Source organism: Eucalyptus grandis, chromosome 1 (genome assembly GCF_016545825.1).
Source record: "Eucalyptus grandis isolate ANBG69807.140 chromosome 1, ASM1654582v1, whole genome shotgun sequence".
In the NCBI taxonomy this organism is placed as follows: domain Eukaryota; kingdom Viridiplantae; phylum Streptophyta; class Magnoliopsida; order Myrtales; family Myrtaceae; genus Eucalyptus; species Eucalyptus grandis.
This window is the reverse complement of record NC_052612.1, coordinates 43,077,959-43,149,864: the sequence shown is the minus strand read 5'-3', so window position 1 is coordinate 43,149,864 and position 71,906 is coordinate 43,077,959. Positions and strand designations below refer to the sequence as shown.

The window sequence follows — 71,906 nt, the reverse complement described above, 5'->3', positions numbered from 1 at the left end:
AGCTAGCAAATACAGTTTGCTGTAACACCTTAAGAAGTATTATAATGCAATGCTAGCTTTTCCACCAGAGTAGGCACCCAAAGTCCAAGTTACTCCTTTTCCCTGATAAAAGGCCCTTCCACCAAATTGGAGAGTTCTGAGCTCATCTGCAAAAAAATCTGAGTTTATTCATGGGCAAAGTGTATCTAGGAATCTCATCTGTGTGAGCATACAATAAATTGAGATCTTGGAGAAACATCTATCACTGGTGAAAAACTTTGACAATAATAGGCCACAACCAAAAGGCCAAAGGAACCCCCGGCACAAGATAAAGAGCACTAACACCAAATAAAAATGAACTTACTAGTATTTTCACCAAAAATCTGCACAAGAACAACATCCATCACTAAAGTGGTGAAATCTGTTTGTATCTCTCACGATGATTTCTCTGTTTGTGACGCCTGACGCAATCTTCATAAAGGAATGACAATCTACACAAATTCTGAGATTCTTCATAATTCTAATTGGTGCACTTGGAGGTAAGCACAACAAGCCAAAAGCAAGAGCTAGCTTCTCACTGTGATGCCTTAAAAGCTCTTGTTTTTTTATCACCTCCAAGTCATGAAGGTCGTGTTCAGTTTCAGCTCTATAACCCCATCTCTCCACCTCATTAAACAAACCGTCCAACTTCAGATAAACATCAGCGATCTTGGGATGTATTCTGTCCCCAACCACAAAAGAATGGACCTTATCCTTGATTTCAATCCAACTCTTACCCTTCTCTTTCTTCACTTCACTATCTTTTAGGAGTTTCCTAGCTGTAGAAACTCCATCCCACATCTTATTCACTGCGTATGTATTTGATAGCAAGATATGATTTCCAGCATTATGAGGCTCGAGCTCAAATAATTTCTTGGCTGCAACCTCAGCAATGCCCAGATTTCCACTGATCCTGCAAGAGGCCAACAGTGATCCCCAAATCGATGGAGTGGCATCAAAGGGCATCCGAATTATCAAATCATATGCTTCATCAACCAACCCAGCCCGACCAAGAATGTCAACCATGCATGAATAATGAAGGACATTTGGAAAGACGTTATGATCTCTGGTCATTAAATCAAAGTACTTCCTTCCATTTTCAACCAAACCCGTGTGACTGCAAGCAGATAACATAGAAACATATGTCACTTCATTTGGATATATACCCATCTGCTGCATCTTCTCATATAAAATCATTGCTTCCAAGGACCGTGCATGTTTCGCAAAACCCGATATCATTGCATTCATCAAAGCAACACTCTTCTCTTCTGCACCTGAAAACACAAGAGAAGCCTCTCTAACAGTGCCACATTTAGCATACATGTCAATGAGAGAGGAGCACACAAAAATATTGGAACCAAACCCAGATTTACATATAACGGCATGGAACTGTTTTCCTTCAATAAGAGCCGCCAGACCTGCACAAGCAGAAATTGCAGAAGAAACCATATAGTGGTCATATTTTAGCCCCACCACCTGAGCCCTGCAAAACAGCGACAAGGCTTCCTCACACATGTCGTTTTGCACATATCCCGCCATCATTGAACTCCATGTTACATCGCTCCTCTCTTGCATAAACTCGAAAACCAAACTTGCATCCCCTATCAACCCACATTTTGCGTAAACATCAAGCAGTGCCGTCGCGACAAAAACGTTAGAATCCACAGCACTCTTCGTGGCAAAAGCATGGAGCTGTTTACACTCGAGCACAGCCAACTTAGCAGCGCAAGCACAAAGAACGCTAGAAACAGTAAATTCGCCAAACCGCGTGCCTTCCCTCTGCATCCGCGTGAAAAGATAGAGAGCTTCTTGCTCTTCCCCGTTCCGGGAGTGAGAGCTGATCATGGTATTCCAAGAAACCAAGTTCCTGTGAGGCATTTCCTCAAACACCTTCCGGGCAAGACTCGTGACCCCGCATTTCGAGTACGCATTGACGACCATGTTCGAGACCAAGACGTCGGATTCCAACCCCAGACGGACGACGTGCGCGTGGCAGGCGCTGGCCTCCATGACCGAACCCGTTCTTGCACAGGAACGCAAGCCGTCGTGCAAAATTGCCACCTTGTCGACATTACGGCGCCCGAAGGATGGTAAATCTGATTTCGCATTGGCGATGACCGAAAGAGGTCTGACATTGAGAAGGTGGCGACAATTTCTCCGGCGACGAATCAAGGTGTTCATAAAATGGTTGACTGCGAATCGTCGATCTTCCGCGACACTGGTTTATTTTCGAGGGCCCGGCAGCAGCAAACATAGTAATTAGCGAAAAAAAAAAAATGTTCCTGTCACCTTTGATTTTGATAAAAAAAAAAAAAAAATATATATATATATATATATATATATATATCTATACACTTTAAATGTATATATAAAGAAGTATATATAAATTGCACTTTGCTATATAAAATAACTGTTTTGAATATATACGTGATTATTTAGAAATATGAAGGAAGATTTGACATTCGGTTGGGGTAGCATGCGGCAACCATTCCGCATGAGATTGTAGCAAACTAATCTAAAAATAATCCAATCTTACACTCTCATTATAAGGAAAAAAGAAAAAAAAATCGTGAGAACCTGTGTACATTTATTGACATAAATGTTAATAACATGTTTTTTATTTTTTGTTAATCAGGTTAACAGAGTTAATAAAAAGACTTAATTACACTAATTTGACAAGTTAAATAACTTGATTATACTTTTTGTAAGTTTTATAACTCAGTTACACTAATACGAAAATTTCAAGATTTTCAATACACTTATTATAAATCATTAGTGTAGCCTAAGTCTAATTTGATGCGTACTTGCAAATTCTGAATTTTTTAAGGCAGTCCAGACAAGTGAAAATCCAAGGGGTGAGCTCAAATCAAGAATTGTCATAATGTTAATAAAAATGTTATAGTTTTTATTCTAGAGGGGTTAAAGAGCCCTTTACATCAATTTGAAATACTAATTCAAAGTGTAATGCTTTTTTTTTTTCCATTGTTTACGTACCCAAAATCCTTTGTTTTCGTAAATTCAGGCAACTTTTTATATCTTTAGGCCTATTTTTTGCATTCATTTTAACATTTTTACTTGTATGGTTAACATTTGGTTATTTAGGGCGTGCATGATAAAATTTCTACTTCTTTATTTCTCTATTTATCTATTAGGGAAGCAGGATGTGGAATAGAAATCCGTTTGGTAACGCTTGTGATTTAATTTTTCTATTTGTAGAATAGATTTCTATTAGAAATAGATTTGAAGAAGAAATGAGAATCTAAAATTTTTAACTTTTTAATTTCTGAAATATAAATTAAGAAATTAATTTCTTGTCGAGAAATCAATTTTGTTCAGAAATTTTGTCATACACATCCTTAGACTTCTAGCTAAGATAGGACTCAAAAATCAAAATGACAAGATATGACATGTTGCCCATTGTTTGGTCGGAGCGTAAATGACAAATATGCTCTTATATGTTTCCTGTGAAAATATATCATTCTTACCATCATTAACTCCCAAATCCAATTAAGAGAAACGGAAAAAAAAAAAAAAAAAAAAAAAACTCCAAAACCCATCTAGAAAATTTGCATATCAATTGTTAAAAAAAAAAAAAAAAGGAAAGTAATTTATCAAGATGTAATAAAGACTGTCAATTGAAGAAAGAAAGCTAACGAGGAAAATAAACTTTGACTCTCTTGCCACTTTTGTGAAATTTCGACGTGTACATATGAGAATGAGTTTCGACTCTCTCACTACTTTCAACTTGGATATGAGGAGGAAGAGGAGAAGGATAGTTTTTGTTTGCTTCAGAAAACAGCTCTATCCAACTTTAGTATATCCCAAGATGGAAATTTTTTATCCAGATTATATTCCTTTTACATCTAATCTTATCCTAGATTAGATGGCAACCACCAACTAATATGATAAAATTTTACTATTAAAGGAGGAGGAGGAAGAGGAGAACTATTTTTCATCTCGACAGGGAAAATCTTTATCTAGGTTGTATCCCTTTTATATCTGATCTTATTCTAGATTAGATTGCAACCACCCATATAGGATATGATGAAATTGTATTACGTCTTAACTTTTATCATGACTACCGAATATAACCTTAGGATAAATTTTCAAAAGATTCCTAGGATTTTGCTGCTCTTTGTTTTTTGGGTTTCTATTGCAAACACTTGTTTTTTAGGGATAAGTACAGTGCATGTGCTAAGATTTTTGTACGACGCTCATTTTAATGACAATTTTTTTTTTAACTCATTTGAGTATCGCATCCAAGTAAAATCACTCACTTAAATGTCATTTTCGGACAAATGTCCTATGTGGAATTTTTGTACTTTTAAAAAAAATGAATTTTTTTACTTCCATCTATATTTTGCTTTTTGTTTCCTTTGGGGCTGGCAAGCGCTGTAGCCGCCTCACCCTCAACCACAGGGCCCACTCCAGCCGCTAGGTGACTGCAGGCGATGCTACCCAAGGTAGGTGAGGGTCGTCCCGGCCTTGTCAACGGTCGGTGAGGCCTTGACACCCTCACCCAAGGCCTTCGCGGCATGGCAAGATTTGGGCGAGGCCATGAGGGCCCTCACTAACCATTGGGTAGCCACAGGCGACGCCACCTAGAGAAAGCAAGGGTCATCGCGGCCTCAACCGAGGCCCTCGTGGCGAGGGCGACCAAATCTGGCCAAGGCCATGAAGGCCCTCTCCGACCACGAGTGATACCTCTCAAAGCAAGTGAGGGTTGTCACAGCTTCACTAACAATCGGCGAGGCCACGACGGCCTCGCTGACTGCTAATAAGGTTGCAATGGCCCTCTTTCGCTCTAGGGCATTGCTCGCACCTGCCCAAAGCTAGACATCACCTAGAGCGGCCCTAACAGCCTCGCCCAGGGCCTTCATGGCCAAGGGTGAGGTAGCCATTGTCAACCCCAAAAGAAAAAAATAATAATAACTATTCAAAATATTAAAATAATATTTTCCAACAACCACATCGGATGACTAGCGGCCACATCAGCTTTTCTGGTGGGGCACATTGGAAGTGGCACTCAAGTAATCGATTTTTCAAATTTGTGACACTTAAATAAATGAAAAAAAATGTTTTGGCATCAAAGTAAACATCGTACAAAAATATTGGCACTTGTACTGTATTTATCCCTAATCTTTTGTAAGCATGCCAAAGTCATAATGACCACACCTTCATGTTAGAAGTCGGATTCAATTTGAAGCCATTTAGCAGGAAGAGGTAGATTGCAGGTCTCGAACATAGGGAATTCATTTTGAACTAAAAGGGAAATTTCTCACAATGTATTTAACTAAATTGAATAATCTAATTCAGCATGTTTTTTTTATATTATCAAAGTTATCCTTCTTTTCCTCGTAATAGTATATTTTTGATTATGCAGATTATCTCCCGCCTTCTTCTTTACACATATGAAGTTATTCTACACATATGAAGTTATTCTATCAAATATCATATAGATTCTCAAATCTCTCTAAATGATCAAAATAAACACGAATGTTGGCTTTCTGTCAAAGTTATTCTATCGAATATTTCTTTTAAATGGACTCTTATTAATCTCCTCCTCAATCTTATAGATTTCTAATGTTACATCAAATTATTCAAACAATAATATAGAGTTGAATCATCAATGAAACAAATAGTAACAAGAGATCTTTGCATCATCAAGTTTGCGTCTTTCTAAACCTATCTTTTCGAAATCACAAATGAAAATTTTTCTACTCATGAGTTAGATTTATTTATTTAAATGATAGTAGGAAAGAAGGCCTTTCATTTTATGCATTTGACTCCCTCAATGAAAAATATTAATTCAATATGTTGCAATCTTAGGATAATTTGTGTTCCTTAGTTTGAATTTTAGGCAATTTTACCCTATCGCAGGTTAAAGTTGTTGGGCCCAATCAGACAGTTGACATCAACCCTAACAATCCAACAAACAACGATGATTGTCAATCAATGATCAACGATGATTGTCAATCAACTGATGGCTCGTAAAATTGATTAGACATTTTTTTCTAAGTCAAAGGCTAAAGCTCTTGGCAATGTGGAAAGAAAAAAAAACATTGGGTGGAGAAGAGGCCAAGTTGAATTGTCAAGGACCCTTGACGGTTGAAACTAAGTTCTGCACCTAGTATAAGCGAATGGAAATTTTTTGGATAACGATCAAGTAGAGGAGTGTGGATGCCAAATTTTTCCGTCTATTTTGATCGGGGTTTGTCAAAAATGGATTTCAATGAAAATTCAATCAAAGGGTATGATTGTGTTGTACTTGTCAAGAGATTTTCAATGACACCCCAATTTGCCGAAACCAAAAGGATGGCTCTCAAGATATTGCAATTTTTATTCACGGTCGTGAAGTATTGGGACTTTTGATATTTTGGCCTATTTCATAATAGGACTAGAGATGTAAAGACCAATTAGGAAATTTTATTTATAGAGAGTGATACAAGACACTTTTACGGAAAACTCGAGTAGGAACTATTTGTGTGACTCTCATGGAATTATTCGAAATAACTTTTAAAATTAATCGCGTACATTTATTTTTTCACATTCCCAATATCACCTGGAAAACAGAAATAGGGAGTGATGATGAGAAGCCCAAGACACTAATCACAATCACATCCACAAGCCCATCTTGATGGACAAACGGTGAAAAGACGAAGCTCGGAGACCTTTGTTAAGCCCACGGGCCTTTTGGGCCCAAATTCATAACTTGGAGGGGCCTAAAAGTTGTAGCCTTGAAAGATTTGTAAGGAGCTTTTTCTCCTTCACTTGTGTTTGCCTTTGCGAAAGGAGATCAGGTGATCATCATGCTGAACACCTAATGCTTGATTCTCTTCTGATAGAAGATCAGTTTTCCAAACCCTCTGGAGCACACCCTGAACCTCTTAAAAGGGAATGAGCTCAGATCAAATGATAGCCTGCCTGCCATTAATTCTGAACATATTCAAACAAGGTAAAGGTAGAGAACAACATGAGGGAGACAGATAAGTCCTGTGAAGAACTGATGAACTATCTTCCTGCAAATCATCAACAGATCCCGGAAGAAGACATCAAGAATGATACGCACACACTAAATTGTCAGACATTGGTCGAAAAAGATACCGCATCATTTAACAGAGAAACCATGGGCAACAGTTGAGTGGCGAAATAGTAATTCAAAACACTCCCATTCAGACTGAGTTCAAGGCTCAACTGCACGGCGCAGTCCATGCAGCTATTGGAACCAGGATCTCTCACTCGGTTCTTATGCCCTGCTCAAAGGTAGAAAGGTTGGTTGTTCAAAGTAGTATCTAAACTATTGAACTCACTTCAAAATAAACCACATACTGCGTTATTAGGTGCTTCAACCACACAAAGGAAACACATAACAAAATGTACGCAACAATTCACATAAGGACAAAGAACAACAATAACAGGAAAAGGACGATAATGTTGAAACAAGCAACACCAAAAGAAGTTTTTTGGCACCAAGAGCATCCTTGACTTGAAATTAAGATATATAAACGAGGCTACATCTTCCTCGTGCTCTTAGATCGGTCCCCACGAAACTGGTCAAGCAAGTCGAAACGGTCACATTTTGGGCATATTGGATCTCTTTCGCTGGCCATCACATACATCCGGCAATGACTGCACCCCATCAGAATTAATGAATGCTCTCTAGGCTCACCAACATCAGCACGAACTTTCTTTGGCTTAGGATCTGGATGCATGCCTGAAGATGAACCTAACTGAGGTGCAGCTTGATCTGCTTCATCACCCACTTGGGGGGGCGATACCCTAAGAGTTAAGTCTAGGCCAGCAGATTTCTCATTTTTCCCCAATTCTGTAAAGCCTCTCTTATTAGTGTCCTCCAAAAGTTGTCCCAATCCAGTCTACAAGGAAGGATAATTATACGTGACCATGGTCTTTCACGGATGTTACAAAGCACAAAAATGAGGAAAAGAAAATCAAGTCATCTCATAGCTTGGAAAGTTCAAATCTATATCCATACCATACTGGGAGAAGAGGCATCGTTTGCCTTGTGCACGGCAGTGTCTTCCCTAGGACGGGGGATTTGCAAATGATCATCGAGCAAAATCAATGTTGTGGCAGATATTGGCTGATTCAGATCAAGAGTACCATGGATCGCCCGGCGAGAAAATCCCACACAGTTGTTTAGCGCATCACCGACATTAATTCTTTCTCTGGAGGTACTGCCGGCAAGGCGGCGCTTGCATGCATTAAACATGGTGGGAGGAACCACAGCGGAGGAATGAGGATTCCCTTCCATCGAGAGAGGCAGACTCGATCTTATATTATATTACAAAAATTTACTTGAACACCGGCTATTTATTATGAGAGTCGGCTTGAGTTCATCCACACAATGCACAAGACAACAAAGCACACCAACGATTGCAGTTTTTTCCCGTGAATAATTATGCCAAATAATAGAACAACATTGAACACTAAAGCGGTAAGAACATTAATGAGGATCTAGAAATCATTAGTCTTCCTTAAATTGTTTTCACATAATCACGATGCAATAGATAGATATGACTATAAAATCAAGATACCTTTCACTAATGTAAACACAGCTAGAAAAATTTTGTCAATCATGAATTTATAGTCACACCTCAACAATCAATCTCAAATAATGGTGAAGTGAAATGAAGAGACCAAAAACCAATGACAGAACACTTGGAATTGTTTGAGCAGGATGTTCGCCAATGTAGTTGATGTAGAGAGTGCCAAAAGAATTCAAGAGACCAAAAACCAATGACAGAACACTTGGAATTGTTTGAGCAGGATGTTCGCCAATGTAGCTGATGTAGAGAGTGCCAAAAGAATTCAGTAGTATTATAATAGTGAAGAGAGGAAAAATGTGCAAGAAAACTAATTCTTTTGTAAATACGGTTGTATTTTGCATTTACCTTCTAAAGACCCAAGAAAATGAGACTTTTAATCATTGGTGGGAATAAATAAGCATTACAATTTACATGAATGATGTGGTTGGATTTGTAAATTGTGCGCTACACTATTTTCAATACACTAAAAGTAGTGTAGGCTGGAAAAAATAGGCAGGTAAGGTAGCGTATGGTAATGCTCTTGTTTCTCTCAATTTCTGTTATTTTGTTTCTCGGAACAAAAAAAAAAAAAAAAACAGAAACCTTTTTGGTAAAACATTTGTTCCCGGGAACAATTTCTCTAATTTTTTGTTCCCAGGAACAGTTTTGAGAAGCAAAAAAACGTTACTTCTTGTTCCCGGGAACAATTTCTAGGAATTTCTACCGTGTGAGCATATAATTAATTAAGATCCTGGAGAAACATCAATTACTGGTGAAAAACTCTGACAATAATAGGCCCAAACCAAAAGGCAAAAGCCAAATGAACCCTGACACGAGATAAAGTGTACTAACACCATACAAAAATTAACTTACTAGCATTTTGTCCAAAAATTTGCACAAGAACAACATTCATCACTAAGTGGTGAAATCTGTTTGCATCTCTCATAATAATCACTATGCTTGTGATGCCTAATACAATCGTCATAAAGAGATGACAATCTACACAAATTCTGAGATTCCTCACAAATCTAATAGGTGCACTTTGAGGTAAGCACAACAAGGCAAAAACAAAAGCTAGCTTCTCACTGTGATACCTTAACAGCTTTTGATTTTTTATTTCCTCCAAGTCATGAATGTCGTTTTCAGTTTAAGCTCTGTAACCCCCTTTCTCCACCTCTTTAGATAAATCATCAAACTTTAGATAAACATCAACAATCTCGAGATGAAATCTGTCCCCAGCCACAAAAGAATGGATCCAACTCTTACCCTTCTCTTTCTTCACCTCACTATTTTTTAGCAGTTCTTAGCTATAGAAACTCCATCCCACATCTTATTCGCCGAATACGTATTTGATAGCAAGATGTGATTTCCAGCAATGTGAGGTTCAAGCTCAAATAATTTCTTGACTGTAACCTCAACATTGCCCAAATTTCCACTAATCCTACAAGAGGCCAACAATAATTCACAAATCGAAGGAGTGGCATCAAAGGGCATTGGAATGATCATATCATATGCTTCATCAACCAAACCAGCCTGACCAAGAATGTCAAACCATGCATGAATAATGAAGGACATTTGGAGAGAGATTATGATCTCTAATCATTAAAGCAAAGTACCTTCTACCATTTTCAACCAAACCCATGTGACTACAAGCAGATAACATGGAAACATAGGTCACTTCACTAGGATATATACCCATCCGCTGCATTTTCTCATATAAAATCATTGCTTTCAAGGGGCGTGTATATTTCGCAAAACTCGATATCATAGCATTCATCAAAGCAGCACTCATCTCCTGTACCTAAAAACGCAAGATGAGCCTCTCTAACGGTGTCACATTTAGCACACATGTCAATAAGAGAGGATCACGCAAAAATATTGGAACCATTACCCAGAATTACATGTAAGGGCATGAACCTGTTTTCCTTCGATAAGAGTCGCCAGATCTGCACAAGTAGAAATTGCAGAGGAAACCATAAACTGATCATATTTTAACCCCACCACATGAGCCCTATAAAATAGCAACAATGCTTCTTCATAAATATCATGTTGCACATATCCCACCATCCTTGAACTTCATGTTTGTAACATCCCGGGTCTCACTGTGTAATATTGTCCGCTTTGGGTCACCTGCCCTGGCGCGGACGAATCGCCATCCCAGCCACGGTCTTTTCCCTCACAGCTTTAAAATGCGTTTTGCAAGGGCAGAGGCGCGGCCCACTAGCCCGCCCTCTCCCAAGCCATAATATTGTCCGCTTTGGAGGCATGCACGCAACAACCTCCTCCCTCTCGGCTTTGTTTTCAGCGCAGTGGAAGCGTACGTAAAACGCGTTACACAGGTTAGAGGGACCCAAGCCTTATAAGCTAACCAAGACCTCCCTCTCTAAGCGATGTAGGACAAGAGAGGAGGCTGTCACACTCTCCACCTCTTAACAGAACAGCGTCCTCGATGTGGCCCCACAGGCATCAAAACAGCATTTGAGTTGTGGCCCTACACGCGGTCGGGAGTCGGCTCTGATATCACTTGTAACATCCCGGGTCCCACTGTGTAATATTGTCCGCTTTGGGTCACCCGCCCTGGCGCGGACAAACCGTCATCCCAGACACGGTATTTTCCCTCACGGCTTTAAAACGCGTTACACAGGTTAAAGAGACCCAAGCCTTATAAGTTAACCAAGACCTCCCTCCCTAGGCGATGTAGGACAAGAGAGAAGGCTATCGTGTGTGATAGCCTTCTCTCTTGTCCTACATCGCCTAGGGAGGGAGGTCTTGGTCAGCTTATAAGAATTGAATCCCTCTAACCTGTGTAACACGTTTCACGTACGCTTCCACTGCACTGAAAACAAAGCCGTGAGGGAGGAGGTTGCTGCGTGCATGCCTCCAAAGCGGACAATATTATGGCTTGGGAGAGGGCGAGCTAGTGGGCCGCGCCTTTGCCCCTGCATAACGCGTTTTAAGGCCGTGAAGGAAAAGACCGTGGCTAGGATGGCGGTTCGTCCGCGCTAGGACGGATGACCCAAAGCGAACAATATTACACAGTGGGACCCGGGATGTTACAAGTGGTATCAGAGCTGACTCCCAACCGCGTGTGGGGCCACAGCTCAAATGTTGTTCTGACACTCGTGGGGCCACAGCGAGGACGCTGTTCTGTTAAGAGGTAGAGAGTGTGACAGCCTCCTCTCTTGTCCCACATCACCTAGAGAGGAAGGTCTTGGTCAGCTTATAAGGCTTTGGTCCCTCTAACCTGTGTAACACGTTTTAAAACCGTGAGGGAAAAGATCGTGGCTGGGATGGCGGTTCGTCCGCACCAGGGCGGGTGACCCAAAGCAGACAATATTACACAGTGGGACCCGGGATGTTACAATGTTACATCGCTCATCTCTTGCGTAGAAACTCAAAAACCAAATTCGCATCCCCTATCAACCCACATTTCACGTAAACATCAACCAACGTCATCTTGACAAAAACATTAAAACCCGTAACACTCTTTGTGAGCACAACACACGTAGCTACACCAGCACAAATAACACTAGAAACGGCAAATTCACCAACTCGCGTGCCTTCCTTCTACATCCGCATGAAAAGAACGAGAGCTTCTTGCTCTTCCCCATCCGGCTGCGAGAGCTAAATATTGTCATTCCAAGAAACCAAGTTCTGTGAGGTATTTCCTCAAACACCTTCCGGGCAAGACTCGTGACCCCACATTTCGAGTACCCATTGATGACCATATCCGAAACCAAAACGTCGGATTCCAACCCCAAACAGATAACCCACGCGTGGCAGGCGCTCGCCGCCATAATCGGACCCGTTCTTCCTGCACATGAACGCAAGTTGTGTCTAAAATAGAGTAGGCAGCGCCGAATTTTTCATAAGATGGTTGAATGCAAATGCAAAGATTTATTTTCGAGGCTGGTGTATTCAACAATTCACGGCCGATGAGCAGCAAACATAGTAATTGGCAATAAAAAAAATAAAAATAAAAAAGATAGAGAGAGAAGTAGAAATTATGTGCCTCTAAGAGCGCTGAATAATATATCAACCAATTTGTTTCAAATTTCAATTAGATGAATAAATATGTTCTCACTCACAATTTATAAATTGCACTTTGCTATATAACTTAATTTTTTTTTAATGTATAAATATGGCTAGGTAGACATATGAATGAAGATTTTACGTTTGGCTGAGGCAAGCATGGGGCAACTATTCAACATAAGATAGTTTGAAGCAAACAAATCTAAATAGAATTCATTCTTACACTTTCATTTAAAAATAATCACGAGAACTTGAGTCCATTTATTGACACAAATTTTGATGTCACGTCATTAACTAATTGGTTTAATCATTTTGAACTCAAAATTAATTAAGATTAAGACTTGGTTCTTTTAATTTTCGACCCATCTAAATTCAAATTTGAGCGTTGGAAACACGAAAATCTAAAGGGATCGAAGAAGATGGAGTTGCAACAATGGAAACAGGTGCTTCTAGTATTTCTGGATGGTCTGTCATAACGTGAAGAGTTCTTCTCAGCACTGGATTCACCTTCTAAGTGCATGGAACAGATATCATTACAATTACATCATCCAATCAATCAGATCGACTCATCGATCAATTGACTCAATCGATTACGTGTCATCGAGACCATCACATAGTCACCTCGATTATTCGTTCTCAACTCTTAGCCACAACCTAATGGGCACAACCTAGATTTAGCGGTCATCACAGCCCCATCAGCAACTTTTCTAGATTTTGTGATCATCACGACCCCACTTGGCAATTTTCTAGGTTTAATGGTAATTACGGCCCTACCAAGCAATTTTCTTAGAATTAGTGGTATCACGGCCCCACTTAGCAATTTTTGATATTTAGTGACATCACGGCCCCACTTGACAATTTTTAGATTTAGTGGCATCACGGTCTCACTTGGCAATTCTTAGATTTACACCCACATTAATCAATTTTGGGATAAATCCTCATAATCACCAATTTCACTTAATTATCACAAACTAGTGTTCAATTAAATAAACAAAAAGCACCACTAAACTTAGCATAAAATTCTGGTTACTGGCCATCCCGGTTGAATTTTCGAAAAATTAATTAATTAATTAATTAATTAATTACGAAAAATATTAAATAAATGCAATAAATGCATACTTAGGCCCGTAATGCCTAATTATATGCTGGAACGAGTCCAGAAAATTTCCGAGACTCATTGAATAAATACTAGAGTCTATTTACTTATTAATAACACTAACTAACCACCTAACTTGCAAAGGCAAATAATTAAATTCACTAAACTAATCTAATTTAACCACATAATCCATCTTAACCTAAACTAATCAACCCCTAAGAATAATTAACCTACTAAGTAAGGATTAGTGAATTAAACTCACTTGATTCACGATCCGATTAGCTCAAATCGTCAGGAATGCAACGGAGAACTTCTTTCAAAGTGGGCCTAGCAATGGAGATTCGAAACCACCTCAAAACGGGCCCGAAGGTTGCTAGAAAACCCACCAACAAGCTCTTCATTTGTTGCTTCAAAAGAGAGGAAATAAGGTTGGTTAAGGCACATAAGGACCGAGATAGGCTGAGGGAGTCCCGGCGGCCAACGGCGAGGACTTACGGTGGTCGGAGGCGGGCCACAAAGTCTTAGACTCCTTGCTGGTTCGTTTTCTGCTCCTGCTCTTGTTGGACAAAGGAGAACCAAGGCTGAACGACAAAGAAATTGGTTGATTGGAGCTCCAACATGCGGGTGGTCGGCAACTAGTGGCTCCCGGGGGTCTAGGAAGTCTTGCTGGAGGTTGGAATAGGCAAAGGAAGGGTTGAAATGAGAGAAAAAAGAAGAAAAACGCGAAATAGGCAAACCGGCGGGTGGACCGACGGACTAGCAACCGGCGGCTTGCGGCGGCTGTACAGGACGGCCGGCGGTTCCATTCGAGGCGAGGTCAGGCTCTTTGGAATGGTCTGGATGTGTTGGTCATAGTGATGGGTAGATCATTGGCTAATTCGTCCAAGAAGACCACTTTCAACTTAGATCTTTGGCGAAAGGTCAATTGGAATGGAAACTGGAATAAAAGAAAACAAAGGAGGAAAACGGTCCAATGGGCGTGCGGCTTGGTCGAATGGAAAGTGGGGTTGCTTCTCTAGTTTTCTCAAGCTTCTAAACACCCTCAACAATGAAGAAAGCAAGTGAATTGAGGAAGAAGAAGACTGCTACAAGGGGGGGCTACTTAGTTCACATTTACTCTCATTTGTCCCCTTGACCATCCTCAGCCATGTCTGGCTTCCTTGGCCACAATCCAACCACTCATACTCCCCATCACCGACATTAATTCTTTCTCTGGAGGTACTGCCAGCAAAGCGGCGCTTGCATGCATTAAACATGGTGGGAGGAACCACAGTGGAGGAATGAGGATTCCCTTCCATTGAGAGAGGCAGACTCGATCTTATATTATTTTACAAAAATTTACTTGAACACCGGCTATTTATTATGAGAGTTAGCTTGAGCTCATCCACACAGTGCACGAGACACAAAGCATACCAACGATTGCAATTTTTTCTCGTGAATAATTATGCCAAGTAATAGAACAACATTGAACGCTAAAGCAATAAGATCATTAATGAAGATCTAGAAATCATTAGTCTTCCTTAAATTGTTTTCACATAATCACGATGCGATAGATAGACATGACTATAAAATCAAGATACATTTCACTAATGTAAACACGGTTAGAAAAATTCTATCAATCATAAACTTAAAGTCACACCTCAACAATCAATCTCAAATAATGGTGAAGTTAAATGAAGAGACCAAAAACCAATGACTGAACACTTGGAATTGTTTTAGGAGGATGGTCGCCAATGTAGTTGATGTAGAGAGTGTCAAAAAATTCAGTAGTATTATAATAGTGAAGAGAGGAAAATTGTGCAAGAAAACTAATCCTTTTGTAAATATGGTTGTATTTTGCATTTACCTTCTAAAGACCCAAGAAAATGAGACTTTTAATCATTGGTGAGAATAAATAAGCATTACAATTTACATGAATGATGTGGTTGGATTTGTAAATTGCGCACTACACCATTTTCAATACTCTAAAAGTAGTGTAGGCTGGAAAAAATAGGCAGAAAAAATAGGCAAGTAACTAAACAAACTCTAGGAATAAAAAAATTGACAATAAATAACGCAACAAAGATGACAACTACAAAAAAGCCATATCCCACTGAAAAAGGCCAGCTATATGAATCCTACTATGCCATTGAATTTGATTATACATCACATAATCTGGGAGCTCTAAAAAGCACTTTCCCTATTGTCTCCTTTCAAATCCTTCTAAATTTTTACTTAACCCTTTCTAACTTGCGTCTCCAACCCATGATTACTTCTCCTTCTAGAGCATCTCAAAGTTACAATATAACCAAAATATCTCAAAGCCACCTAATTTTTTTTCTTGATATATATTTATTTCACATCATTCCTACAACTATAAAGGTAATACGCTCCTTTCAACCAGGACTGCATTCAAGCTCACTACACACTTGTATTTCAAAATTTTCTAGTTACTTTATTTGTCCCCATACTACAAATATTTCATTTTAATATTCCCAGGTACAAAGAAATCTTCTAGAATGATAAGTATATACTCCAGGAGTAAATAAAGTGAGACAAGGCTAATATTTGATGATATTAAAAGGAAGCATTCCAAGGACCATATACAGGATAGAGAGCAAAAATGAACTTGAACTTAACTTTTGAAGATCGCTATAAAAAAATCATGTCAAGCTTTAAAATGGTGAACAATGGTGCTCTCCACACAAAAAGAACAATAACATATTTTAATAACTCTTTTCTAGTGAGATGGAGAGACTAGATGCCCACATAACCTCTTTTTATGTTACGATAAATGGCACTCAAATGACTTTCTCCATACAAGGCAACACACAGAGGCTAATCAATGATTTTAAAATATAGAGAAGAGGATGTGAACTGTCATTCTTATCTATTCCCTATTAATATCAATCATCTTTTGTAAATGTGATGTCATTGAGACAGTTAGCTCCAGATGTCTTCTCATCTGGATGGGCATCACACAAAAGATGTTCTACAATTTCTCGTATTGATCAACTCCAGTGACATGGGGTTTTTTTGTTAAGAGAATGTCGATGGAACAAGTTTTATAGCTCCAAATGTTGATTGATCTAAAAGATTACTGTCCATCGTATCATGCCAATATTCTACTTTTTAACATGTACTTCCAACTTAATCAATGATGACTACATTGTACTCACCAAATGGGGAGGGAGAGAGAGAGGGAGAGGGAGAGCACAAGCACCGGAGGAAAAGGATGAAGATGCTAGCAAAGACAGTTTCCTATAATATCTTGAGAAGTATCATAATGTAATGCTAGCTTTTCCACCAGAGAATGCATTTAAATTTTAGTTACTCATTTTCCCTGAAAAAGGTCATTCCACCAAATTTGAGAGTTATGTGCTCCATCTACCAAAAAAAAAAAAATTTGAGTTTATTCTTGGGCAAAGTGTAGCTAGGAATTTCTACCGTGTGAGCATATAATTAATTAAAATCGTAGAGAAACATCAATTACTGGTGAAAAAATTTGACAATAATAGGCCCAAACCAGAAAGTAGAAGCCAAATGAACCATGGCACGAGATAAAGTGTACTAACACCACGCAAAAATTAACTTACTAGCATTTTGTCCAAAAATTTGCACAAGTACAACATCCTTCACTAAAGTGGTGAAATCTGTTTGCATCTCTCACAATAATCACTATATTTGTGATGCCTGATACAATCGTCATAAAGAGATGATAATCTACACAATTAGATTTCTCATAAATCTAATAGGTGCACTTTGAGGTAAGCACAACAAGGCAAAAACAAAAGCTAGCTTCTCACTATAATGCCTTAACAGCTCTTGATTTTTTATCTCATCCAAGTCATGAATGTCGTTTTCAGTTTCAGCTCTATAACCCCCTTTCTACACCTCTTTAGATAAATTATCAAACTTCAAATAAACATCAACAATCTCAAGATGAAGTCTGTCCCCAACCACAAAAGAATGGATCCAACTCTTACCCTTCTCTTTCTTCACCTCACTATTTTTTAGCAGTTTTTAGCTGTAGAAACTCCATCCCACATCTTATTTGATGAATATTTATTTGATAGTAACATATGATTTCCAGCAATGTGAGGTTCAAACTCAAATAATTTCTTGGCCGTAACCTCAACATTTCCCAAATTTCCACTAATCCTACAAGAGGCCGACATTGATTCCCAAATCGAAGGAGTGGCATCAAAGGGCATTGGAATGATCAGATCATATGCTTCATCAACCAAACCAGCCTGACCAAGAATGTCAAATCATGCATGAATAATGAAGGACAATTGGAGAGAAATTATGATCTCTAATCATTAAAGCAAAGTACCTTCTACCATTTTCAACCAAGCCCATGTGACTACAAGTAGATAACATAAAAACATAGGTCACTTCACTAGGATATATACCCATCCGCTGCATTTTCTCATATAAAATCATTACTTCCAATAGGCGTGTATGTTTCGCAAAACTCGATATCATTACAATCATCAAAGCAGCACTCATCTTCTATACCTGAAACACAAGATGAGCATCTCTGACGGTGTCACATTTAGCACACATGTCAATAAGAGAGGATCACGCAAAAATATTGGAATCATTACCTAGAATTACATGTAAGGGCACAAACCCGTTTTCCTTCGATAAGAGCCGCCAGATTTGCACTAGCATAAATTGTAAAAGAAACCATAAACTGATCATATTTTAGCCTCACCACATGAGCCCTATAAAACAGCAACAAAGCTTCATCATAAATGTTATGTTGCACATATCCCACCATCCTTGAACTTCATGTTACACCGCTCCTCTCTTGCGTAGAAACTCAAAAACCAAATTCGCATCCCCTATCAACCCACATTTCACATAAACATCAACCAACGTCATCTTGACAAAAACGTTAGAACCCATAGCACTCTTTGTGAGCACAACACGCGTAGCTACACAAGCACAAAGAACTCTAGAAACGGCAAATTCACCAACTCGTGTGCCTTTCCTCTACATCCGCATGAAAAGGACAAGAGCTTCTTGCTCTTCCCCATCCGACTGCAAGAGCTAAATATTGTCATTCCAAGAAATCAAGTTCTGTGAAGCATTTCCTCAAACACCTTCCGGGCAAGACTCATGACCCCACATTTCGAGTACCCATTGACGACCATGTCCAAAACCAAAACGTCGAATTCCAACCCCAAACAGATAACCCGCGCGTGGCAAGTGCTGGCCGCCATAATCGGACCCGTCCTTCCTGCACATGAACGCAAATTGTGTCTGAAACAGGGTAGGCAGCGCCGAATTTTTCATAAGATGGTTGAATGCAAATGCAACGGTTTATTTTCAGGCTGGCGTATTCAGCAATCCACGGCCAATGAGCAGCAAACATAGTAATTGGCATGGGAAAAAAAAAAGATAGAGAGAGAAGTAGAAATTATGTGCCTCTAAGAGCATTGAATAATATATCAACCAATTTGTTTCAAATTTCAATTAGACGAATAAATATGTTCTCACTCACAATTTATAAATTGCACTTTGCTATATAACTTAATTTTTTTAAATGTATAAATATGACTTGGTAGACATATGAATGAAGATTTTGTGTTTGGCTGAGGCAATCATGGGGCAACTATTCAGCATAAGATAGTTTGTAGTAGACAAATCTAAATAGAATTTAATCTTACACTTTCATTTAAAAATAAGGATTAATACCCTGAAAAACCTCAAACTGGTACACTTGTGATAAATTTATCCCAAACTATTTTTTTTACCATGAAAAACCCCCAAACTGGTATACCCGTTACAAATTTACCCTGACTGACTATAAAAAAAAAACCCTAAACTGGTACATTTATGACAAATTTACTCAAAATTAATTTATTCGACTGCAAAAAAACCCAAAATTGGTAAATTTGTAACAAATATACCCTATGCTAAATTGGATTAATACCACCAAAAAAATCACAAAAATTATAAAATGTGACAAATGAAGCGTAAAATCATAAATTAGTATACCGGTCAACTGTCACATGTCATTTAACTTAATAATTTGAAAATAAAACTTAACGAAAACTAACAGAGGGTAAATTTGTCACAAGCGTACTAGTTTGGGGTAAATTTTTCAAAGGTATACAGTTTGGGGTTTTTTGTGGTCAAAAAAATAGTTTGGGGTAAATTTGTCATAAGCATACCGGTTTGGAGTTTTTTAGGGTATTAACCCTAAAAATAATCACGAGAACTTGAGTCCATTTATTGACACAAATTTTAATGTCACATCATTAACTAATTGGTTTAATCATTTTGAACTCAAAATTAATTAAGATTACGTCTTGGTTCTTTTCATTTTCGACCCATATAAATTCAAATTTGAGTCTTTTTTTTATAGAAAAAAATTCCATTTTTTAGGATAGACCTAATCTTGAATATTCATCTCTTTTTTAACATATTTAATTCTATTGTTCTTTTTTCCTCTAATTTCATTAGAAAGCGACTGGTAGCATTTTTAAAGTTGTGCGATTATGTCATTTTATCATCGGTCATGACATCATCTGCACTGCTGAGCTCGAATTTCAAGAACTATTATAATTTTATGCATCTTTCAGTTACGTACATCTCAATCTACTATTAACACGTGATTTATACAACATAGCAAAAAAAAAAAAAAAAAACCACTATTTAATAATTCAAATCTGGACAAACTCGTGTTTGGATTGACCTTGTGATCCTATTGAGGGGCTCTATGTTTTTGGGTTGTCCACTGGGCTTTAAGTTCAAATTTGCAGCGCAGAATTCGCGTCCCATTGGACGCACTATCATCCAGAGCCAATTGGCCCACTCAAATCGGAGACCCGACTCAACGGCCACCGGGCCCGGCACTATCTTCAACTGCTCTACCTCCGGCCACCATTGGCAAAGGCAACACTTCTGCCGCCTCCTCGCTCTTACGTATGTTCTTGCTAGCAGCGATGGTCATGGTGAGCCATAAAGGGCTATGGCACTCCACAACAATAGTCATGCTGTTGAGATGGGAAAGATGAAGGCAACGCCATGACGGCACAACGTGGGCGACGGCAGCGGCGGCAACAAGTGGTGAGTGGTGGCCACTCACAGTGGTTGCTTGGGGGAAGAAAAAAAAAGTAAAATAAGAAAAATAGAAATGAAATAAAGAGAATGATAAGGAAAAGAGAAATTAAGATATTGAAAAAGCACGGTGAAAAATGCCAAAAAATTCTTACATATATTATATTGATACCAATTTGATCACGTGTCTTTTAACTAAATCAATTCAATTCTAAACTTTTTACAATCGACAAATCCTACGTAGAACAATCGAACTAATGTAGGCATTTTTTTAGTAATATTTTAATATTTTTCAAACTTTTCATATTATTTTTTTTTCTTTTTCTGTCTTGGTTTTTTCTTTCTTTTTACAACTTTGGCCAACAAAAGTTAGCGACCCTCGCTTATGGCCAGCAAGAGCATGGAGGTGCTCTCTTGTGATTGGCGAGGGGTGTAGGCCCTTGTCCAAACCTCACCGTAGCCAAATAGGATTGGCTAGCAATCTCATCAGCCCACAATTGATAAGAGAAAAAAAAAAAAAAAAAAAAGGAAAGAAAAGAAAAAAAATCATTTATAAAAATTACTGATATTAGTACTGATTGTGCGACATAGGATGTATAGCATCCACGTTATCAATTTCTTGCCAAAATTGGCTAAGCGGACTTAATTGGCATAAATGCAAATAGTTTTGAAATGTTTATAACTAAATTGACTAATATAATTAAGGGATAAGTGTATTAGAAGTCCTAAAATTTGTCATGAAAATACAATTAAGTCCTAAAATTTTGAAAAAATGCAATCAAATCCTAAAACTTGTCAAAGTAGTTCAATCTAAGTCCTTCCATTAATTGCACTTTTGAAAGTTTTAGGACTCGGTTGCACTTTCAAAACAAGTTTTAGGATTTTATTGAACCTTTTGAAAGTTTTAGGACTTGAATGAACTTTCGTGACAAGTTTTAGGACTCAATTGCATTTTCATGATAAGTTTTAGGACTTCTAATGAACTTATCCTTATAATTAATTTATGAATTTTTCATTATTTTTTTATAAGAAACACATCTTGCCCTGATTCAAAATATAATTATGCTTAAAGAGACCTAACTAGTTAATCAAAGTAGTCCACACATTTCGGTCAATACCATAATTCATGTTGTCAAATGAAAACAAACAGCTTATACCACGTTCATTCAACATGGATCAACACCACGTGATTATGAATCAATCTGTCGACTACTTTAATTCCTATTTAAAGGGGCAAAGTAAATACTTGCAAATACTAATGAAAAAGCAAATAAATTAGGAGGTGGGAAAAGAATCTCGTATCCAAAAAAATCCAGTTGATTTCAATATTTTTTGACGAAACATCACATGTTAAATTTAATCGATTCGTTATGCATTGACCCAATCTGTGAGATGACTTCATAAAATTTGTGGCCCGATTGAGAATTTTTTTTCATGAGAATTTGCTCGGTTTAGTTGGTTTCTTTTTTCTTTTTTCTTTTTTTTTGTGTGTGGCAACACTACAACCCAAAAAAAAAAAAAAAAATTAAAAAGAAAACGACGCATATAAAAAGTCTGACGAGTGACAAAACTGAAGAGACAAGGCCGATTTCTCCAATTTCGATGGGGGCAAAATTGAGCCCCAGAAGAATGTCATCTCCTCATCGAAATGATATTCCAAAATTCACAAGCGAATAAGCGGATTTAAATAATACATTCAATTTCAGTTTGACATTCCTCTTGAAATGATATTTCATATTTAAAGGGGAAAGTAAATACTTGCAAATAGTAGTAAAAAGCAAATACATTAGGAGGTGGGAAAAGAATCTCACATCCAGAAAAATCCAATTAATTCAAATATTTTTCTCAACGGAATATCACAGGTTAAACTTAACTAATTCGCAATACATCCACCCTGATCTGTGACCGAACTCGGTAAAATTAGTGGCTCGATTGAGAATTTTCTCATGAGGTGTGTGGTGGAGAAAGTGGGATGCAGGGCCAAGGCCCGAGAACGAACATAAATTACATCAATCGGACTTTGCCTTGCTTCTTGGTTTAGTCGGGGTTCTTTTTTCATTTTAATACTACAATCCCCCCCAAAAAAAAAAAAAAAAAAAAAGAAAACGACCCATATTAAAAAAAAAGTCTGACGAGTAGCAAAACTAAAGAGACAAGGCCGATTTCTCCAATTTCGATGGGGGCAAAATTGAGCACCAGAAGAATGCCATCTCCTTATCGAGATGATATTCCAAAATTCACAAGCGAATAAGCGGATTTAAATAATACATTCAATTTCAGTTTGACATTCTTCTTGGAAATGATATTTCCTATTTAAAGGGAAAAGTAAATACTTGCAAATAGTAATAAAAAGCAAATAACTTAGGAGGTGGGAAAAGAATATCGTATCCGGAAAAACTCCATTGATTTCAACATTTTCTCAACGGAATATCACATGTTAAATTTAATAAATTCACGATAAATCAATCCCGATCTGTGACCCGACTCAATAAAATTAGTGGCCGAATGAGAATTTTCTCATGAGGTATGTGGTGGAGGAAGAGGGATGCAGGGCCAAGGCCCGAGAACGAACATAAATTACATTGATCAAACTTTGCCTTGGTTTAGTCGGTTTCCGTTTTTTTTTCTGGTAATACTACAGCCCCCAGGAAAAAAAAAAGAAAAAGAAAACGACCCATATTAAAAAAAAAAAAAAAAAAATCTGAAGAGTCGCAAAACTGAAGAGACAAGACCAATTTCTCCAATTTCAATGGGGGCAAAATTGAGCCCCAGAAGAATGTTATCTCCTTATCAAGATGATATTCCGAAATTCAAAAGCGAATAAGCGGATTTAAATAATACATTCAATTTCGGTTTGACATTCTTCTTGAAATGATATTTCATATTTTCCTCTGCGATCTGTCCACTTTTTTTATATCCCCCATTTTGACTTGGAATCCAGTTGCAGTGCATGCACCAGTTGCAAATCCACTTGCTTGATACTTTGAAAGATTGATGAGACTCACTGGTCAAGAACCCACCACCTCTTTTTTCCCAGATTCTTGTCCAAAATCCCTGCTCTGCATTATATCAGCACAAAATATTTACATCAACAACAATTATTAACGGCAGAAAAATAAAAAAGGCATCTATATAAATTGAGCGCCATCTTTTTTCCATTTCTTTTCTTTTCTTTTTGCCCATTAAGAGATGGCCCTCAAGTTGCTGTTCGTAATTCTCACTACATGACTTTCAAAATCTTAATACAAGTACCCCGAAAAAGAGTCTTTAGGAATGAACGACGTGACTCATGAATTTTCAATAACTATTTCGCCAACAGTTTAACTCAAAGCGGAGTTTATGAATTATACCGAACAAAACCCTATGACATTTTGCAAGGGTACCTTTGAAAGGTTCTGGGAATGCTTCGTCATCATCCCACTTGCATACGATTCAAAAATGGAGAGAGCCTCCAGGAGGAGTCTCGTCCTTTGCTAAAGTCAGGACTTAATTGATAGGACTTGGCTCCAAGCTTCAAGATTCCTGAAAACGAAATTCCGGCTGCTCTTCCTTCATGATCCATCAATAATTCCTACTCGATAAAATTCTCTCGACACTATGAAAAGGAGGTACTCTTTTTTATGACGATGACGGGAGAACCCGTCTCGACGACCAGTTCTTTCTTTCGGCCTAATTCTTGGCGGTGCAAAACAAGTCAAGATTCGCGAATAAGTGTTAGAACTTTTTTTTCCATGATTGAGAACAATGTATCAGTGGAGAGTGCTCAAGAGGAAAATCATGGAATATCTTCGTTTACCTCCTTAGGGGGTATTTTGACTTATTGTAGCAACAATAATAAATTTATTGTCTTAGCACTGAACGGGAAAGCCAGTCATTTTCCTGATGTAATTTCTAGATCCTTTAATCTACATTTTTTCCTCGTGAATAATCCTGTTCTTTCCATTATCAACCAATGATTATCTTGGCTGCTAACTCGAATACTTTATCTTTTTTCAAAACAAAAAATAAAAATTTAGATAATTAGTCGCCTGGGGGAATTATTCCGTACCGTGATGATAAAAGCATAAAGCGAAGAACCGAAAGTAAGCTTCGATGTTGAAAGCAAGAATGGCATTCGATGAACACCATATATTAAAAAGGAGGAAATTATAAAAAAGTTGCCCAGCTTTTTTTGTAAGTGAAAGTTTTGAACATGTGGTAGGCGATGACTTTTGTAAGAATTGATAGGGACCAAAACCGGTGCTTTGATCTATTGCATAAACCGGTCATTAATTAAGCTAATAAAGGTAATAATTTCTCAAACTAATCCAAAGGGCTGGAAATTGATTTAAGGGTCCATTTGTTTCGCGGGATCTCACGTTTATAAAATATTCTCCTGAAAATGATTGCTTACACCTACAAAACAAATGAATGAAGGATATTTTCATCGTTTATTAATAAGTTTCAACATAAATCGTTATGGATAGCGAAAAATGGTTTTGTGATGGCTAATTAATTGAAGTGATAAAACCTATCATTTTGGAAAAATATTTTTCAAATTGTTCATTTTTCTCAAAAGTAAACAGGGCTCTAGAGAGGGAAAATAACCTTTATTTGGAGTAGAATATATATCTTTCCTCTTTAGGAATATTTTTGTATTTCACAGCAAAATGCGTTGAACTTGGGGAAGATAGGTCTATGCGTCAGCTCTGAAATTTGTTCGGTCTTGAATATCATTCTTCAGGTTAATCTGGAATCGGATAAAATCCCGCATATCACGACCTTTTCATCTTCCTTTTTTCAAAGTGCACTTTCTCTTTTCGGGTCTTTAGAGAGCTACATACAGAAAAATGCTTCAGTTTTCGGTTAGATATAATAATGGGAGATGAGAATATGTAAGAATAAAGTATCAATATAAATATGTAATGATAAACCTTTCATGAGCATTTTGCACGGATCTTCAAGAATATAATTCAACAGCGGTTCCCCAGACTTTATTGAACATGCAAGCAAGGATTCCTTGTTTAATCATTTGAATGACTGCTCAGCTTATTTTTCGAAAATAAATGATTTGGAAAACATATTTTTAAAATTAATCACTTGTGTATCCCAAATACTTTTCTTATTACATACAATTTATGTCTAAACATTTTCGTTTATAATGAAAATATTTTTTATTCATTCATTTTTGTAAGTGTTATAAGTGCTCATATTTAGAAAAATGTTTTTCAAATTACTTGTTTTTGTGAAATTAACAGAGCCTTAGGGCACATTTGTTCAGGGGAAAATTTAATGATAAAGGAAAATACTTTCTAAAAATCATTTTTAAGAAAATGATTATTTTTTCTTTGTGTGGTGGTATGTGACAGAAAATATTTCTGGGTATTTGGATCTCATTTGGAAAATAATTTCAATATCTTGACTTTATCTCAGGCAAAATAAATATAAAAAATCAAATTTTTAAATTTTTTTTTTTTTTGTTTTTTCCCCTTCCCCTACCATAGGTCACTAATGAGGGCCGACTTGGCTTGCCTTGGGCTAGCTCGACCTCGCCAACCCACACTTAAGATCGATCACCAGCCATCGTTAAGGCTTGGCAACTAATAAAGGAGGGTAAAGGAAAAAGGAAAAAAAAAATATTAAAAAATCAAGAGGAATAGTTTCAAAAAGTGTTTTCACTTTCTTAAATTTATAATTTATTTTCACAATTTTATATATAAATATTTTCTTTGATCAGAAAGTCTTTTCATTTATGTAATAATTTTCGACAAATCAAACGTGTGTGAGTTTGGAAATTTAGTTCTAAGAAAATATCTTCTATCAAACAGGCTCATCCTTACGACAAAAAAAAACTACCGACACTCCACTCCACTCCATTGATTTTTTTTATTAATATACATGTTATAGTTAATGTTACGATGGACTTATATAGGGTAATCATATCTTAGGAATATAATCATCCGAAATACACAAGTCAACTCCAATTTTTAAAGTAGGTGTCGACATAATTGTCGCCATAATTGAGATTTGACGTCACGAAATGACAAGAGAAACCAAAATAAAGGGTGGAGAGGATAGAAAGGAAAAAGGGGGGTAGAGAATATACGTTCCATAGGGCCCTAATTTAATCATTATCGAAACTCAACATCGCCTTGACGTGCTGCATCGTGGCTTTGTTTTGACAAATGCCGGTCGCGACCATCTCCAATGGCGTCAAATCGATCCTCCTCGACAAGGGCGGCCATCTGACAGTTCTCTCGATCCTCGATCGATTCGCGCAATAATGTTCGCAAAGGAAAGGTCGGGGAGGAATCTCTGTTCAAAAAAATAAAAAAATAAATAGGGTCGGGGAAGAATCTCGAATTACTTTCGAACTGTAAATGGAGAAATTCCAAAGGCTCTTTAGAAGGTGTACATCTTAGATTTTCCAATTCAAAAATACATGGTAGTCCGCTTTTTTGCACTTTGCTTTCGCCCTTTTGGAAAGATAAACCGAAACCTAAACTTTTTACCTAATTGGAAAAGGAAAATGAACTACACTTTGAGACTAAGATTCTGAACTCCCTCCGGTTCCCTGGCGAGTTCTCCGTATTTTTGATCCGTCGACGGGTCCCCCTCCGCGTCGACGCTGGCATGCACCCCGTAGAAGACGTAGATGAGCACCACGGCGCCTGAGAAGATCCCGAACCGCGCGAAGGCCGGGCCGCTACGCGTCCCGAGCAGGAAGATGTTCAGGAAGATGGAGACGCAAGGGATCCACGGCATGAGGGGCACGCCCCAGAACTCGGGCTTGCGGGCCTGCGGGACGGTGAAGTGGAACACCTGCAGGACCCCGAGGGCCACGAGCGCGCACGCAGCGAGCATGAAGTACTTCGGCTTGCCGGTGGGAGCCAGTTGCCAGAGGAGGGCGAAGATAACGGCGGTAAGGGAGAAGGCGGATAGGAACGACAGGGTGGGGCGCGGGTTGGTGGTCCCGGCCGCCACGTAGCGGCGGTAGATGACCGCGTTGGCCACCATGTAGAAGACGAAGAGGGTGCCGATGGAGACGAGGTCGAGGAGGACGTTTAGGTCCGTGAAAAGCGCAATCGCTGCCGTCAAGATTCCTGAAAGACACGGCACATTTGTCAGAGAGCAAGGAAGAGAGTCGCAATGTGTTGCCCAAAAAAATCTTTGGAAAGATCACAGTGTTTTCTTTGGCGTAGGGATCATTGACTCGCGCGCACCATAAGTTCATGAGATTCCAACCGAGGTATACATCAATCGATGTGCTCTCGTTACGCTTCTAAACCAAAATCTCTAGCAACCACAAAGAACCAATCTTGAAATCACACAAAAACCAACGTTCGACCGACCCATTGGACGGTGAATTTTTGGACGAACATGTACACAAGACATCTATCTAACGAGGGCAACAAAAAGATTCGAGGGTTAAGACAGACTAAGCAAGCTTTGCTTTGCAATTTCCACGTCAAGCAATATCTATCTACATGACTAATTTCGAAAGCGATACGCATTAACCATTAAATAGAGTGGGTGGCGAGTTGACTCTCTTCTCTCTCTTTCCCTGTCTAAATCCAATGAGGTCCACTTCGCTAGGCTTTGTCATTTTGATTGAGGAGGGAACTTTCCATGACAATCCCTCGGCAAGGAGGAGATGTCATTGTCCATGCCTCCTCAAACCTTATGGGAAGACACGGGGGCCTGGTTTGGGATCATTCTTGAGTCCACTTGAGTGTCCTAAGTGTTAGAAATTGGCCTTTTCCATATGGATTTTGTGGGTTTCGGGTGATCAAAAGCGCCGTGTGCACATTAGACACCTAAATAAACAAAGATTGTCATCATTCCCGATGTGCCATCTCTATCGTATTAGCAAAAATGAGAACACTTTTTAGTGAGGTACGATTAACCGGTTCGTGAGAACTATCATAATATTGTTTAATACACGCATGCATATATGTATACATATAGAGAGAGAGCCTATAGGATTGACAAGTGCCACTACCCACTTAACTCATGCATATCTGAATTTATTATACCCCTATACCCAATAGAGCGAAACACCCAATCAAAATCCAATTTATCAACTCTATCATGTTATATGAGACAATCAAATATATAAAGAATGGAGACACTTTTTTATCATGTACAACTGATCGAATTCCCAGAACCGTAAGAAAATCCTTTCGGATCCTGAGAACCCTAAGAAAATCCTCTAATTCTCGCGTGAATATATATACATAATTTATGAAGTTGGAGCGAGCTTATAGGACTGACGAGTGTTACTACCCACTAAACTCGTGCATATCCAAATCCTATTATATCCCAATACCCACCCAAAATCCAATCTGTGCCTTTCCAAACTCCATCATGATTCCATCACCTCCGCTCCTCTCATTGGCCCGAAATGGGGAGAAACCCTTCAGGCGGAAGTAAGTTGAAGTGGCGGAAATTACGTGAAAAGCTAGGATTAGGATCGAGCCACCAAAGCTAGTTGGGCTACTCCATGGCTAGGATTAGAGGGTCATGAGTGATCCGTTCCCACTCGAAACTACAAAACTAAATTCCCCTTCTGGGGGAGGACGACGATGAAGCGTTGACGACGCACCTACCGACCTTTCCCGGTAAAAGTAAAAATCCTAAGCCGACCCCAACGACACGGACAGCGAGCAGCCACGAATTCAAGAACAAGAACGACAACAAGAACCAGAACATGCACGAAATCCAAGCCCGCCACTTTAAAAAAGTGGTTCGCGACAACTTCATCATTAATTACCGATTAAAAAAAACGGAATTAACAAATGATTATTTGATTAGATTAATGAAATGGAAAGGAGGGAGGGAAGGGGTTACCCAGAAAGGCGGAAGCGTTGACGGGCGTGGATGTCCTGGGGTGGACCCGGGCGAACCAGGTGGGGGCGACGCCGGACCGCCCGATCACGCACATGTACCGCGCCTGCCCCAGCATCGCCACGATCAGCGACGTCAGGATCCCGAAGCTCGCCCCGGCCCCGATCGCTTTCGGCACCCACTCCAAGCTTCCACTCCCTCGGAACACCCCCGCGAACGGTACATCCTTGTCAATCTGCCGCCGCCACACCGGAAAAACACACAGGTCATCATCCGCCGTGCCCAAAATAAAAAAAGAAAAAGATATTACCAAGAGAAACAACATACGGATGGACTCGTGCCAAAGGGCCTACTAGATGAAATTGTCATAAGGGTGTCCTAGATTTCCTGTGTCGATCTTTACTTAGGTCCCACGAAATCTAACTGTCCAAATTGATTTTAGACGCCAGATGATACAGGCGCATGATGGGAGGTTCGCGATTTCGTTACCATGTCGTAAGGCAGCAACATGGACATGGACGCCGCCATCAAGCAGTAGAGGACGGTGACTAGGATGACGGAGCCCGACACCCCGATGGGGATGTCCTTGACGGGTTTCTTCACCTCCTCGGCCATGGTCGAGACCGCGTCGTACCCAATGTAGCTAAAGTAGACCGTCGCGGCCCCGTTGAACACGCCCGTGGCGCCGTACGGGAAGAACCCACCCGGGTGGCTCGGGTCGCCTGGCTCGGTGAAATTCTTCCAGTTGCCCTTCGAGAATCCCATCACGATCACGAACGCTATGAACAGGATGTGGAGCGCCGTCAACATCATGTTCACGATTGAACTCTCACGTGTGCTGAAAAAGGCAAAAGCCAGCCAAAGAAAACAGAGAGAGAGAGAGGGAGAGATATTATCGTTGCTGGTAAGAAAAAAGAAAGAAACTGGCCAGATATGGAAATATTTGTGCGGCCAATTTTCTGCTTTTGGGTCATTAGTTTAATTTTTTGTTTTATTTACCCGTAGCAGATGATGAGGGTTAGGATCAAGACGAGGGCGACGGCGAGGAGGTCGATCTCGTTGAAGCCTCCCGGGAATCCGGGGACGGTGAGCCGCCACTTGGCGCACGAGACGCCGATGGCGGTGCCGAAGTAGCAGGTGAAGCTCCTCGCCACGGCGGCGTTCGACAACACGTACTCCGCTATGAGATTTGCACCGGTCAAGAACGCCGCGAACTCGCCTGGAAAAAGTAGTGAATTCACAGACAGTCCGTTACGTCTGCTTCGCAAATCGATTTGAAAATATACATATTGATTTATTTTAAGCATAAATGGTTTTTTTCGTTTGAGTGGAGCGAAAGCAATGCGCATAAATTCAGCGGAGAATGTACCAAAATTTCAGGGGAAGAAGACAGGAATGCACCCGAAAAACAGAGCTCAAAGGTCGAAATTATTGCTATCTAAGTTTGCCGTTTTTAAGGCGAAGATGATGAAATGAGTAGGCGAGGTACCGAAGGTGACGCGGAGGTAGCTGAATGCGCCGCCGGCGACGGGCATGTCGACGGCGAACTCGGTGTAGCATAAGGCGGAGAGGAGGGCGCAGACGCCGGCAATGAAGTAGGACAGGACGACGGCCGGGCCGGCGTCGCAGTGGGTGGCCCTGCCGGTGGTGACGAAGACGCCGGCGCCAACCATGCCGCCGACGCCGAGCCCGACGAGGTCGAACCAGCGGAGGGTCTTGGCCATGCTCGGCCCGGACCGGGATCGGACCCGGCTCATCTCCTCGTAGGACGTGGAGACCGAGCCGGCTCGCCGGGCCAGCCGAGCCGGCGTCTGGGCGAGCGCCCGGAGGTAGGCCCGGGGGCTCGAGAAGGAGGAGCTGTCGCTGCTGCTCTCCATTTTCCTCTCTCTCTCTCTCTTTCCCCCTGCTTCTCTGTGACTTGCTTTTCTCTCTACTGAGAATGCAGGAAGAAGAAGAGGAAGGGGAGATTTTTATAGAAAAAAAAAATGGGTAAATAATATAGAAATTAATTATATATTAATTGACGTAAAGGAAAAAAAAAAAAAAAAAAAAGGAAAATTGCAAAGAGATGGGAGAGGTCATGGAACTTGACAGGCGGAGTTTCTGACGACAGTGGGGCACAAAATCTGATATTCTCGTAGTTAATGGCTAATATCGGTTTTTGTAAAGTAGACATCGTCACGTTAAACCGCTGAGGGTAGACTTGATAGCCGAGATATTTTATTATAAATTAAATACTTATCTAAGACATGATAGAATTGGTAGAATATAATCCGAATGAAATTATCTCGTAGGAATATGAGATATGGATAGATAGAATTTCTAATATTCATAATATAAAAGTTGATTTTCTCGAATAACGAAGTTTTTAAATTAATAAAATCAAAATAATATTTTTTATAATCATTATATATTTTAGTTGTGTCAAAAATTTTGTTAGAGGATGATGAAAGGGAAACATAGAAAGGAATTTTAATAAGAGAGGGAAAAGCGATACAAAAATAAGCAAATAAAAAGAAGTAGGAAAAATTATCATGAGAGTTTTTACTTATCTTCGTTTGTGTAATTTTAAGTTTATTTATATTAATATGCTATATATACCAACTAATTGACATGATAAAATATGAAAATATTCAGTTTTCTTACTATAATTCACTAAACAGTGGATAGAATCCACTTCTCTCCTTGCTATAAATCCAAATAAACAAGCTTAACATGAGACCATGCTATTTCCACTCTCATTTATGCTAAGGCACTCCTCTTTTTATCCATCTCTTCAATGTAATGTTTCTCTCTCTTCAATCTAGTTACGTGTTCAATACTTTCACACTTACATTAAAATATTCTATAGGAAAGTTTAAAGTTCATTCTAAAACTTTGATCATTTTGCGATAAGATTGAATCTATTATCGATATAGATAACTTTCTTTACTGTCGAAGTAGCATAATAAGAAGTTCTCACCCTTTTTATCCTTTTTGTGCTTATCTTTTGTTTTGATGTGATCTAGACATTAAAGCGTTTTGATCACGATTCCCAAAAATTAACCTCTTCCATATTTCAATTAATTTTTTGTCCAATTTTTATCAAGATTGACTAGATAGTTAGATTGAAGTTTGATTTTTAGTCCATGAAGAACAGACCTAAACCTGGCGGCTCCTAAACTTTCTCATTCATACCTATTGGGGTTGTGGTGACGAAGTCGCCCAATGAACAGTTGGTATTTTATTGATATCTATTGGCGATGTAGGTTTTAATCTCATCCAGACTTTTTTGGCATGAGAAAATGCGCCATCATGTAGTTTACTTTGATGCTAAAGGTTTTTTATTTTAATTTTTTTCATTTATTTTTTTATCTATTTCAGAAGCTAAAGATAACTATGAGAAAAGGAGGGTTCTACTGGCATGCTTTGTGGTGTTAAAAAGTCAAAGTGTTGTGTGGGGGACTGCTTTCCTGAATGGACCCCTTGCCCACGAAATCTTCATGATCCTCCAATCTACTGTTGCATTGGCTCTCTGGTTCTTTTCATGATAAAGCTTCCCCTGTTCTATTGTCTAATTGTCTTGGACTTAGCACATGTATCCATTACAAAAAAAAGTGACATAACATCAAGGAAAGAAATAATATAGTGAGAGCTGGGACCATGATAAGCTCACCTAAAATGAAAATTCTAGTGTGATCTTAATTTATTAATTCATCCATGACGATCGATCGAGATGGACAGTTCGAATATTTTTCTCAACATTGGTAAATACTTAAGTAGAAAATCGACCAATGCAAACTCTATTTCCTTTATGCGTCATTTGGGATTCCAAAATTGCGTCAATCAAACGGGTCCGTGCGAACTGTCATAATCCCAATCGACCTAATTTCCACACGGGATGATCAAGAAAGAGAACCGCTCTATAATATTGATTTCTTAGTTATTTTGCAAAAAAAAGCGGTGATGAATTTACTAGAGTTTTGATATCAAAAATTAATCGTCCATTAATGAAAGTGGATACTAGAAATCTGTGAAAGTACACGTCACCAGTACTATCTATGGTCGTTGACCTTAAACACCACCTATTAGGGTCGCCTCTATTGGCAGTGAGATCACTATTGCCCCACTTTCATTACTAACTTTAGTATGAGGGCCTAACTCAGCCAACTTAGTAAAAAGATATTCATCTAAAAACCAAAACTGGGGAGAAAGCTATCGATGATCTTCAATGAGATTAAATATTAGTATGCCTAGGGGTTTAAACGTTTGAATTTTTTTATAGCAACCCGACGAAACTCCACTATCCAAAGCGAAAGCAAAAGGTAAAAGAAAATAAGAAAGTCATTTCCACAAACAAGTATAAGAATCATTTCTCTTGTTGGACATACGCACTCTTTCCCCCTAAACTAATCTTTCAACTTCCATGCACGACACCGGAAAAAGTAGTGATTTCTAGCTCGGGAATTAGTGGTCTCATATTTGATAATCGAACGCAACTATTCCGAGTCTGAGTCACCTAAACGAGTCAAAAGAATAAACTTTACCGGTTGCTAAGCTTGCAAGGGATTTCATGGGCATTTGAATAGTCCGGCCTCGTGCTCATGCCCCTAAATCACAAAGGAACTTGTAAAAGGCAAAGTTCTCTAAATTGCTAAAGCGAGAATGTTCGAATCTAGGACTTGAAATGGGAAAGCGTCAAGCTTTGTAACTTTCGGTGGTCTAGAAAGTTTAATCTACTACTGATGCTAACGGGTCCGTGAGATATGCATCTCGAATCGACGCTTATCCTAATCACATCCTATTGACATATGAAATCTCGAGAGAAAAGTACCAAAATAGTCCTAAACATTTTGTATCAGTACCAGTTCAGTTCTAAACTTTTTAATTTGACTAATTTAATCCTAAACATTTTCACATTTGTATCAATTCAGTCCATCGGCTAATTTAAGCTAGAAATTACTAACGTGGCCATTGGCGGTCTTATGTGGCGCCACGCGGACAGATTTTATAATTTTTTTATATTTTTCAGATTTTTTAAATTCTTTTTTTTTTTTTTTTCTTTTTTTTCCCCTTACCCGTGGCCCGCGAGGTCGCCGGCCACAAGCTAGTCCGAGCAAGGGGCCTCACGCCCTTGCCAGCCACAAGCGAGGGCGACGGCCCCCGACGATCTAGGCGAGGGCGCGGTAGCCCTCGCTCGTGGCCAACAAGGGTGTGGCGGCCCTCGCCCAGATCCAGGCGTGGGCCATGGTGGCCTCCCCTGCCCAAGCGAGGCTCATGACGCTATTGCCGCGCTTAATCCAGTGTGAGATCGCGAACTTCCCCACGCCGTTATCCCTTTAGAAGCTACCCGAGCTCGGGACACCGACCACCTCCTTCAACCTCTAGGGGGCCGCGAAGGCTCGGGTGACCATGTCGTGATCGGAGGCGACGGAGCTCCAGATGCGGCAAACACAGCTCGCCTGGATCTTGGTGAGGGCCACCACACCCTCACCCGCCATGAGCGAGGGTTGCCGCGACCTCGCCGGCCAACGGGCGAAGGTTTTGGCCCTCGCCTGGATCTGGGTGGAGGCTATCGCCCTCACTTGTGGTTGGCGAGGGCACGGTGGCCCTTGCCAGTGGCCGAGGGTGCGGGGCCCCTCGCCCTAACCAACTTGTGGCTGGCGATGGTCGATTAGCTGGCCAAGGATAAGGGAAAAAAGGAAAAATAATAATAATTTAAAAAATCTGAAAAAATATAAAAAAATTTATAAAATTTGTCAACGTGGCGCTACATAAGACCGCTGCAATCAAAAGTACTATGTGAGTGAAATCTTCTAGCGGCTACATCAGCAATTTTCGGCTTAAATTAGCCGGACGGATTGAATTAGTACAAATATAAAAATGTTTAGGACTAAATTGATCTAATTAAAATGTTTAGGACTGAATTGGTATTGATACAAAAGGTTTATGACTATTTTAGTACTTTTCCCGAAATCTCGAATGAGTGGACCATGCTGAGGTTTCTCAAATGCCACCTCCCTTTTTTTTATCGCCCTTTTCCATTTTGGGATGCTCAATTATCTCGACAATCTCTTAAATACGGACATCCCATTTTCCATAATGAGTTTTTTTTTTCGATAAAATAGTTTTTATTAATTGAAGCCTAACCACTCTTCACTTAATCACCTTAGAAATAGTTTGTGCTGATGTAATCGATGAAAACCCCAATAATCAATAAATATAATTTAAAAATATTTTTATTAAAAATGATCATTTTTATCACTAAAATAGTTTATTAATAAAAGATATTTTCACTGTCGGTAATATTGGTAATAATATATGTTGAAAATGATGGATGTCTTTTTTTTCCATTTTCAAACAATAACAATTCTGAAACCCGAGGTATTGACGTCCGACTACAGGCACCGCCCGGGTGCAGTAGGGGCCGTGAGACCCCGAATAGCGTAAGTAAAAGGAGCCCCGGCAGATCCTTGGTTATCAAAAAAAAAAAAAAAACAATTATGAAACCCGCTTCCGACGGAGCTATAGTGAGTTGTCGTGCGGATGGCTGTTCACTTCGGGTCGGGGCTCAGACGTGCGCGGCGGCAACGACACGTGGGAGCGTTGGGTTTTTGGTCTTCGGGGAAAGCGAAACGACGGTGAACCCGAACGCACGCGCTTAGGGGGAGGGGGGAGGAGCAGGGATCGGAGGACACGTGGCGGGGTGAGAAACGGAGGGTCGTTTTTTGCGGGGTGGGAGAAAAAGTGAACGGATAACGTTGTCGGAGGAAAGAATCGGGGCGGGGGGCTTTCCTATCCGACCGTGACGAGGAAAGGAAAAGAGACTTGTCCGCGGCCGCCATGTAAAAAGTCCGGGTCAAGTCAGTGCCGAAAAATGAAAGCCCCGTGACCAATGCGAGAAAAGACATGCACCATGTTCCAATAGTATGTTCGAATTGGCTACAAAAAAAAAAAAAAAACACTTTTTTTGTGTGATCATTCACTCATGGGCGCATTAAAGGATCTGAAAAGTATTTATCCATCGTGAAAATTCAAGTGCACATGATAATTTGTTAGTGTGACGCGACATTGGGATTCCGAATCAACGTCCCGGTGGAATAAACTGTGTGCTGAAATTGAATGCTCGGGCATTTAAGTAATTACTTGCAATTTAGGATCCATTTGCTATGCAAAATATGTGACATCCCTAAAAATATGTTTTCCATGACAATCCCTTCTGGTATTTCGGTGAAACTTGAAAATGAGTTGAAATTTTTTTCCCATCATTTGGTATGAAAACTTAATTTGATTTTCCTAGATGAACATATACGATCCGGATGCCTAGAACTTATGCATGGACAATCAAGAAATCATAATGAGCACTAAAGTCCCAAGTTTGGCCTCGATGGACCCTTGATTTGAGCAATGAAAATTAGGGTGCAAGCAGCTGGATCCCAGGCCTAGCCTTGATGGATCGAAGACGCAAGCACCAAGTACTAGGCCCGGCCTTGATGGACCCATGGTCCTAGGCCTTAGCTTGATAGATCCTAGCGGCTTGAGCACTAGGGACCCGAGCCTAAGCATCGAGACCTTAGGCACGACCTTTGTAGACCCAAACCGGGTGTTAGGGATTCGAGCTTAGGTACTGAGATCTTGCACTTGTCCTCTGTGAAATTGAGCCCAAGTGTTGAGGCTTCGAGCTCGGCCTTGTTAGACCCAAGCATGGGTGCTAAGGGCCCAAGCGTGGGCAGTAGGATCCCCAGCTCAACCTCGATGAACTTGAGCATTGACAATAGGGATTAGGGCATGGGCACCAGAGTCGTGGGCCTAGCCTACATAGACTTGAGCTTGAACGTCGGAGACCTAGTCCTAGATGTTGGGGGCCAGGAACCAGCCTAAGGTTTCCATGTTTAAGTGTAGAGTTTCGATCTAGGTATAGTCGTACTTAGGAATATGAATTTTGACTTTTTATAGAGAAAATTATTTCCTTGAATTTAAAAATAGGTGTGCTTTCTTTAGCAAAACAATTATGCGAATTAGATTTCTGGACTTTGATGTGTTTAGTTTGCTAAAATGATCGGTTAACGACAAATCATTTATGATGAAAAAAATAAGCACATGCAAAGTTAGGAAGATAAATTTCTTAACTTGAAAAGGAAAAAATAAATATTTTTCTGAAAAATTATTTTCCTAGAGATCAACATGCCATTATTGTTCATCCACATTAGATATACTACGACACGAAGCAAGGGACATCCTATTATTAAGGAATTGCTAATTACTTTTTTTTTCCCGAAAATAGTCCTCCTATCAGCCTCTTTATAAACATTTGATCAATGGCAAATACGAGCATCAATAATTGTTTTATTTCTCGTGTATTTCAATTTTAAAAGTTCGATTCTTTTCTATCTTATAAACAGCCTTACTAGACAAATTTCAAATCTCAGAATGTTTTCCTCTTTCTAAAACACGTGTGTGTATTCTTCATAGCAAGCCAGCGATTCTTCCCGTTCATTTCTAAGTTCGAATGCTTTATTTTAATAATGTAATTTATTTAAATTTTTATTTTAATAATGCGATTTTAAATTTTAAATGCGAATTTTGTAATGTAATTTTATAATATGGGCAGAGGGTATGGCACTGCGTCTCCAGAGTCCCCTGACCAATCAACGTCCCAATGAATGCTGACTGAGACTTAGGGTTGCGTATGGGTTCCACCGAATCACGAGTACAAATAATCACATAGATGTCTCCAATATGTTTTCTTATTAATTCCTTTTTTTTGTTGGGACCATTTCAGTTTGTGAATTTCTCCTTTGCTGGGACACTGTTGCTCCCATTCATCCTAACACCTGTTAATAAACTAATAAAATCACCATCGGAAGATCCTGAATTTCCCCCATTTCCAATTACACATGCAAAAGAGAATTTTAAATTTGTCCGATGTTTCAGTTCTTGACTTTCGATCGATTTAATTGTGAATTTTTTGAAAATTTATCAATATAGTTACGTCGACTGATCTTGGCCGGCAATTGAGCAATTGCTCGCGAGGGATTGTCCTATGAAGCATGATTGGTTATGATGTGAGCAGTTTTATTAATTATTTTTTTTGTAAAATATTCTGAAATTTTATAAATTTATTTTTTAATACTATTCACCAGGAACTCAAAACCCACCTCCAAGTTCCAACCACACATTATTGAAGTGGAGTCTAGTGGGAAAAAAATAACAAAAAAAGCAAAGTCAATTGTGTCAGAGAACATGCCTTTATTGGCCCCATTTCTTTAGTACTTTCACCTCATCGTGACGTGAGGATGTGGCTTTCCATAGCGTAGAGTGTCCATAGGAATCACCTAATGAGCACATAGCCATACGACGACACCAATCATGGTCATGTTTAGAGGCTCTCTTAACATTCATTGAATGAAAACGTGATTATTTTTGAAAGAAAAAAAAAAGGCTAAAAATCTCTTCTTCTTTTTTTTTTTTTAATGATTGAAATTATCCTTGTATGCAGCCGGGGCGGCCGACGACGTAAATCCGAGACGACGCTAGCGCAGGGAAGTTACAACCGGCAGCCGGCGACGTAAATCTGAGACGATGCTAGCGCAGGGACCCACCTTTCATGACACCGCACTTAAGTCGCACGAATGCGACTGCGGTGACTCGAACCTCCCCCAACCGGAAGAGGAGGGAACGTCTGAACCAATACATCCATAGTGGGATGGGTAAAAGCTAAAAATCTTTTGCTCTCTCTTAACTTAGGTTCGCGGATTGATTTGATAGATCCAAGGAATAGCTTATTAAAAATGTATAAATATATACACCGTACTCATTGCAATTTCTACGTGGTTGATTTAATAATATTTGTGTATATGTTTTATTTTGAAGAAGATGAAAAAAGAAGGAAGAAAAATGGGTCGGTCAAACTTAGATCCATGCCTCAATTGGTTGTAGAACGGAAATGACGTCAGTGTTGCATGAAATGGTGTAACTGACAAATTATGTTTTGAAAGGTGTAAAGCACCAAAGAGGTCCTATTACTTTTGACATTTTGGAGAGATTCAAAGTTATCATTAAAGAGTTACAACCTTGAAAAATTGATGTACCAATTCACGTTGTTGGATCTTTTAATAGATCAAATGTAGACCGAGGAGATACAATGTCAAATCCACAATTTCGACTTTCTAGTTAGTTCTCACCATACTATACATCTCTTTGAATAATGGATTTGAGTTCACGACTAAAGAACACTTTCAAGCACATCAATATCATGTTCTTATAGAGGGGTTTGTATCAAGAGTTAGTATTCCTATTGAAGCCGTTCACACCATAGACGGGAAACAACTATCTCAAAGAAAGTTTTCTAGAAGTATATTGCATCAATCAATATTTCCCAGACTTTCTTCCATTGATTTGATTTTCTCCATATCATCTTTCAAGTTCGGCCTAGACATTGAATTTGTAGCCTTGTCCCACAATATGATCATCCTAACACGATACCTAAAATGTGACAACAACCTCTTATTCTAGGCCTCAAAAAGCTCGAGCATTGGCATGTGGCAGCATAGGCGCACAAGGCTACCTTTCGATATTATAGCCTTTTCTCCCCATGGGCGTGCGCATGCATAGGTCTTTTGAAAACAACCATAGAGGGGCGTTTGTATCAAGAGTTAGTATTCATGTTGAAGCCGTTCACACCATAGACGGGAAATAACTATCTCAAAGAAAGTTTTCTAGAAGTATATTGCATCAATCAATATTTCCTAAACTTTCTTCCATTGATTGATTTTCTCCATATCATCTTTCAAGTTCGGCCTAGACATTGAATTTGTAACCTTGTCCCACAATATGATCATCCTAACATGATACCTGAAATGTGACGACAACCTCTTATTCTAGGCCTAAAAAAACTCGAGCATTGGCATGTGGCAGCATAGGTGCACAAGGCTACCTTTCAATATTATACCCTTTTCTCCCCATGGGCGTGCGCATGCATAGGTCTTTTGAAAACAACCATAGAGGGGCGTTTGTATCAAGAGTTAGTATTCATGTTGAAGCCGTTCACACCATAGATGGGAAACAACTATCTCAAAGAAAGTTTTCTAGAAGTATCTTGCCTCAATCAATATTTCCTAAACTTTCTTTCGTCGATTTGATTTTCTTCATATCATATTTCAAGTTCGGCCTAGACATTGAATTTGTAACCTTGTCCCACAATATGATCATCCTAACATGATACCTGAAATGTGACAACAACCTCTTATTCTAGGCCTAAAAAAACTCGAGCATTGGCATGTGGCAGCATAGGCACACAAGGTTACCTTTCGATATTATACCCTTTTCTCCCCACGGGCGTGCACATGCGTGAGTCTTCGGAAAAAAACTATAGAGGGGTTTGTATCAAGAGTTAGTATTCCTGCTGAAGCCGTTCACACCATAGACGAGAAACAACTATCTCTAAGAAAGTTTTCTAGAAGTATCTTACCTTAATCAATATTTCCTAGACTTTCTTCCGTTGATTCGATTTTCTCCATAGCATATTTCAAGTTCAGCCTAGACATTGAATTCATAGTCTTGTCTCACAATATGATCATCCTAACACGATACTTAGAATGTGACAACAACCTCTTATTCTAGGCCTCAAGAAGCTCGAGCATTGACATGTGGTAGCATAGACACACAAGGCTACCTTTCGATATTATACCCTTTTCTCCCCATGGGCGTGCACATGCGCGAGTCTTCGGAAAACAACTATAGAGGGGTTTGTATCAAGAGTTGGTATTCTTGTCGAAGCCATTCACACCATAGATGGAAAACAACTATCTCGAAGAAAGTTTCCTGGAAGTATCTTGCCTCAATCAATATTTCTCAGACTTTCTTTCATCAATTCGATTTTCCCCATATCATATTTCAAGTTCGGCCTAGACATTGAATTCGTAGCCTCATCCCACAATATGACTGACCTAACACAATGCCTAAAATGTGACAACAATCTCTTATTCTAGGCCTAAAAAAGCTCGAGCACTGGCATGTGGCAGCATAGGCACATAAGGTTGCGTTTCGATATTATATCATTTTCTCCCGGCGGGTATGCGCATGCGTGGGTCTTTAGAAAACAACTATAGAGGGTATGGACGGGAAACAACTATCTCGAAGAAAGTTTCCTAGAAGTATCTTGCCTCAATTAATATTTCTCAGACTTTCTTCCGTCGATTTGATTTTCACCATATCATATTTCAAGTTCGGCCTAGACATTGAATTCGTAACCTCGTTCCATTATATGACCAACCTAACACGATACCTAAAACGTGACAACCATCTCTCATTTTAGGCCTAAAAAAGCTCGAGCAGTGGCATGTGACAGCATAAGCGCTCAAGGCTGCCTTTCGATATTATACCCTTTTTTTTTCCGGGGGCCTGCGCATGCGCGTGCGCGGGTCTTCGGAAAAAGCGACGGTGGCGCTGGGAAATGCGGCATCTCATTCCCGATGTCACATGGTCTCCACTCCGTTCACTTCGATCGACCGGCATGGAGAATCGAGGAGGACAATATTCAAAGACCGAACGAGATCTTTAGGCCGAACTGTACTTTCCTAACACGTCGAAAAAGGAGGGGCCTCAAGCTCTCCTCATTTCCTCCTTTCCGGACGCGGACAGGAGTCCATATTCGGGCATTGGGAAGACTAAACAAATGGTTTTCACCCCCTCCGGACAGGCTGTTCTCGTTCTGTTCCACCGGTCAAAGTCAAACGACAGGACGAACTGCAATCTATTGTTAGATCGAAAGTGGGATTTTCTAGGATCGATGGGGAAGGTAGGATCTTATGATGGCAGGCAGAGGCGGGTGATTTCCCACCCCTAAATTAGGGTGCAATCACGGCATAAAGATCCTTTCTAGTCAACAAGTTCGACATGACATGACGTGTGAGAAACGGCACGATGATATTATAAAAAAATCTTAAATTAATATACATATGACGAATTGATCCTAAACTTATTATTCGTTAGATTTTATCAAATTATTGAGTTTGATAACACACGACAGTTGGCGGATATACCAATCTAGAATTTTATTTTTCATTTTTTTATCATAAATGTAGTAGTTTATGATTCTTCGTGGTATGAATCCAATTTAAAGAAAATGAACAGATGATAATCTGGGTTATTCATGATAAAAAAAAATTAGTTTTTAGTAAATTTATCACGGTATATTAGTTTTGAATTTTTATGATTAAAAAAATAGTTTTTGATAAATTTGTCAAATATATATTAGTTTAGAATTTTTCATGGTATTAAATTGAAATTCTAAACCCATAAATAATCATACCAAATAACTTTTCAAGAAGAATTTGTTTTTCCTTCTCATCCCAAGATACCTAAAGATCTCTCTTCCTCGTTCGTGTCTTCCCTTTTTCCTCTAGGACATTGCTTAGACTTTTTGGGATTCGGCCAACGGATGCCTTTCAAATTCTCTTTAGACAATCGAATGAATTTCTTTCATTTTTCAAATCTTTAATTTTCGTTCGAGTATTTAAAAACACCACTTTAACTCCAATAATTTACCCGACCAAAAAAAAAAAAAAAAAACTCCCAATAATTTTATTAGACACATTTAACAAGTGTCACCATAACACTCGTTAATGTAACTCAGGTTTTTTGTTTAAATTTAAATAAGAAGATGTGCAATGAAGCAAGTTTTAGTCGGGTAGACCATAGAGAATCATGTCACTTTTATTTATTTATTATTATTTGGAATTTGACTATCTAATAATTACATGGATTTACAAAGAGAGCATGGAACCGGTCACTCTTAAAAGTTCAGTAATCTAGGAAGACTGCTTGGTGGCCATTTATAGACGTTTGATTAATGTCATGGGCCATTTAAAATAAAAAATTAGTCAAAGAAAAACCTAACTTTGAGTTGATGAGGGATTTCAATTTTAAACTTGTTGAGAAAATGTCATGAGCTTGATGGATTTCCTAAGAAGTTTCCTATCGTGGATTACTAATAGTAATCCAATTTAACAAAAACAAACATATGATAATTTGGGTTATTCATGATAATAAAAATTAATTTTTAGTAAATTTATCACAGTGTATTAGTTTCGATTTTTTCATGATTAAAAAAAACTTACTATGATATTATATACGGACTAGGCAAATAAGAGGATTATGGAATTCTCTTTGTGGGTTGTTTGTATGAGTTCTCAATGAAAGATTGTAAGAAAATACTTATATGAGTGCTTTGAATTTAATTTAGATGTGGAAAAGGTGCCAACACTTGAACCGAATTTCATAAATCTCCGGTGTCATGATTGTTTATTTCTCTTGTGATTTTGTACTGATTTAATCGCAACACTTGGTTGGATTCCGCGCTATATTACAATAATTATCATATCTATTTCTGTGTAAACGATGTCTCCAATTAAAATGAGCAACAAAAATCTTCTTTTGTGTAATGCGCAAAGTAGAAATTGGTTAAAGTTGACTATATGATTTCCATATAATCCTTTAAATGCCTTAATCTGAATTTTCCTCGGATGATTATCATTTAATTTCGTTTACTATAGTCATGCCGATTTATAAGTATTCCCTCTCTTCACCTAGTCGATACTACAGATTAAATAATCACTTTATTCCCACCAAAAAAAAAAAAAAGAATCACCATATAAACATCCAAACCAAAGAAAGGAAAGATAGCCGTTCAAATATATGCAAAGTTCGCACATTCAACTTCGTTTACACAGTCTTGGGCCATAGGCTTTGAAGCCCAACCCAAGAACCAATGAGATCTCCACTGAATTTGGGCCGCATTACTTCGCTCATGCAAAGAGCCCACTTAGCACCATGGATTATCACGATAAGCCGATCTCCATGTCTAATTTCTAGCTTTTGTTGTAGTTTAGGTCGAATGCGGGCTTTTAAATTCTCCGCGAAAACATTTGGCTCGTGCCATTGCTGTCGCGATTTGAAGCTTAGTTGACGATTACATGCAAACGAGACATGTCTACTTAAAAATCACAGTATCAAGAGAGCTCAAGAACCTAAACATTCATGCTACAATTACAGCTTATCACGCGCTCTGGAATTTATAGTTAATTAGGAGTGTTAAAATGATAAGGGAGGGCTGAATAGAAGAAGAAGATTCCTTGTATTTTCTGTATATTCCAAAAGAATATCTTCTATACACGTATCTGTTATACAACACAACGAATATGTCTAAGCACTAGGTTAAGCACTAGAGAATGATATGTCTTGAGGAGCAAGTTGTGGAGGAATTGTAGGTGTATTCTTGGAAGGACATGATCTAACTTTATGATCAAGTCATGGAGGAATTGTAGCAATTCCATAATCAGTGTTGTTGGGATTTCTTTCCTTTGACAAGCAGAACTCAGAAGAGAAAACACATGAATAAAGACCTCAAATCAAATGTGCGAAACTATTTATTTGTAGGGCGGAAATGTAAATTTGTGTAAGTATGAACCTTCCTTTTATCATATGAAAGAACGTGCAAAAAAATAAAAATAAAAAAAATATAGAAAAGGATGAACTCCTCAAGGAAAGGAACATAAGATTGATATCCAAGCTCTAATATCAATAATGAAATACTCTTCAAAACTTTCAACAGATAATAATGAGAATTAGGTCATCCATAACTTTCGCGGAAATGATACAGGTATTGTCTTTATCCTCGTTCCACATCGGACCATGAAATCGACGATAATCAATTTTCTCCTCTCTACAGTACTGGGTAAACCAGTTATAGACTTGTCTCATGTAGTGCTTCTTCCCCCTACCTAAGCAAAATAGATAAATCATGTTAGAAATCAAACCAAATTTATCAATGCCAATAACTGTTTGATGCCTGCATAAGAGTCATAATTACTGAGTTATTTTTAATGAGTCCGTTCGTATTTTTAGGTATAGTGATTATTTCTACAAATGATGTGAGATATGGTGATTGTTTTGTTATTTTCTATATTTTATTTAGAACACTAGCTTTATCTATTGGGAAGATCGAATGTCACGAGTCTATAGATAGCGAAGTCTTGTTATTGTTTTTTGTTAAGGTAAAATAAATTTACAAGCCTATCTATCTTTTTCTCTTCCTTATGTGAATTGTGAGTGTTTTACGTTCAAATTACTTTCATCAAATCAAATAGCTACTTATAAGTAGGAGTGATTGGTTTTCATCTTAAAATCTTAAACCGGATGGTATAGGAATCAGCTCACCCAGTCCTTGGACCGATTGAATTAACCAATCTGGTTGAGTTATAGGATTGGTCCCGAAACTAGTAAATTTCTTGTTCTTGTTCTTCTTTTGTTTTTTTCTATTCCATACAAGCAAGGGTCTACTTACATTAATGAAAAAAATAAATTACTAGTTAGGGCATGCTTCAAAATAAAAAATAAATAAAACAAAGAAATCTTGATCGATTTGTCGATTTGGTCCATGCGATTTAGTTCTAAGTTTAGAGACGACACGGCATGAAGGCAATCATTGGTGTCGCCTCTCGAATCCATCTATATAGAAATTGAGCAACCGATTCGCGGAACAGAGGCTTCAATTTCTAAGGACGATTGTACTTGGGGCGGCTTTGATGCTCTTGCTTCGTCCCCACGACACCCTCGAAATTTACCAAATAGAATGGTCCGATTTCAACACGTTTCGGAACGGAACCGGCTGCCCACGAGCCCTTGACCTTTTCCATCGCCATCCGCGCACCTTGGCAAATTGAAAAAACATGCCGAACGATGACGTGGCACTTCCATCTTATCCACAACGCCATCTCATCGGTTGGAGTTGCTTTCAGCAAATAAGGCTTAAAAAAAAATAAAAAAAATTCTGAGTGGACACAACACGTGTGCGCAACAACGCGCCACGTGGAGCAGAGCCCACCGCCATGATCTTCTGTTATCCACTCGCGGCTCTCGCTTTCTAGAAGCGACTCGAGTAAAAATTTAAGAAAAAAAAAGAATTAAAAAATGACTTGGGTCGAAATAAAATATAAGAGAAAAGGGAGGTCGATATGGATGAACCGATTCGTGTTCTTGGTTCGTAAATCACACTTTAGTCATTGCATCTCAATCGCCTTTGCGAATTATCTACTAAAATAATGATTTGTTCCTAGTGATCATTAACTTTGAACTTCTGTAGTTAGCGATGATTAGGGCGATAAAATAATAGTGCATTGAACCTTTGCTTTTCGGGAAGAGGAAAGGCGGGCTGCAATCTCCAGAAAGGAAAAAAGGGCCAAAAAAGGAAAAAATTAAAAGGGAGAAAAGGACGACTGGGATAAATAAGTAGTAGAAATTCCGTGGACGGTTGCCGACATCGCAAATCATATTTCGTGACCAGATAATAATATTTTGTAAATGTCCTAGCTAGATAAGAATATATAAAAAAAGAAGAAGAAGAAGAAGAGAAATTGGACTCGATTATCCATTCAACACTATCATTCTTCCATCCCACGAAGACCAAACGCAATAGTCTACGGCCGCCGAGGCACCTGGAACTTGCATGATTGCGAGAACCCATTTCTTAATTAAGACTAGACACCTGTTAAATATGTTTAGAAAAAGAATTAACATGTTTTGTATTCTAGCTGCCGGTGTTACGTTATTAACTGTATCCGAATTTGGAATATTAATCTTCAATTAGGGACAGCACTGGTACCTGGCCCAATCGGCCACGGTTATCACGTTGTCTTGCCCTTTTGCCCGCGAAGATGGAGGGGATCGCGGTGGTTGGTGCCCTTGTAACCACCACGAGCAACGGCTTGGCCTTGCGTGACCTAAACCCGAGGCCAACGATGTCGGACCCAGGTACGCGACCTTAGACCCGGTGTTGCGAGGGGGTGGAGGCGCAACGATGAAGATTGGCGACTTGGGCAATGTGGTGACCCTAGACATGGCGGGGCTGCATCGCCGGGAGGGCAGGTCGATCGAAGAAGAAGATGCCTCATTGTACATAATGTTCTTGGTGTATTTCTAAATATTTCTTGAACGTATTACATGCTATCTGTAAAAGTATCTTGCTGTTATGGTAAGGGAAAGAAATAAATTAGTTAATATAGTAAATAAAAAGACCGTATATATATATATATATATTAGACTGATTGAATTAAAAAATAAAAAGTTCACTAAGAAAGTGAGCTCTTGATATAAGATGGATAGAAAATAGATAAAATGATAAAAGATTGATGATCAACGAGAAATTTTTCACTTGTTTTTATCATATGCTACTTGACATTTGAGTCTACTTATAATAACCCAACATTCAACATCAAGGCCAATTATTAAATGAACATTGACTCTAAAAATAAAAAATAAACACTTTGGTTACTAGCTAGGTAGTACTCCTTATGGGGGCTTTGCCTCCGTGGAACTAGCTAGGTAGTTATAATTTAGTATCAAAGTGTGATCCAATCAATTCTCAAATAGATGTGTGATGTATGGATGTAGGGGGCTAGAACAAAAAGTTGCAACTTTCAACAGCTTCTTAGGACGTGCTAGGGGCACATGGACTTGACTGTACATCGAAAGAGCACGTTGCTAAATGACATGGGTTTATATCGATGATGATGTCAGTTTTTTAAAGGAATGTGTTATTAACATCTCACATCAAGATTTGAGATGTCCTACTAAATGAAATGTAGGCGAACACATTATATTTAAATGATTATATATCTTTTTATGTGGTCACCTCAAGTACTCCTTTTGAGGCTTGCTTGACATGGAACTAGTCAAGTCATTATGTAACATGATCGTGCAACCCTGCTCTCTCGCTAGTTCTACTTACTGTCGACGATATTTCAACACGACACTAGCCCTTCTATGGAGGTAAGAGTTTCAAGTTCAAATCTCCTCAACATACACAATGTCGAGTTAGACGATATCCTCTGACTCTATGTGCTCTCTTTTTCCATAAGTTAACATGCAAATTGTAAACACAAACATTTGACGTGAACTCAGGAACGTTCGAATACTAATTAGTCGTGGGGTGTAAACTTCAATCAATACAAAAGCACAAATATGTGTACTTGGTAATTACCTCTTGTTCTCGAAATAAGGTAAGAGTTTTGGGTTCAAATCTCCTCAACTTACACGATGTCAAATTAGACGAAATCCCTTGAATCTACACACTTTCTTTTCTCCGTAATTTACTACCGCGAATCATAGACACAAACATTCGGATGGACTTAGGAATCTTCAAATACTAAGTAATTGCGGGGGTAAAGATCTTCAATCAATTCGAAAGCCCAAATACGCGTACTTAGTAATTAACCCATGTTCTCGAGACGAAGGCGGCATTGAAGAAGTCAAATGCGTCAGGACTCCTTAGTTTTACAATATATTTTATCGAAATGATTCGTTGAATTCGACTTCGGGAGCGTTCACTTTGAACAAATCAATCGTCAAATAAAAGTGGGTCCCAGTCGATTTACTTTTTAAAAAAAAAATATATATGTTTCGATAAAATCTCTCACGGCTCCGTCCTCCCTTTAACTGTTACATCTCCCCCGTAGAATAGCAAAAATGTGAATGCCCGAATAAAGAAAATAAAAGAAAAAGAAAAAGAAGAAGAAAAACTTCACCCAATAAAAGCAAAAACGTGAGGGATAGGAACACCCAGGAGTGGGGCCCACCACCGGGGGAAAATATAAATAAAATAAAGGATTAAACCCCCAACAACTCAGAAAAGTCCAAAAACCGCTAACGACAAAAAAGCTCCCCAGTCGACAACTCAGCACGCGTTTTATTGTCAAGCTGCCTTTTTTAAAATCCGAATCACCGGAATTCCCGAATTTCCTTAAACTTCCGAAAATCGAATCGAGGAAAAGAGAAGGCAGCTTTCCCGTATAAAACCCAAACCCCTCCAAATTCTCCCCCCAATTCTCCAGCCAGGGAAGGGCGGCGACGGCGACGATCATCCCATCTCCGACCAGCTGATCCTTCCGCTCCATCGTCGTCATGTACGGACGGGCGGCGGAGTGGAGCCGCTACGAGGACAAGGTCTTCGAGCACGCGCTGGTGGCGGTGGCGGAGGACTCGCCCGACCGGTGGCAGCTGATCGGGAACCGCCTGAACCGGTCCGCGTCGCAGGTGTTCGAGCACTACCAGAGGCTGGTGGAGGACATTGACGCGATCGAGTCGGGGCGGGTCGAGCCGCCGAGCTACCGCGACGACCACCCGGCGAGCTGCGGCCAGATTGCCTTCGAGACGAAGCCCCGGATCAAGGAGGCGGAGAAGAAGAAGGGCAACCCGTGGACCGAGGAGGAGCACAGGTGATTGAGAGATGCCCCGTTGGTCGTTCTTTTGTTGAATGACTCATTCTCCCTGTTACTTGTCGTAGTCTTCTTTCTTCTGGGGTTCTGAATTTCCTTTCTGACTTTGCTGTTTTTTTTTTTGGTTAAGCTTTCTGACTTTGCTGTTGGAGTCGTGCAATTCGTAAAAATCTGATCTTTCTTCTTTTCTTTGCTTCGAAAGCTTAGCAATTGGCTAAGTTTTTGGGAGAGAGCGACTGAATTCGATTTGCGTTGCTGTTGCTTCGACAAATTAATTGTCCTTGATGTGCTTTTTGGGTTGCTAACAAATCGGAGAATTTGGGGACAAAGGGTTGAACCCTAGCTATTGAGTTTGGGGTTAAGTAAATTATGGGTGTTTAGATTTTGGTCTAAGTTGACATGAAGGTATTCACCATTTTCCTTTCCCTGCAGAAGAAACTCAAGCCCCTATTTTTGCTATTTCCATTTGAATTGGAATGCTCTAATCGGAGAAAATAGTATTGTTTGGTCTATTCCATCTCTTGAAATCTAACGTTTTGCTTAAACATGCATATTTGATGGAAGATGTAGCGCTTTAGTTATAAAATCTGGTGCCATGTAGATATCTGCGTATTCTCAGAAGAAACTGCATAATTAGCAACAAGCTCAATGGACCCTGTGATCTTGTCAATATTTTGTTTTTCGTTCCGGTTGCTTTTGCCATGATGTGTTTCAATACCTGTAGATCTGCTTGATCTTTTCTAGGTCGGTCTAAACAGAAAAGCTAAAGATGGATTTGCTTGGTTAGAATAAGCGGTAACCAGTGAGCGTGAAATGTTATTTTGGGCAAGCCTGATAGTTTAGTTTAATTTCGTTCCACGCCCCTGTAGAAACTGAATCGAGCGGTGAAACAATTATAACCACAGGCGGGTCAACAGGACAGCTCACCTGCCTTTGTGCCATATATGTAGTTTCTCCATCTTTCTGTGTAATCAACTTCATATAAATTTTGAGCACTGGTGGAAGGAAGCTGCCCTGTTTCGCTGCTAGAGTCAAGAAATTTCTTTTACACCTGCGGTGCTTGTACAAGAAAGAAATATCTGTCGCAAATTGTCTCCTGGAAAATTGGCAATTCTTAGAGCCCTGTCAGTTTGAAAGAATGTTTGCACTTATTTGATCCTTGTCTTATAATAAGATTTTTTGTTTGTTGCCGCGACAGGTTATTTTTGCTCGGGCTGCAGACCTATGGCAAGGGCGACTGGAGGAGCATCTCGAGGCACTTTGTCCTCACAAGAACACCGACTCAGGTGGCTAGCCATGCTCAGAAGTTCTACATGCGGCAGATGAGTTTGGGGAAGAAAGAGAGGAAGAGGAATAGCATTCACGACATCACCACGGTCGACACCCCCCCAGTCCCGGCATCTGTTAATGACAGTTTCAACCCTCCTCAAGCGGGCAATGCCCAAGATGATCCGAGTTATGATTATCCAAAAGCCAACAACTTTCAGCAGATGCAACCTTGTCAACCGGCGCCTTTCATGAATCAATTACTTGATCAAGGGGGAGGGTCGATAGGATACGAAAACTTAAGCTATTTCCTGTGAAGTGCCGGGATGGAAGTTTTGTATATAGATGAAAGCCAGTATAAAGGAGTAATTCATTATAGATTTAGTGGAAAAGGGGTATATGTACATTAGGTTTTCACTCTTTCTTTATCTCAGTTCATGTTGAACCATGTTCTGAATCACTTTTTGAGATGCAGTAAATTTAAAAAAAAAAAGAAAAAACTTATTCCACAACTTACTTTTCCTTGTCCTTTCCTGCGGATATTTCATATAATTTGGAATATGCGTTGGGATCTCCAGTTTCCAGATTCCAATTCCCAAGCAATCCAATGTACGAACCAAGAAAAAAAGTACTTTTTGCTGAAATATCAGAGTCATCGATCAATTACTAGTTTTTATGAGAGGGTTTCTATATTTCAGAGTTATCGACTAAAAAGTAATATGGATGATATATTATCAGGTTTCATGGCTAGCTCAAGAAAATTTCTACTCGTCATCATTTGATGATCGACATATGCATTTGGAAATAATTATGTAATCGAATACTGTTCATGTCATGATTTATAAATAATTGCTTGAGATTGCGGTGGATTTAATAAGATCATTCTCTTGATTAGATCTCGACCTCGCTCACAAAAGCACTATGCCATTGTACTCTCGCGCGAAAAATTCGTGTCACAGGAGAAAACAGAGGACTCTGCAATCCTTTATAAAAAAGGGCAACGTATTCCATAGCATGAACAAACAAATCGAGGCCTCTGTTTCAGGCTCTGGTTGCAAGTCCTGCCTTGATCTTCGGAATGGTGGAGAGGTCAGGCTTGAACGACTTGGCCGAGATGCCATTGTCGATCCCGATGGCGAACACGGAAGGAAGCGGGAGCCGACACGGGTCCCTGCACTAGTACCTCCAGAATGTTGATATCACCAAAGCGCCCTTCTTCGCCCCCCGCTAGTGGACAAATTGTACTGGTAGTGAACTCCCTTCTGGAGCTTCTGTCGACCAAACCCCACCTCGAGGGCCCCCTCGATGATGTAGAGGAGCTGAGCCGACAAGGGGTGCATTCCGGAGGATCGCATGCTAGATGCTCTGCCCGTTTGAGGGCCGGGAAATCAGCCCTCACGGTTACCTTCGTCACCTTGAACGCCGCAGGGTTGTCGTACCTGATGAGATGAGGTCCCTTGCGCAGGAGTAAGTGCAGAAGTTGCCGCCGGCAGTGGTCAGAATCAACGCAAATAAAAATCTTTCAGGAAGCTTTTAGCCTTTTAGGAAGTTAAAATGCTTCGATTGCTTATGCAGTTTCAGGATTCATTCCAACTTCCTGGGAAGGGGTAGCACGTAAATGAATCTCTTTTGGTAGGACGGACGGTCGCGCAGTCAAAAATTTCTTTCTTTTCGGCGAGATTCAAACCAGGGCCGGTCCTCCTCGACACGGCCGAAACTCGAGCGACGGCGCCGGATAGGCAATCGGTACCGACTGTGCCGTCCCTTTAACTCCAACCGTTCACCAAGTGGCGGAGTCTTTGTAACTATTCCACCGGAAGTTCGGACCAGTCAATTCATGTGGCTAATGGCGACAACTGTGTGTGGATCGGGCGAGCGGGAGGCATCCGTGCTCGATGAAGATGCGGGTTAGGAGCTCGAAAAATCCCGGGATTTCGAAGTTCGATCCTCGGAGTCTCTTGTAAGATGATGGCTGTGCCAATTTTTTTTTTTTTTTTTTGGTCATGTGGCTATGTCCACTTTGACAAGTTCTGTTCGCTCATTTTTCTCTTCTTCTTTCGAAGATTATACCAAAAGTTATAAACTTCTTTCCCCAATCGCATTTGGTACATTTAGATTTTGTTAAGATAAAATTCGATGTTTTTCCCAACTAAAAACTGGTGGAATTATGGGAGAAAATATCATTATTTTCATTTGGTATATATCATCCCAAAATTTATACCCTTCAGTTAATTAAATTTCGATCGCTAATCTAACTCAAATTCCTCATGAGATTACTACGTCATATCTAGATAGTTTTTTTCCATCAAAAAATGGAAAAAAGTTATATATTAATTTTTCCATTTTTCTAAAGAACATACTCATGGTAAAATCTATTTCGCGGCGAAGGAGAGACTGTTGGGGGGCTTGCACGGACGGTAGTCGGGCCGGATCCGGAAAGCCCAGATATGCTATTGGCCTGGCCCATCCCAGCCCATTTTATCCGAAACCCACGGTCTGCTCTTTTTGCTCGCTCAGGGTATCGATTCCCTCCCTCCTCCTCTCTCCCTCTCCCCGCCGAACTGCGCCCCGCCGTCGCCGGTGACTCCGTCGGTCTGATTTCGGCCTCCTCAGTCCTCACTGTTGATGACCGTGCTTCCTTTCTTCTCCGACTCACGCCTCGTCGACTGCAGGTCCCGAAGGTTTCTTCCGTCTTCCGTACTCGGCCGTCACTATCATCGGTGAAGCTCCAGCTCTCTCTCTCTCTCTCTCTGCGCAACTCAAGCATATGCGATTTTTTTTTTTTTTGGTGGAGAAATGCAGTTTTTTTAGCTGTTGAAGTCAGCCGACAGGTGTAGAGCGGTACTGTTAATCGATGTAGCAATTCGCTTCAGCGAGCCGGACCGAGACGATTCCACGAGCGATTTTTTTTTTTTTGGTGTCCTGGGGAAGATGATCATTCGCCTCTGCCCGTCGAAGACGATTCCATGAAATGGCGGATTTTAACTTGTTAACTCGCATCGCTTCGTCTGCTCCGACATTGCGTTTCATGTCAAACGAATAGCCCTGATTTCGGAGATAGTCGGCTTCCTCGAATGCGTGTAATTCCGACTTAGAGAGGGAAAAGAATGTCTGCTCTGGACTTTGGAATTTCTTTTTTGTAGCTTCGAACGTCGAAGCAAGCCTGCGATTATTCTCTCTAATTTGGCTAGCTAGTTTCGTGATGCTATAACCTTTTGCCCAATTTATTATCTTTATCGAATGAAGCGTTTTGTATTTTCTTTTGCTTAATTCTGTATTTCTTTTGCAGTGCTAGCGATAGAATGCTTCATCTTCATCAGAGCATTCTGCTAAGCGGACCCCGAATTACTCATTTCGTGCTTCCCAGAGGAGCAACGGCAGTAACTGATACCACAGTGAGGTTCTCAATGGAACGGTCAGCTTGTTGTAAAGAAAAGTTATTTGCTTCTCATTCTACGCATACCCCTTCCTCTCAAAGCTTAGCTTGCCTGGCGTCATCGGAAGTTCATGATCCTTCAACCAGGTTGTTGTTCTTGCTGCGTGTTATCACCATTACAATACACCTGAGATAGTGGTTTTCTGCATCATGACACGTCTTTATTATTCCTTGGGTTGTGCCATGGATGATAGAAACATTGTTTTGCTTTGCAAAAAGTTCTCTATTTGGAGTTGGGAGATACTCTTCTCTTCCTTTTTTTCTCCTCAGCTGCAAACAGAAGCATATGAGGACTGATCTAAAGAAAAATTTAAGTATTATCTCTAAAATCCATTCACAATAAATATTGTATCATGACTCTGAGAAAACTAAATCAGATTTGTAATATTGTATTTGGTTAGACTGGAAATTTATTGGAAAAGAAGGTCCCATTATATTTTGGAAATCTTTTTCTACTCCATGAAGTTCTCGTCTGTCTGCTTCTCTTCATGATCCTTGCCAAGTCTTTTCTCCCTGCTACGATTTGGATGTGGTTGTTGTCCAACAGGGTACTTAAAGTTTTTCTGCTCAATTTATGCATTACTATTTTAAATTTTAAATTTTCTCCTCTCTATCTGTAAGATCTTAAATGATTCCATATGGAACTTGAGTATATGTTTTTTTTATGGTTAAGGAAGGACGACTTAACCGTCCATGGAGTAAGTGAGAAGATAGTTGGTGTGCTAGGAGGAGGGCAACTGGGCCGCATGCTATGTCAGGCAGCTTCTGAAATGGCCATTAAAGTCATTGTGTTAGACCCACTTGAAAGCTGCCCAGCAAGTGCAATTGCATACGATCATATGGTTGGCAGCTTTGATGACAGTGCGACTGTGGAGGAGTTTGCAAAGAGGTTTTGTTATGTACTAGTTATGGAATTGATACAATGTTTTTGCAAAAGAAGTGCTTTATTGATTAAAGTATTGCTCATGTACGCTCTTTCTTCGTGGTAGTTAGATGTGAAATTTTGACAGTCGAAATTGAACATGTTGATGCTGCCACCTTGGAGAAGCTTGAGCAACATGGAGTCGATTGCCAACCTAAAGCCTCCACTATTCGAATTATCCAGGTTACTTTCCTTTTACAGTGACATGGTGAATTTAATTTTGATGTAGCAGACTGTGTTGAATTGAATTTCCATGAATCTTTTTTCTTGTAAATAAGGATTTTGTCAGCTGTAAACTCAGTAGCTTTGAGGATCAACATGCAGAATATGGAACTGCTAGAGTTCTTTAATTGACACTCTTATCTAGGAGAAAATCACATAGCACATGTTTGAAAAATCCCATGTTATATCTACTAGACTTGGAGGATCTTATGATGTCCTTGTCTTTATTCTGGAGATGGATACATAAAGGAGCTATTAAAATGATTTCGATGCATTGACAGCAACCGAGTAAAAAATATGTCAATAAGCACGACAGAACCCACATATTTCACTTCTTGAAAATTTCTTTAGGATGGCTTTACCTCATGTTCCATGTCAATGCAACAAAAACTGAAAGAATTATGATCCCCCAGTCTGACATCACTGCTTAGGTTTTATAGAATTTGTTGTATTTCATTAAATTATGAGGAGTGAGTACACATTTAACATCCCTCAGACTCTCGAGGTACAGAGACTTTTTCTACCAAAGGACCTATTGGAAATTGAGGTTTTGCAAAGACTTTGGTTGTTTAAGGATGGGGTAGGATGGACTGGTTACTGGTTTTTCTGCACTTCACTTCCAATTATGGATTAGCTATATGCATGTTACATCTAACTGTATGAGACATGAAATTTATGAAACATGACCATAAATTCTCTCTCTTAGGATTCCAATATGGATTCCAGCAAAAGGTGAGTCAAGTAGTGTAGGTAAATAACTGCATTTGCTTCATTGTATACCAATACTAAAGACATGTGTATTGGTAAGATATGATTTTTTGGTTTTGAAATTTGCTTCTTGTAAAACAAAAGAAAGTCCACTGACATATGCTGTATTATTGGGCTGGGTAACTTCAAGGTTGACTCTAAAGCAGTTCTGTGATTTTCTACAAATTTGTTGATAGGGCATATTGTACCTGTTTAAATCACAGAGAAGATAAGATTGGGTTGCCTTATCTCTCTTTGGATCACTGATTTTATTTGCTTGTTATTTACCCAATAAACTGAATAATAGATGAATTTCCTTTTTAGGACAATGAACTTACTAAGATTTGTGCTCTCTTCCAGGACAAATATCTCCAAAAAGTTCACTTTTCCAGACATGGCATTCCGCTTCCAGAGTTCATGCAGGTTAGTGAATTTGCTTGATCTTTCTTGGACTCGCATTGTGACCTGGACGTTGGCATTCTAATTCCTTGTGTTGACGTGAGAATTGGCTGAGACAGATAGATAATCTTGAAGGTGCTAAGAGAGCTGGTGACCAATTTGGCTATCCCCTGATGTTGAAGAGCAAACGACTAGCTTATGATGGGCGTGGAAATGCTGTTGCAAAAACAGCTGAGGAACTTTCTTCTGCTGTGGCTGGTAATCATTTACCATCTCTTTTCTTCCCTCTTCCTTTTGTAATGCTTAGAATGCCTTCATTTTGGAGTTACTCTCCATTTCTTGTGTAGTTCTATCTGATGATAAAAAGCTTTTCTTTGTTTGTTTTATTTTTTCAATTTCTTAGGACATTTGGTTACATGACAAGATGAACGATTTTGTGAAGTCCGGACATTCTTTCTGTTTTTCTTGTCTTGTCACTTCGATATTTCCATTTGATATTTCAGACCATAGTCCTGCATTTATGAGCCTACAAATAGCTATTTGAATTTTACTTTCAATCTTCATCTGCTGCAGTTCTTGGAGGATTTGAGCGTGGACTCTATGTTGAAAAATGGGCACCCTTCATTAAGGTGCGCATCTCATAAGTATCACTAGCCTTGTCCACCATTAATGATCTTTGTTATGGCTAATTTTCTGGTGTATTTTCCACCACCTGTCAACAAATCGTTCAATAGTAATGCATTATTCATGGATTGCCTAGACATTGCCAATGAAGGGGGTTTGTACAGCGTTTACAGAGAACATGGAATTACAGGATTTGACAATTGCTTATTTTATTTATCACTAAGGAAAAAAAATGTTCACAGTGCTCGTGTCTTAGTGCACTTTAGTTATGTACGTGACAACTCACGCTCAGTATTTCTTATGTTCTTGGCGTGGTGGGATTATACTTTTGGAGGCAATGATGGTTAACACAACCATTGGGTAGGGGGTGTTGTTACTTTATGAAGTCATCACCAAAAGTAACTGTGTTATCTTAAATCTTATTACAGGAGCTTGCTGTCATTGTAGCAAGAGGAAGAGACAATTCTGTCTTGTGCTATCCTGTGGTTGAGACTATACACAAGTAAGTTTATCGTCTTTTATAGCTTGTTGTCATTTTCTTTTATGGTTTATCATAATAGTAGACTGTCTCCTTTGGGGCCAGATGTTACCTGAGCTACTGTGTGTATCATGCAAGCTTTTGACCGCTCAACTCTTGGTAGAAACTTATTTTACTATATTTCTTGCAATTTTAGGGAAAACATATGTCACATAGTTAAGGCACCTGCGAGTATACCATGGAAGATCCGGAAACAAGCTAATGATATTGCATATGATGCTGTTTGTTCCCTGGAAGGCGCTGGTGTTTTTGCTGTTGAATTGTTTCTTACTAGGGATGGTCAGGTGATTGTGGTCATCAATAACTCCCTCCACAGTATGTTCTTATTGCAAATTGCTGCCTCTATCCTACTTACATGCTTTCACTTGCCTTTAGGTCTTGTTAAATGAAGTGGCTCCTAGGCCCCACAACAGTGGCCATCACACAATTGAGTCTTGCTACACTTCTCAGTATGAACAGCATTTGCGAGCTGTTATTGGTCTTCCACTTGGTGATCCGTCAATGAAAACTCCTGCTGCTATCATGTACAATATACTTGGTGAAGAAGAGGTCATATTTTACACCTTGTTGGTTTTTTAATTATTGCTTTGCCAATTAGACTACTTGGCTTTCATCTTTTTTGTTGCATGCATTGAATGCACTCGACTTAGCCTCCCATCCCAGACCACTGTACAGTTGCTGCAGACACACACGACAAGCATGACAAACAAGTGCTTCCTTATTTTACTGCCAATTACTTAAGACACACTTAGTGCTGCACTTGTAGCTTGGTTATGGGGATTGGGGCTTACACAGTAGACTATTTTAATTATAAACCTACTGCTGTTTTTATCTTGTCTTGTAGTTATTATATATAAGGGCTGCTTTTATTTCAAAATCTTTGAGTAGGTGTCATTTATGCGGTCTCATTATTGCTCTAGATGCCTATAGTGCAAGGTTTGACATAGTATTTATTTTCCTTAGGGAGAACAAGGCTTTCGTTTGGCTCATCGGTTGATTGGAAGGGCATTGAGCATAAAAGGAGCTGCAATTCATTGGTATGATAAACCAGGTCAGATGATCAAGAACACCCCCTGAAATGCCCCCCCGAAAAAAAAATGCAACCCCAGGGGGACAACCTTCCCTCTCTCAATCTCAGCCAGTAATTAACTACACGTTCTTGTTGGTGCTGTAGAAATGCGTAAGCAACGGAAAATGGGTCATATCACTATCGTTGGCTCCTCAATGGGCACTGTGGAAGCACGACTAAATGCTTTGCTAAGTGAAGAAGGCGGGGATTGTCAGTCAGCAGGTTAGCTTTTTTCTGTCTTTTTGTCTAGAAATATCCCTTTGTTGGGGTAGAAGAACATGGTGAATGTCTGTCTCTTCTTCATATCTCGCGAATATTGTCTTCTAGTTGGGCCTTTCCTTCCTGGAAAATGACTACATTCAGACCCCCGCTCGCTATATATATATATATTTTTTTTTTTTGGGGGGGGGGGGAAGGTGTGTTTGGATCCATAAGCTACAGGGTATGCTTTGAAGTTGAGTAGCACAACACATTGATAAAGGAACGTGTTTGAGTGTGCTTGATGACGCAAGAACTTGCAGTAAAAACATGAAAGGTTGCTTTTCTCACTGTTGCGAGTTGCATTCCTTTGTCTCATGCGCTGAGGAAGCTAAGAAAGTAGACTTATCTCTGTACAGATACCTGTGATTGTGCTGACAACTGAGCTCCATTTTACAGCATCTTTAGTGGCTACTGCCTATTTGAAAATTCTCAAAGCAAAAAGGATTACATTTGCGCTGGCTATAAAATTGTTTCTGTGCTAAATGGAGCTTATATGCTATTGCTTTGTCATGATTATTGACAATGTCATTGGCTAAATGCAGATGCAGTCCAACTGCGTGTTGGGATTATAATGGGCTCGGACTCTGACCTTCCTGTGATGAAGGATGCAGCAAGGATACTAGATGCATTTGATGTTCCTTACGAGGTTAATATGTTCTGATTATGTTCTCAAGATTACGTCATTGAGCAACGAACTTACATGCCTAGTGACAAATTGAACTTATCAAATGAATGCCAACTTTGTAGGTGAGAATAGTTTCAGCACATCGAACCCCTGATTTGATGTTCAGATATGCTTCCTCTGCTAAGGAGAGGGGTGTTCAAGTTATTATTGCTGGTGCTGGTGGTGCAGCTCATTTGCCAGGCTAGTTGTCTTACATCCTGGTCACTAGAAAATTGTGTGTATCGATGGCTTTTTATTGTTTAAGAAACTCTGCCTTCTGTTTCCAGGTATGGTGGCTTCCCTGACTCCATTACCAGTTATTGGTGTGCCTGTTCGTGCTTCTGTATTGGATGGTCTTGACTCACTTTTATCAATAGTGCAGGTACTTCTTTTCTCTAATTTCAGTAAAATTGGTTCTTGTCACTGTTGAAATCAGTTTTTGGTTGGAGCTGTGGTCCTTGATTATTTTAAGATCCACCTTTTATGCTGCAAAATGGTAATTTGGAGAAGGTTTTGTGCTCCCAGAGGACTATTTCTTCTGTTTACTCAACCAATCATGGAGTACAAAATGTTTTTTTTTTTGTTGGATAGGTGACTTGGTCCTCTGAAAAAAACCGAAAATCTCTTTGCCTCACCCATGTTTTTCATGCTTTATTGCAGATGCCAAGGGGTGTCCCTGTTGCTACCGTGGCAGTAAACAACGCCACAAATGCTGGTTTGCTAGCTGTTAGAATGTTGGGAGTTGGTGATCCAGACCTACTGGCTAGGTTGGTCTTTTTGTCTCACTTAAGGATGTGGGGTTTGTGATTGTAACAGAAGTAGATGCTATAATATTGGCTGTAGTAGAACATTGATGGTGTTCATGGTGAAATTGGGTGAAATGCATCCATGCTGATTTGATCTCTTATCTTTCGCTTGCGCAGAATGAGCCAGTACCAAGAAGATACGAAGGAAGATGTCCTGACAAAAGCAGAAAAATTGCTGAGAGAAGGTTGGGAGTCATATTTGAATCCTTGATGGTCCTGCGTGTGCGCCAATTTTGGTAGTTATGATTGTTTTTGGTTTCTGTTGTACTTGGACTTCTTATTCAGTCCCCAAGGTACATGTAGATCATCGTCATCTATAGGAAACAAATTAATGCACAGTCATTCCCAATGAATTCTCACTCCATAGAAATAATTATTTAAGTCAATGTAACATTAGATATCAGTATGAAGCTGATGCTTGATGACGACATACTGAATTGTATCAGTAACGTAATGAGCGCCCAATCTGGGTTTCCGATCTTCCATCATTGTGCAATGCACTTAAGGGTTTTCTAATTTTGATCATTTAATATATGCTTTCTTGCCAATTGTCATTCATATTCTTTTCTTTTTTCGCAGCTGAATCAAAAGGATTTGTTTATAGTACCGGCATTTAATATTCTGCTCTTTACTCAATAAGTTTGCCTCTACCAAATTGCAGATATATAAAATAGGAAAGTGTAGTGGCATATTACTTTTCATGCATGATGTTTCCAACTTGCTTATTATTGGAGGAATTGGAGGAAGCTGTTCTGAAACGGATTTACGGTTGGTTGCACATGTGGGGTAACAACATGGAATTTTCTCCATGTCTATCTTCTGCGTTTATAAATAGCTTCATCCGGTACAAGCATAGTCCATGTGAAAAATGGCGGCAGTAAGCGCGAGCTAACCTTCCTTTTATAGATTTTGGGGATGCAAAAGAAGTCTCATGCCATGCTCAAAGGAAAGCTGCTACAGTTTTTATGAATTTAACTAAATGTTTTCAAGTTCTCCATTCACGGTAACCATGGAAGGTCTGCATCGTTATTTTCACGGTAACCATGGAAGGTCTTTATTGAGAGCAGGTTTGGAACACTGCATCTGAAAGTTTCTGTTTAAAAATTTCTGTATTTGTGTACGGGTCTTCGAGCCAGGGGTCTTCGCTTTATGTCAAATGCGAAGAAGGCAAACTGAAACCTTTTACGTCAAATGCGAAGAAGGCAAGTCTTGGAAACGCTTTAAACTACAGAATGATCCGTTACGTTAAAAAGCCGAAGTCTTTAATGTTAAGAGGGAGATTATTGGATAACAACTTAGGGAGTTAAATGCCAAAATGCATCAGTAGAGCTTCCCCTCTTGCTGCATAAGAGAATCATCGACCTATCGATGAACTCTGACCCAGAGTCACCGAAACCATCGTGCATGGCAGCTTTAGAATCGTCCGTTTTCTGAGTGCTACTTCACTCCAGGTTTCTGCAATGAAAAAAAGAGAGAGAACTATGAATAGAAAAGGATAACGATGTTTTTCATGCATGATGCATTCAGATTAGGAAAAGAAGAGAGAAGCGGAGGTAATGACGAAGGTGGAGCGGTTGGCAACCAAAGAACGAGCTGGTAACTGTGTTTGACGTGTGTAGCCTAGGAGGTAAGACTGATTTCCCGCTTCCTACGAATATCTTAGGAATTCGCAGTAGTACCGATAATGGTGGCGCGGTTGCAGTCCAATGTGGTGCTCAGGCGGAGACATTTGCAACATCACAAAGGATAAATAAATGAGTCTGATTCACAACTTCTGCTGCTAAGGAAGTTCATGCGTCGACCCCGATCACCTCATCCCACTAAATTTTAAGAGACCCGACGTTTAACTTTGTTTGGTAATTCAAATTAGGAGGGAGATGGAAGGAAAGCCACGGTTCATGATAATGAACTCACACAACTTAATTGCTATAGAGTTGCATTCGTATTAATTCAATTCTAAATCTTTTGATTGGTGTTGTGTCACGTAGAATTGCCGTTGTCCACGTTAGTAATATCTAGTAATAGGATGTGAAAAGATTTATGACTTAAACTAGCGTAATTAAAAGATTTATGAATGTATTGACACGAATATTTTAGGCTTTTTTTTTAATGATTGTCCCTATTGCTAACAAGCCACTCCATGCATACACGGAAAAAAGAACTAAAATGAATTGGATTCGGATTGGAGCAGAGAATCTCTCGCTGTCGTGGCGAACAAGTTAAATTTCCTGCTCTGCCGCCTTCTTGTCGGCCTCTTTCTTCTGCCCTTCCGCCCTCTCTCGCTCTCCCTCTCCCTCTCCCCCTCTCCATATTCTTCACCAAGTCGAAAGCACATTCAAACGCAAGAATCAGACCCAACTATCCGGTAAATATCGCTGCGAACATCCACTTATATCTTCTAAAAATTCCAAAGGTTCCACATTCGGCTGTACGAGGTAGTTTTACATACTAGAAACACCATAGGAGGAAGCAAGCAGAACTAGGACCGAGATGATCGCCGTTAGGAACCTCGAGAATGCATTCGTCCTCTGGTTACCCCGAGATCTAGGATACGAGAATGAAAAGTCGAAGATCGCAGAAGCAACATTTGAACCCACAAAGAAAAAAGAAAAAAAGAGAGGACCTGAATGCTCCACTTCAGTTCCCGCCACTGAAGAAACAAGTCACTCCACGAGCCGATTCAGTGAACTGGTTCATGCTCGCTCTGCTTACTGCAAATCTCATCGCCATTGTACTGCTGAAGAGTCAGATAGAAAATAACAACACAATGTTTATGGTGGCTTGACCTAAAGCCTAATGTGTATATAGAAGTGATTAATTACAGTCATAATACATATAAAAATATATAATTACAGAAAGAGCCCATAATATATATTAAGGGATAAGAACGCTTCAAGTGCCAAAAGTTGGCACAAAGGGACACTTAAGTGCCAAAAGTTACGAAAGTGACACTTAAGTGCCACTTTGTAAGAAAAGTGGGACACCTGAGTGCCACCTCCGCGAAGGCAGCCGGAAATCATACGTGGCAATTAAATATGATTATTTCTTGTCGAGGTGGCTCGCCGGAGAGCCGAGTCAGCTCTAATTCACCCAAAACGACGTCGTCTCCTCAGGTTGGCCAAAATGGAGCCCTTAAATCAACCAAAACGACATCGTCTCCCCCATTGCCCCAAATCTAAAACCCTAAATCCGGCAAATTGCCATTGAAGCGTTGGAGCCTTAATCCCGAACCCTAACTCGATTTGCCCCAAATTCTACGGTTGGATATTAAGAATGGAGAGCAGGACTTTCAGCAGCGACTAAATTTCTCTCCAAAGCGAAGGAGAAGGCGACGTTTATGTTTTTGTGGGTTACCAAGTCCAAGAAGAACATCGTGGACGCGAAGGAATCCTGGGAGAAGATTCTATGGATGTGCCCGATACAGAGAAGAGTCGAAGTGCAAATATTTCGAATGGGTTGATGCGAAATTCTCTCACCGAGCCACAGAGGTGATATTGGACCTACTTGATGGATGTCATCAACCTCCATCTACACCGTGGACGATTTGGACGAGGTTGACTCAATGCAAGCTCAAGCATCTTCTGCTAACCATTTGAAGAATGAAGTTTCAAAGATGAATATTGAACGAAAGTGTTACCGAGCGTTTATTGTGTTGCTGTTTTTTTGTCTATCCTATTTTATGATGAAATGTAAAGTATTGGAAAATGAAAAGAAGTTTCTCCGACTGCCATAGTTGTCAATGAGATCAAGGAAAGGGAATGAATGAGATGCTGTTTGAATGAATGAGATGCTATTTGTACTATATTTTTGCTTATTCTCGAATATAAATCGGTGATGATGGAATGTATATTGGGTGGATGTGTTGTGGTGACTTCTTTCTTCAACTGAATGTAAACCAAAGTAGCAATGAATCGAATGGAGTTGGCATAAGTTGAACATTCATATATATAAACCAGCAGCTTCTCTGGTTTGCTGCAAATCACCATTTACATTGGACAAACATGAGTGATTACTCAAGTGCTTGCCAGTCGTGATTAAAAAAAAGTCATTTAAGTGTCAAGTTAGTATCAAAAGTGATCACTTAAGTGCCATTTGTGATTAAAAGTGAACACTTAAGTGCCGAGTTTTAGAATGTGATCGGTTAAGTGTCAATTTTATTTGTACGTTTCATCTATAAATTACACCAGCCATCAGCTGCTATCAGCCACCATGACCGCCCACCACGGCCACCATCGGCCTCTAGCCATCACCACCGACCACATCAAGCATTCCAGGCATCCACTTGAGCCATTACTATCTTGCTGGTATTCTGCAGTGCAGAAGTTCCTAGTGCCTTACATCAGCTTGCACCAACACTACCTGGAGCAAGATGTGTGCAAGATGTGCATATTGCACACTTACATCTTGCACCAAGTGCAGCACAAACCCCCAGCCCCCAACCCCTATAATAGACCCACCAGCCTATCAGTAGGCATCGGCACCAACATATTAGCTACCACACCAGCACGTAGCCACCACCATAAACCCACCATTAGCACCCCTTTGTTGGTGGTGGGTCGTGGGTTTGTTGCAAAAGGGGTTCATGCAAACTATACTAGTTACACAAAAGGCCCCAACCCAATCCACATAGTGGACCCACCACCATCAAGTTTCACCAACCGCCACCACGAGCCACACAAGCACCTAGTCACCACCACATGATCCACCACCGTAAGCAGAAAGCAATAAGTAAAAGTAAAACAAAATACAAAAAATGAAAAAGGCACCAAAGATGACAAGCAACAAAATCATTTCATTGATATTGAAATGAAGTCTCACAAAGTCGATGACAAACTATTTAAAAGAAAACATCCACAGTAAAACAATTGACTCGTCAGCCCCACAAACCATATCCCATCCCATTTCATTAATCAATATGCACAATGCCTCCTGTTTGTGCTCCTTTCACTTGATTCATAATCCTTGTGCTTTTCTAACCGGGCGTGAGGTTTCTTCTTCAACTGTCTCAGGATGCGTTGATTTTGATGGAGGTGCAATTGTCCTAGGCTGAGCTGATTGAGAAGGAGCTGGAGCTGCAACTGTCGTAGGCCGAACTGATTCGATGGACTGTAATCGGGGTTTTCTTACTCTTCTTTCTTGTTGGCGCAACAATGTCTTCTTCTTTTGTTGGTGCAACCGTTGATTCTTGAGTTTGGCCTTGAGAGATAAGAACCTCGAACTTCTCCCGGGCTTCAAAAGAAAACTCAATTATTAACAAAAGTTTGCACCATAAATTAAATTAAATACAGCCTCGTAAGCTTATAAAACTTACATTAAGAATAAGCTGTTCCCGAACGCTCATCCGTATAAAGCCCATAACCATACGTTGTTTAACCTCTTTCCAAGAGCTTCTCTTGTTCGAAGGGGAACGCGTTTCGGGTACTTGTGATTGATTAGCCCTTCTTCGCATGTGATTTCTTGGGCTCTTGTTGTGGCATTTAGCTACGGGGGCTTCTTCAGGCATTCGAATGTTAGACGTCTTGTAGATGGCCTTCTTATAGGTGGCTCATGATTTGGCTTTCTTTTGGTTGTTTTTCTATTTAGCCCTTCAGCTTCAATGACACCTTCCTGTTGGCTTTTGTGGTGGCCCTTGTGATGACCCTTCTAGTGGCCTTTGTGGTGACCTTGGTGATGGATCTTGTGGTGACCTTCGTTGGGCCCTTTGTTGACGGTGAGCTCTAGCTTGCCTTCTTCGAACTCCGAGAAAAAAACAAATGATATCATAAATATAAACATCAAAGCCATTGTAAGGAAAACTAAACACAAATTATTTAAGTTCTACCGGGTATTTTTCTCGCTTCGCTGAAGAAGTCGACTTAACCGGCCCTCCAGTTGCTTGCCAATCCTTGCGGGCCGTCTACCCGGCCTTGTTTGAACAGACCCTTGGTGGAAGGTATAGCGGGGGCTTCGACCAATTCTTCACATGTCATTCTCCCCGACCTCGACAAAGACAAAACATTATGTCAATTAGTTGTACATATAACGTTTATACAAACCATAAAACAACATAAACACAATTGTCATGACTTACTCGGGTTTATTGTTGTCGATCGAAGAACAGACGACTCACTTCGCATTTCTGTTTGTCCTTCTCCCAATTGTCCCTTCACTAGGTCCTTCACCGGCCTCAACTGTTCCCGCTGCTTCCTTAATTGACAACCTTTAGTATTGTGCCCCGCTATGTGGCAAAAAGAGCACTTCATCTTTACACCTATCCTACTCATCCTATGCCGACTTGAGACCTCTCCTTCTGCCATTCTTCGTTTTCGCTTTGGTCTTCCCATTTCTCTTTAGTGGCAAAGGTTGAGGTGCTTCATGATCTCGTTGGCTCCTTAACTTGGTACTCCCGATTGGCTGCAACATGCATTGGTACGAAGCAAGATATCTCGGTTTCTTGTACCAATCATCAAGGTAGTCTTCTGTGTTGTGGCCTTTCAATTGAATGGCACATATGGCATGTGCACAAGGAATTCCACTTACTTGCCATGCTCCACATGAACACTTCCTCGTACCTAAATGGACAACATACTTATCAGAGCCCTTCATTATCTCATATCCTTCATCCCCATTCCAAATGGGATGACAATACCTACTCGTAGCCAAGTTCTCATCCAATTTTAGCAATCCTAGGACCACATTGCCTAGTCCACTTTGCAGCCTCATCCCTTTGTTTGTGCAACCGAGTCATAACCATAACCCTTATGTCTTCAAGCATCGAGATAATTGGTTTGCATCTCGGCATCTATTATCCTCCCATTGAATGATTCGCAGATGTTGTTATTTATGTTATCGCACTTGAATTCCTCATTGAAGAACGCCCTACACCAATACTTTGGTTCTGTTTGGAATAGTGCATCATAACCTTCCTTGTCAATTGAAGCAGTTCTTCTTTGGCCATCCTAAAATCAGCCATATTCGTGCTCTTTGCTAGCTGCCAAAATTTGAACTGCTTATCCCTTTATAGTTCTTTCCCCAATTTGTATATATGTGCCGCGCACACATTCGATGCTCGGCATAAGGCAACAACTCAGCTATTGCTGGAACCGATCCTACTTGATAATTCAAAAAAAAAGAAAAGAAATGTAAGCAAACGACATGTTCATATCAACAAGCAAACAATTGACCAAATCTTTCAAAGAGTACCTTCTGTTGGTCACTCATGAACGCCCACCCTGCACCATTTGTTATCTCCAAATCAACCATCAAATTTTTTAGGAACCAGGACCAATTGTCCTTGTTCTCTACCTTACAACAAATTTCAAGCCGGTGGAAACATCTGGTTGTTTGCATCTATTCCAATTGCAGCCAACAATTCTCCATTGCACAAGCCCTTCAAAAAAACACCCGTCCAATCCTATAATCCGTCTACAACCAGATAAAAATCCTCGTTTGCATGCATGAAGCAAACATAGAACTTATCAAACTTGGTCCTAATATCGGAAGTGGTCTCTCCACAACCTCTACATACACTCTACTTGAAGGATTTTGCAGCCTACACTCCCAAGCATAATCCCACACCTGTCCATATTCGCCAGTATTGATCAATGAGTATCTTCATCACCTTTTGCTTCGTTCTTTTGCATTGATTCCGCTTATATTGATGCCAACCTGCTCCTTCACCAGCAACTTGAACCGAGTACTATTCATCCGAGGCATCATCTTAATCATATTAAAGAAGTGCTTGCATAACCATGCACTTGTTACCCTTTTATTTTCAAAATTAATGGAACAAGTATGTTCCTCTTCGTACGCTCTAATCTGGAAAGATCCACTTCTCCTAACAAATGCACCATAGATCCTCCATGAACAATTTTGCTGCGAACACTTAGCTCTTACAAATGCCTTAGTGTTTCTAATGAAGTCAATGTTCCTCTGTGCAGCAATGGAGTTCTTCAAGATAGCTTCCTAAATTGTTTTGCATCTTGAAATTTCATACCTACCGACAAAGTAGGAGAGGCAACGGATGGATCATAAGAAGGAAACTTACTTTTCCTTCTCCTTGTATGCACAACTCCTTCATCTTCTTCAAGCTCATCTTGGGAAGTAACATTCTCAAGGCTTTCTTCATAATCAGTCTCCTCACCAATGGCAACAAAGATCTACAGGCCTTTGGCTCTATTTGGAACTTCATCAGCTACATGCAAAGCTGCAAATTTATTTGTCAAAAATCCCTTTGCCTTTTTCTTGACTGCACAAGCTCTCGTCGTCGTTATCACTTGTGAATTTGCAGTAGGGCAACCCTTCATCATCATCATCACTTGATTCAGCTTACTTCCTAATCTAATCCAAAGGATTGTGACATCACCTATGTCATCATCACTATGGTGAACCGCATCTGCGCTCCTCTCCTCTCCATCATGTCTATCCCGCTTTCTTCGACCCTAACCTCGTACTACCTTGAATACCATTTCCTTCTTGTTCTATTTGGGCACTTTCTTCATCATCATCTTCATCCTCACTTTCATTGTACTCAACATATATTTTTACCTCTTCACCATGAAGATAATGGTATAGAATATCCCTAAAGCCGTTATCATTTTCTAAGGTTCGCAAACCATCTCTTAAACCTTTCCAGGAATACAATACAAAGAACTTCTAAACTTTACAAGGCAAATAAGTTAGTATATCCCTAACAAATCCTATATAAGATGCCTTCTTAATGTCGACAAAATTGGTTCTTGTCACTGTTGAAATCAGTTTTTGGTTGGAGCTGTGGTCCTTGATTATTTTAAGATCCACCTTTTATGCTGCAAAATGGTAATTTGGAGAAGGTTTTGTGCTCCCAGAGGACTATTTCTTCTGTTTACTCAACCAATCATGGAGTACAAAATGTTTTTTTTTTGTTGGATAGGTGACTTGGTCCTCTGAAAAACACCGAAAATCTCTTTGCCTCACCCATGTTTTTCATGCTTTATTGCAGATGCCAAGGGGCGTCCCTGTTGCTACCGTGGCAGTAAACAATGCCACAAATGCTGGTTTGCTAGCTGTTAGAATGTTGGGAGTTGGTGATCCAGACCTACTGGCTAGGTTGGTCTTTTTGTCTCACTTTAGGATGTGGGGTTATTGTAACGGAAGTAGATGCTATAATATTGGCTGTATTAGAACATTGATGGTGTTCATGGTGAAATTGGGTGAAATGCATCCATGCTGATTTGATCTCTTATCTTTCGCTTGCGCAGAATGAGCCAGTACCAAGAAGATACGTGAAGGAAGATGTCCTGACAAAAGCAGAAAAATTGCAGAGAGAAGGTTGGGAGTCATATTTGAATCCTTGATGGTCCTGCGTGTGCGCCAATTTTGGTAGTTATGATTGTTTTTGGTTTCTGTTGTACTTGGACTTCTTATTCAGTCCCCAAGGTACATGTAGATCATCGTCATCTATAGGAAACGAAATAATGCATAGTCATTCCCAATGAATTCTCTCCCCATAGAAATGATTATTTAAGTCAGTATAACATTAGATATCAGTATGAAGCTGATGCTTGATGACGACATACTGAATTGTATCAGTAACGAAATGAGCCCCCAATCTGGGTTTCCGATCTTCCATCATTGTGCAATGCACTCTAAGGGTTTTCTAATTTTGATCATTTAATATATGCTTTCTTGCCAGTTGTCATTCATGTTCTTTTATTTTTTCGCAGCTGAATCAAAAGGATTTGTTTATAGTACCGGCATTTAATATTCTGCTCTTTACTCAATAAGTTTGCCTCTACCAAATTGTAGATATATAAAATAGGAAAGTGTAGTGGCATATTACTTTTCATGCATGATGTTTCCAACTTGCTTATTATTGGAGGAATTGGAGGAAGCTGTTCTGAAACGGATTTACGGTTGGTTCCACATGTGGGGTAACAACATGGAATTTTCTCCATGTCTATCTTCTGCGTTTATAAATAGCTTCATATGGTACAAGCATAGTCCATGTGAAAAATGGCGGCAGTAAGCGCGAGTTAACCTTCCTTTTATAGATTTTGGGGATGCAAAAGAAGTCTCATGCCATGCTCAAAGGAAAGCTGCTACAGTTTTTATGAATTTAACTAAATGTTTTCAAGTTCTCCATTCACGGTAACCATGGAAGGTCTGTGCAGCTTTAGTCAAGAGCATTCAAGTTCTCCATTCACGGTAACCATGGAAGGTCCGCATCGTTATTTTCCTCTTTATTGAGCAGGTTTGGAACACTGCATCTGAAAGTTTCTGTTTAAAAATTTCTGTATTTGTGTACGGGCAAGCCAGGGGTCTTCGCACATGCAAACTGCTTTATGTCAAATGCGAAGAAGGCAATTCTGGAAACGCTTTAAACTACAGAATGATCCATTACGTTAAAAAGCCGAAGTCTTGCCTTCTGGAAACGCTTTAAACTACAGAATGATCCATTACGTTAAAAAGCCGAAGTCTTTAATGTTAAGAGGGAGATTATTGGATAACAACTTAGGGAGTTAAATGCCAAAATGCATCAGTAGAGCTTCCCTCTTGCTGCATAAGAGAATCATCGACCTATCGATGAACTCTGACCCAGAGTCACCGAAACCATCGTGCATGGCAGCTTTAGAATCGTCCGTTTTCTGAGTGCTACTTCACTCCAGGTTTCTGCAATGAAAAAAAGAGAGAGAACTATGAATAGAAAAGGATAACGATGTTTTTCATACATGATGCATTCAGATTAGGGAAAAGAAGAGAGAAGCGGAGGTAATGACGAAGGTGGAGCGGTTGGCAACCAAAGAACGAGCTGGTAACTGTGTTTGACGCGTGCAGCCTAGGAGGTAAGACTGATTTCCCGCTTCCTACGAATATCTTAGGAACTCGCAGTAGCAGTAGTACCGATAATGGTGGCGCGGTTGCAGTCCAATGTGGTGCTCAGGCGGAGACATTTGCAACATCACAAAGGATAAATAAATGAGTCTGATTCACAACTTCTGCTGCTGATGAAGTTCATGCGTCGACCCCGATCACCTCATCCCACTAAATTTTAAGAGACCCGACGTTTAACTTTGTTTGGTAATTCAAATTAGGAGGGAGATGGAAGGAAAGCCACGGTTCATGATAATGAACTCACACAACTTAATTGCTATAGAGTATTGCATTCGTGT

The 71,906-nt window shown here is 39.7% G+C and overlaps 4 protein-coding genes across 14 annotated transcripts in view; 2 read left to right on the top strand and 2 right to left on the bottom strand.

Annotated features, from left to right (window-relative positions):
• LOC104421145 (pentatricopeptide repeat-containing protein At5g04780, mitochondrial) overlaps positions 1–2,297 on the bottom strand; it is a 5,192-nt gene extending 2,895 nt beyond the window's left edge. For 5 of the 6 annotated variants that reach the window (XM_039316880.1, XM_039316915.1, XM_039316851.1 and 2 more), the window contains exons 1-2: positions 344–2,297; positions 29–146 (exon numbers count right to left, since the gene is read on the bottom strand). In XM_039316880.1, the coding sequence (XP_039172814.1) occupies positions 352–2,199 (1,848 nt within the window). In that variant the 5' untranslated portion in view covers positions 2,200–2,297 and the 3' untranslated portion in view covers positions 29–146; positions 344–351. The remainder of the gene's footprint in view (positions 1–28; positions 147–343) is intronic. The other variant, XM_039317016.1, reaches the window with a different exon arrangement.
• Positions 2,298–27,069: 24,772 nt separating this feature from the next.
• LOC104421143 (cationic amino acid transporter 6, chloroplastic) lies at positions 27,070–31,495 on the bottom strand. The gene is made up of 5 exons (XM_010032993.3): positions 31,061–31,495; positions 30,571–30,790; positions 30,061–30,409; positions 29,575–29,806; positions 27,070–27,827 (listed from the first exon to the last, which is right to left on the bottom strand). Exons 1-5 carry the CDS (start codon positions 31,446–31,448, stop codon positions 27,259–27,261), a joined length of 1,758 nt encoding a protein of 585 aa, XP_010031295.2. The 5' UTR covers positions 31,449–31,495; the 3' UTR covers positions 27,070–27,258.
• A 17,851-nt stretch (positions 31,496–49,346) lies between these two features.
• LOC104421142 (transcription factor DIVARICATA) lies at positions 49,347–51,605 on the top strand. Its single transcript, XM_010032992.3, has 2 exons — positions 49,347–49,823; positions 51,022–51,605. The coding sequence occupies exons 1-2, from the start codon at positions 49,510–49,512 to the stop codon at positions 51,404–51,406; spliced, it is 699 nt and encodes a 232-aa protein (XP_010031294.1). The 5' UTR covers positions 49,347–49,509; the 3' UTR covers positions 51,407–51,605.
• Positions 51,606–53,609: 2,004 nt separating this feature from the next.
• On the top strand, positions 53,610–70,428 carry LOC104421141 (phosphoribosylaminoimidazole carboxylase, chloroplastic). Of its 6 annotated transcripts, XM_010032988.3 has the most exons (18): positions 53,626–53,681; positions 53,762–53,809; positions 54,379–54,612; positions 55,199–55,414; positions 55,519–55,630; positions 56,777–56,839; positions 56,935–57,073; positions 57,389–57,444; positions 57,868–57,941; positions 58,114–58,261; positions 58,353–58,526; positions 58,941–59,028; positions 59,152–59,268; positions 59,850–59,953; positions 60,055–60,172; positions 60,259–60,353; positions 60,632–60,738; positions 60,895–61,293. In XM_010032988.3, exons 3-18 carry the CDS (start codon positions 54,392–54,394, stop codon positions 60,986–60,988), a joined length of 1,926 nt encoding a protein of 641 aa, XP_010031290.2. In that variant the 5' UTR covers positions 53,626–53,681; positions 53,762–53,809; positions 54,379–54,391; the 3' UTR covers positions 60,989–61,293. The 6 variants fall into 6 exon arrangements, with proteins under 6 accessions (XP_039156986.1, XP_010031289.2, XP_010031290.2 ...); XM_039301052.1 differs by lacking the exons at positions 60,632–60,738; positions 60,895–61,293 and adding exons at positions 69,737–69,843; positions 69,996–70,428 and having other exon boundaries at positions 53,610–53,809; XM_010032987.3 differs by having other exon boundaries at positions 53,610–53,809.
• The last annotated feature ends 1,478 nt before the right edge of the window (positions 70,429–71,906 follow it).

Excerpts from the sequence above, each read along its gene's own strand:
- LOC104421143 (XM_010032993.3), bottom strand. The coding sequence starts at position 31,448 with ATGGAGAGCAGCAGCGACAGCTCCTCCTTCTCGAGCCCCCGGGCCTAC. Across the intron at positions 30,410-30,570 it reads ACCCTCATCATCTGCTACGG|CACACGTGAGAGTTCAATCG; the intron begins GTAAATAAAACA and ends TGCCTTTTTCAG. Across the intron at positions 29,807-30,060 it reads TGTTGCTGCCTTACGACATG|ATTGACAAGGATGTACCGTT; the intron begins GTAACGAAATCG and ends TGGCGGCGGCAG.
- LOC104421142 (XM_010032992.3), top strand. The coding sequence starts at position 49,510 with ATGTACGGACGGGCGGCGGAGTGGAGCCGCTACGAGGACAAGGTCTTC. Across the intron at positions 49,824-51,021 it reads TGGACCGAGGAGGAGCACAG|GTTATTTTTGCTCGGGCTGC; the intron begins GTGATTGAGAGA and ends TTGCCGCGACAG.
- LOC104421141 (XM_010032987.3), top strand. The coding sequence starts at position 53,715 with ATGACCGTGCTTCCTTTCTTCTCCGACTCACGCCTCGTCGACTGCAGG. Across the intron at positions 55,415-55,518 it reads GTGGAGGAGTTTGCAAAGAG|ATGTGAAATTTTGACAGTCG; the intron begins GTTTTGTTATGT and ends CGTGGTAGTTAG. Across the intron at positions 58,527-58,940 it reads ATATACTTGGTGAAGAAGAG|GGAGAACAAGGCTTTCGTTT; the intron begins GTCATATTTTAC and ends TATTTTCCTTAG.